Here is a 72,089-nt window from a genome sequence, read left to right on the forward strand (position 1 = left end):
GGCTTAAGTTTTTCAAATTAAAATTAGTTATCTATTGGACCCAGGTCTTATTTTCAAAAAATAATCTTGGCTAACAGTTGCTTTTCATTGTTTACTATAATCAAAAATATTTCTTAAGAATTAAAGAGACTAAGTCAGAGACTTTAAGAGAACTCTTATGAAAGGGCCAAGTTAATAGGCCAAGATTACTATTTATTTAAAACCATATCTCCTCCTACAATTTTTAAACAATATTTCTCAAATTTTTGAGTATAACCTAACTTAATAATAAAAAAATCCTTCTGCAAGATTTTATTTTTTTTTTATAATTTTTTTCATTTTCATAATATATTTTTTATTCGTAAAGTCATAAACTTTCATTCTTTAACTATCTTAAATCATCAAAATAGGATTTTTCTTATATAAAAGCATAATAAAAGTTAAGGTCAATAGATTAAAAATCTAAGAAGAGAGATTATCAGTAAAATTTAAACTTGCCTAGTAAATTGATCATGAAAAAATTGTGGTCCATAAATTTGTAACGGAAACTTTCTATAAAAATGACTATATCTCAAAAGTTAGTTAAGTTTGTTGCATTTTATATAAATTTACTTATAGGTTTTACTTTAAGCTTTTATAAAGCAGTCAATGTTAATCTTTGTAAAAAAATACCCTACCCCCTATGCTCTTAGTAGCATATGTGAGTGGTAACTATTGTATACAAGGGTTCTGGTTTTAAATTAACTTTATATTCTAAATAAAGCAAGTTATTAGGTTCTTTTAACTTATGATTTATTTTTGTAACTTAAAACAAAAAGTGTTACTGTTTGTAAGTATAACTATGAACTCTTAAAGTTCAAAATAACTTTTGAGATATAGTAGGTCAAAATCGGAGGCAACAATAGGTCCCTTATTGCAGGTGCAAACTAAAACGGCAATTAAAAAAGATTATTTAAATAAAAATTTATCTTCTCCTACGTTTTTTGAGATAAATACCTCAAATTTATAGGAAATGTTCTTAGTATGTTTAAAAAATTCTGTTGCAAGCAATTTTTTAAGTAATGCTAAGTTCAAAATTTTATAAAAAATTAACAAAAAAACAGTTTCTTTATTTTAATTTTTGTCATTAAGTTTTTATTTTAAATTTTTTTTCAAAAATTATTTAAACTGCTTAGTGCCATCTTGCATAACTTTGGTTGTAGGTAGAATTTTTTATTTGGTTTGAAGCTCTGAATGAGCAAGAACTTTAGCTTTGTGGGTAGCAAATAAAGAATTTTCTTCTCTCATTTCCAGTTGCATGCCCAGTGTGTTGTGTTTTTTATGTAATACTTTTATTGCACATTAATAACAAGTTTGCAAAAATAAAAATAAAAACCTTTTAATGGTGATTTTTGTTGATGAATATTATCTTCTAAGTTGTTTACTTTGACTTCTGTCTGTTAGTAAAATTATAATCAGTCATTTTATTAGGGTGAGATAATTATTATTTAACAAATTAAATAATAATTTGTTATTAAGAATAGCTTATTATTTTATGTTTTTATTGAAAATTGAGATAAAAGAACTTTAAAATTAAAAAAAATTAATGTAATAAAAACTATTTTCAGCTAAACTGAAAAAATTAAAAAACACACATAGTATAATTAAAAAACAATTAAAGAATAATAATAGGTTAAAAATAGATTAAAAATAGTCAAATGATATAAAATTCTAAAAACAATTGATATGCCTTACTAATACAACTCTTAAAACAATTAATGGAAATGAAATATATATACGTTACATACCACAGATGTTTTTGTGTCAAAACTTTGTTCCCACTAACGGCGTTTAACTGCTCTCAAACAAATTTAAGAACAGATCTACGGAGTCTATAAAACATTAACACACATTAGAAAAAAAAAGCATGCATAATTATGTTTAGTATTTATGTGAGTAGTAACTATAAACGAACTTCACTACTCACATAAATACTATACATAATTATACATGCTTTTTTTCTAATGTGTGTTAATATTTTATAGACTCCGTAGATCTGAACTTAAATTTATTTAAGAGCAGTGAAACGTTGTTAGTGGGAATAAAGTTTTGACACAGAAAAATATGTGGTATATTATCCGAGAAGCTTAGCTTATCAGGATCTCCAGGATTCAACGCCTTTTAACGTTACATCTTATATGTTACATACTTAATCTTTATTAAGAGAATACTGACTACTGTTACACTAAAAACTACTTGTACAATAGAATAACTTTTTGTTAACTACTTAACTTAAAACAAAAAATATATTTACAAAGGTATAAACCTGTTTTGAATGATGTTGAATTTTTTTTCCTAAAGAAAAATCACTTGAAGTGGTAGATGTAGGTTCTGAAATTTGGGTAGTAAACATTTCAATTAAATACTTCCTGATAGTTGTTCAGAAGTCTTTTGCTTCAAACAAAATACACTAACAAATCTGAAATGATAGTTTAACAAGTAATATTACTTACTAAAAATATATAACAGAAAACAGTTCATTTTCTTTAAATTTATTTAAGTACTTTCAAGTAGGACTCGTCAGAAATAGTTTCCTACTGAATTGGAATGAATACAAATTGAAATAAAATTATACTGCAGTTTAAAGTTTTAAGATATAAAATGACGTAATAATTAAATGTTAAAAATTAAATAAGTGCTAATGCTAAACAAATTTGGTATATTAATAAAAATTGGTAGAATTGAAACAATCTAAATAAAGAAGCGATAAAAATTTTAAATTAAAACTATGTTAAAAATAAAGTTTAACAAGAAACTAAAATAATATTACTAGTTTTAAAAAAATCTATTTTAAAGTGTTATTTTTCTGGATGAGTCACTTTTGCAAAAAATACTTGTGTTAAAAACTTTATTTAATTCAAAAGCTTTAATATAACCTGAAAAAACATCAAAAAATTCTAATATTTTAATCTTTTTAAACCATATTTCAGGAATAATTAAAATATGTATAAAATAAATACTAAAATATTGAGCACAAAGTATACTTTTAAATATATAATCCACCATGTTACTGAAGTATAAAGCTCATGTCAATTAAACACTAACTTTTTATAGAGAAAGCGTATTCTCATAAAAAATATATTGAAGAGATTTGTTTAATGTTAATAAGACCCCTGTTTTGCTGAGTTCATAATTTTGGGCTGTGTTTAAATTATAAATTCATACAACAGGTTACTTGTACATTAAAAATTTGTAAAACTAATTGGTCTCAATTGTCCAAACCTAATTTAGTAAAGTAGTTGTTCATAATCTGATTTCTAATGGACTCAATACATTGTGTATTACTTATAAGATAGCAGCGTTGCTAAATTTTTTTGAGAAATTTCTTCCAGTTTTTTTTGAGTTTCTTCCAGGTTTTTATAAGTAAACATTTTTTTGTCTAAATTTAGTTTAAAGCTAAGTTTAAGGCTTAAAACTGTGCTAAGTAGTATATCAACATTGAAAAGATATTGTAAAGCTAATTCTTAACATGCAAGAAAAAAAATTATCTATATGGTAGATTTTTTGTGTCAAATTAAAATTTTGCTACTCATAAACATGTAACATGAAAAATTGTTTAAAATTCCAGGTTTTTCCAGATATTTTTAAGCCTTAACTGTCAAATTCTAGAAATTTCTAGGACTCCAGATTTTTTGGCAACCCTGAAAGTAGAGACTCTATAATTCGGAAGAAGGAAAAAAGCATCAACACAAGTTAATTTAAAAATAATAACTTCCTTATTTATAATAATTATATGCATGAAATACTAGTACTATAAGAAAAAAAATAATAAAGGCCATATGAGTGTCAAACATTAAAAAAAAAAATTTGTTTACTTTTAAGATGTAGTGAGTATTGTAAAATTGTTTCATTCCAGATGAATTTATTAATGGGTGAGCTTTGAAAACAAAAATAAAAACAAAAGTAGTTGTAATTGTAGTAAATAAAACTATATTAAAAAATATAATAAACATACCTTAAAATTTGAAATCAAGTAAATTTCACAAAAAATTGGCAAAGTTAGTCTCATAATAAGTTGAAGACATTAAAATTTACTTTACTACATGGTTGTTACTTATTGATGAAAACAAACCAGCCTGATAGACCAAAAACTTGCCAGAATTACACCAAGCTAGCCTGAGTATGCAAAAACTAGAAAAAATATTTTTGAGCCAAAAACTGAAAAAATAAACAAGCTTAAATACTTAAAAATACTAAAATTATAACAAAGGGATTTGATAAAATACAATTTATGAAAAAAATATTTGATTAATAAAGAACTAACTTGAGTTTTGCATATAAAATTAAATAAGCTAGAGTGAGCTAAGTTTTATTTTTAGCTAAACTTTCCTAAGTTAAATACATTAACCTAACTGTGTTGTAACTTTTTACAAAACAAAATTAGCAAATAATACTTTAAAATAAAGATCATAAAATACTTATACTCAAATTTAATGTAGCTTTAATTTTTCAGTAGATTTAAAGTCAAAAATATGATCCTGATAATAGGTAAAACTATGTAAGTTATCCTGAGCTTTTCAAAAAAATTTAAACAAGTCTGAATTAACCTTAGTTATTAAAATATCTCATAGATTAAAATATCTAAATATTACTATTTGTCCTTACCTAGGTACGGAAGTCAAAGATCAAGATATTACAGTAGGAGCAACAGGTGAGATTTTATAATCAACTTAGCAGATCTAAAAGTTATTGTTACAATAGAAACACAAGCCCTAACAAAAATCATGTTTGTCTGTCTTTGAGTCAAAAAGCTGTCCTGAGTGACTTAAAACAGTCCTGAGTCAAACTTTTTTTTTTAAACCTTTGAAAAAGTTTCTTTTAATATTTTAAAATTAATAAAAACTAAGTTCATAAACAAAGTTAATTACAAAAAAAATAAATATTCAAACAAAGTCAACTATATCTCAGTCAAAATCTATAAAAAAAATTAGTCTTGATATTATTTTAAAAAATAAATATAAAATCATCTTAAGTTTTCCACTAATTAAAAACTATCCTGATTCAGCCTAAGTTTAAAAAATCTTGAGTTATCTTAGGATATTTAAAAACTTCAAAGTGTTCTGAGTTATCCTAAGTGTGTGGCAACCCTGAAATGTAGTAGAAGCAGGTACAATGGATCAGGCATACCATGGTAGTTATGGATACATATTGGATCATGAATTACATGATTCTCTGGATGATTTTGGTGACCATCCCAATGGTGCCACTACTGGTCAACCAACTAAAAGTCAAGTAAAAGAAGTGTATTTTTGTTTCAGTGGTTCTAAGAAGAAACAATGTGCTGTCTAAGGACCAAATGAGCTTGGAAGGTTTGAACACAAAGAAGAACATTTTATAAAAATGACAATGAGTTTTTACAGTTAACCAAGATGGACTTAGCATAGATTTGTAGATAATTTTTAAGTTATTCTTCACAATTCTTGGTATTGAACTGTTTAGACTGAAATATTTTCTCAGTTTTTTGGTTTGTGCCCAGTTGGGCTTATAACCTGATGAAACAACGTAATCTATTAGATTAGTTGTAACTGATGTAACTGAATAGCCTCTTAATACTACTGAAAAACGGAGAGCTTCTTTCCTTTTAGATGAATTTATATGGAAATTAAATTTTGTACAATTTGTATTATCTGTAAGAATTAATAAATTATATATGGTGTTAAATAAATAACTTAAAAATATTTTTGGAGTCCAATCATTATGTAATTGCTACAGATAAACTTAAAATTTTATTTTCAGAATGCTAACTCAATTAATCTTCAACTTTCTAAAATAACTTCAATTACAGCACAGTAACCTTAATGTTTTTTTTTTATGGTAAAAAAACATCAGTCTCAAACTCTACTCCTTGCAACAATAAACGTTTCCTGGAGAAACGTTTTCTGGGTTTTTCTACCTTAAACAAAAAAAAACTAGAACTTCAAGCTTTGTTAAGTCAATAAATGTATTTCTGATAAACTTTTCACTAAAATTTCTACTTATATACTGAAATATATAGTTACACTTACAGTAAAATAAATAGTAGTTTTAAAAAACTGTTTTTTCAAATATTTAGTTTTGATTTTCTTGTTAGATCTTATTCTAATTAAAGTAATATTTGAATTTTCAGTTAGCATCATAACAAACTGTCAGTTAAATTAATAATGTAACTAAAACATGGAGCTAAGTAATTATACCAGAGCCTAAGAAAAAAAAAAAGTTTTGCCTGTTTTCTTGTTTTTAAAGTATGTATACTAAAAACTTTGTCAAAACAATATTTGTCAAAAATTTTATTTCAAACCATACGAAAACTATTATTATTTAAAATTTCATTTTTAATTTATTATAAACTTTACTGGTAACATTTTAAAATGTTAAAACTCTGAATAAAATAAAGGAAAATAAACACGCCACTTATGCTTAAGTCAACATTCTTTTGTATATGTCAATAAGAAATATTACTTTTATTTTATAGTAAGACATAATATAAACTAAACGATAAACATTCTTTATACATTTAAAAGAACATTGTATTTATAATTTTACTTTTTTAGACATGTTTCGTATTTTAAGATTAAAACAGTTAAAAACAGTTTAGTTTCTAAAAAAAAATAACTTAACTTAAATAAGTTTAAGTTATATACCAGTTTTTTTTTTATAAACTAAAGAAATTACAAAATAAGTACAGTTGAAAAAATTGTTTTCATACCTACAAAAATTAAGAATATACTTCTTGTTGACTAATAACTCGTAGATTCATAAAACAAACAAATCAAATAGAACAAATCTTTAACTTATGTTTTTTGATTTTTTTTCTGTTTACAGTTTTAAGTTTGAAAAATTATAATGCATTTGAAAATAGTCGATAGTTTTTTTTTGTTTTATAAAGTTTGAATAAAATTCAATAAAGAACAAAAAATTTACAAATAGTTTTTAACTATTAATCAACAAAAAAGATAAACTAATATAACTGTAAATAAAAGATATACTTACATTTATATGTTTAGCCGTGTTGAACATCAACGTAAAGGTCTTATAACTTTCACGTAGATTGTCTTAAAGTGGAACTCATTTAAGGTTGTTTAAAAAAACCTTCGTTTTTTTTTAGATCAAAAAATTCATTCCTATAAATATCACTTTGATTAAAAATATTAAACAACCGCTAGTTGACGCATCATGTTAAACGCAATATAGAATCAACTACCGATCACACGAGCATAAAGTTATTGTTATAGGAAAATTTATTAATTTTTCAAAAAACATAAAACTTTAATGTCAATTATTTTCCTTATCTTAAAAGCTATCTAAAATTTTTTTTTTTATTTTAGAGAACGCACCTTTGTCTTTAATTTAAAAAAAAAATTGTTTAATTTGGGGTTGGAATTATTTCATGGGGTCCCTCCAAAAATAAAAGTTTTTTTTCGTTTTTTTTCATCAAATGGTATTAGAACCAAAAATAAATATTTTTTTTTAATTTTTTTTTTTGATTTCCCTTAGTTTGCATGTTAAAAAAACTCTTAAATAGTTATTTTATAAATAATGTTAATATCTTTTACGATTTGGCCCAAAATCAAAATGTAGTATATTACACTATCATTTGCCTTGGCCATTTCCTAGATAAAAAATTGATAAAAGGAAAAAAAAAGTTAATAAGAATGTGAATTACATCAAACTAAATTAAAATAAAATAATTTAATTAAATTTGTTGTATATTCACATTCTTATTAACTTTTTTTTTCCTTTTATCAATTTTTTATCTAGGAAATGGCCAAGGCAAATGATAGTGTAATATACTACATTTTGATTTTGGGCCAAATCGTAAAAGATATTAACATTATTTATAAAATAACTATTTAAGAGTTTTTTTAACATGCAAACTAAGGGAAATCAAAAAAAAAAATTAAAAAAAAATATTTATTTTTGGTTCTAATACCATTTGATGAAAAAAAACGAAAAAAAACCTTTATTTTTGGAGGGACCCCATGAAATAATTCCAACCCCAAATTAAACAATTTTTTTTTTAAATTAAAGGCAAAGGTGCGTTCTCTAAAATAAAAAAAAAAATTTTAGATAGCTTTTAAGATAAGGAAAATAATTGACATTAAAGTTTTATGTTTTTTGAAAAATTAATAAATTTTCCTATAACAATAACTTTATGCTCGTACCGATCACGCCGAGTTTCATGCTTTAATCAGTATGTCACATCATGCAACCATGTCTTGACCAGGCGGAATTGTTATGTAAGAAAGACGTATGTAAATAAACGACCGAGCGAACGAGAAAGAAGAACACTTAGATTTCGACGTTAATAATAAGCACCACTACGCCAGTTTCCAGTCCGAATCGTGAGCCGCCATCTTGGAAAAGCTAGCTGATCTCCGGGAAAACCTTCTCTTGGCGCTCTGAATGTAAGTTGCCATCTTGGAAAAGCTAGATGATCTCCGGCAAAACCTTCCAATTTAATTATTTGTTTGTTTGTCTTAAACGTTTACTTTATACTTAACTTCATAACTTCGTAGTTTTTATATCTTGTTCTATATACATTTTGTAATTAATAATTTATTGACAAAATTGCAACCTTACTAACCCGGTTTCACCTAAAAAAGGATCTTCAGAGTTAGGTGAATACATTTTGTATACATACTTTACGACGTCGACGGGGCGTACAACTCGATCTGATAAGATACTCATAAGCCTACGCATACTGTAGCAGACAACCTCTAGCAACAACTTCCAGTTTGGATTAATTTGAACATTGAACTCCACGCATAAGCCCACGCTTTTGGTGGCATAAACTTACTACTTGAATCTTTCATTTTATTTATTTCAATGTTGTATCTTTTTATCTCGCGCGCTCTACATCCGGTGTCAACGAGTAAGTATAAGTCCCTTTCTGAACCAGTAAACTGTACGAGCAACCATTTGTTACAGCACAACTAGAATCGTAAATTGCATGAAGCCTTCTCAAGTAATAAAACTTTCTGATTGTGTCTTTGATTTTATTGTATTATAAAGCTTTATTGTATATTGTATAGTTACTTATGAGTCTATATGTAAACATATACTATAAGTAAAATATCTAGAGTATTAGCTCTTAAACCCTTTTGCACTCGGTCGCAGACCGAGGTAGCAACTAAAGATAAAGATGGCCTTGAACAGAGATGTTAAATCGCAGAGCACAAAATCCCCGCAGTAGAATAAAAAAATAAAATCCCCGGCAATAGAATTAAAATTTCTTATGAAAGAAAAAGCTGTATTTTACAAGTTGAGAACATAAAAGTTTCATATATTCAATTACACCAACATATTTAAAACCATATTGTTTTTATAAATATGAATGCCTTAAATGTAAGTTTATGTTTTTTATTTTCATAAGGTTAATTTTAGTCACTTTATTGTTAATTTAATCATAACTACCTTTTAACCTTATAGTTGTAGGTAATGTTTGGTTAGAAAAATTAAAGAAAAGTATCTTCCACTTATTTAAATGGTTAAAAAACTAAAAACATTGTAGCTTTGGAACTAATTGATGTTAAGTTAATTTATTATTTGATTTTTTTTTCCAAAAATTAGATGAAATAGACAAATTTTTTTTTCTTATATCCTACTTTTATCAAATTATTTGAATTTTTAAACTTGAAAATAAAGTTTGATTATTATAATTTTATAAGATTCATTATAAATTATTTTATTAAGACATAGATTTCACTTAAAAGTAATTTGAATATAATTTATTATTTTTGTTTACAAACTTGAAACTACTATTTGCTAAGTAGAAATCTATTTAAAATTTTTAATTTTTAATGTGGCAAATTTATTGAGTCTTTTTTTATTATAATTAGGTAATTTATCTAAAAAAAATATATACCTGAAAGTTTTAGTGTACAACTCAAGGTTTTTACAACTAGTTTTGTAAATTAAGCAGAATTGAAACAAGGTCAGGAAAAGTCAGAAAACTCAGGAAAAGCAGAAAAAAAAGACAAATAACAAGAATAGTAAGGTTTTTTTTTTAACAGTCAGGAAGTTTAACTAAATATTTTAAAATACCAGATTTTGTCAGTTTAAATTTACTGAATTCCTTATATTCAAAAACAAGTCTTTGAATGGTAAAGAATTAATTAAAATTCTTTAAAGTGTGATTAAAATTGAAAAAATTTCCAAGAATTTTACAAAATTACTTAATTATCAATGCCTTCATCTTGTAAAATTAAATGAATATCCTTTATAAAACTGCAAAATGTTTCTATTAAAATATTCTAAAACTACCCTACTTGAACAGACAGTTTTTGTAGGCAGTATGATAATCTGTAGCATTTTTTAGTAAAACAATGATAATACACAAGAGTTTATCTAGCATACTTTAGAATTGAATTGTTTTTTGTTTAAGTAAATAAATAATTTCATTCTAATTAAACACTAGGTTTAGTGTTTTGGGTAATAAGTTTATGTTTATAATTTACCTCATTACAATTTTTTCAAAATTTTTTAAATTTTTTAAATAAATTATAAAAGAGGTGAATTTCATGATTAAGTTTAATTATTTATAGTTTATTGTAGAATAGTTGTTTTTAAATATTTTTTACATAAATAAGGGTAAAATATTTACTACTAATTTTATAATTATTGATAAGATGAAATATAAAATTGAAAGCTTTATTAATTCCTTTTATTAATATAATTTAATATTTTTATTAACAAACTTGAAACTACTATTTGCTTAGATGAATTCTATTTTAAATTTTTGATATGGCAAATTCATTGAGTCTTTTTTTATTATAATTAGGTAATTTATTAAAAAAAAAATTATATTTGAAAGTTTTAGTATACAACTCAAGGTCTTTACAACTAGTTTTGTAAATTAAGCAGACTTGCAACAAGGTCAGGAAAAGTCAGAAAACTCAGGAAAAGCAAAAATAAAAACAAGTAACAGGAATAGTAAAGTAAATCTTTTTTTGAAAACAGTCAGGAAATTTGACTAAATTAAAAAAAAAATACCAGATTTTGTCAGTTTAAATTTACTAAATTCCTTATATTTAAAAACAAGTCTTTGAATGGTAAAGAATTAATTAAAATTCTTTAAAGTGTGATTAAAATTGAAAAAATTTCCAAGAATTTTACAAAATTACTTAATTATGAATGCCTTCATCTTGTAAAATTAAATGAATATCCTTTATAAAACTGCTAAATGTTTCTATTAAAATATTCTAAAACTACCCTACTTGAACAAGCAATTTTTGTATGCAGTTTGATAATCTGTAGCATTTCTTAGTAAAACAATGATAATACACATAAGTTTATCTAGCATATTTTAAAATTTAATTGTTTTTTTTAGGTGAATGAATTATTTCATTTTAATTTAACACTAGGTTTAGTGTTTTGGGTAATAAGTTTATGTGTATAATTTACCTGTTTATAATTTTTTCAAAATTGTTTATATTTAAAAAAAAATTATAAAAGAGGTGAACTTCATAGTTAAGTTTAATTATTTATAGTATATTGTAGAATAGCTGTCTTTTAATATTTTTACATAAATAAGGGTAAAATATTCACCTCAATATGTTACATGCAATGTTTAATCTTTTCTCTAATAAATAGAACTGTTCTAGATTTTGAAATGTAGTTTAAAAATAAATTAATTTAAATTAAAAATTAATAATTTGCCAAGGTTTATGTTGCACTAATAACAAGGATGAAAAATAGTTTCACCATTATATTGAAAATTTTATTTATAAAAATAATATATATTATTAAATTTTAACTACATTTAAAAATCTAAAAACAATTTTTCATTAACAATAAACTTGTTTTTAAAGCCTGGCGTTGGTTTAATTGTTCTATTTTTATAGATTGAATTTAACCAAAATTATTATGGCCCATTAAAAATTGTTGTTAATGAGAAATAAAAGAAAAAAAAATTGATTTTTAAGATCATAGGAGGATGAATATATTTTTTAACATTTTGATATTAATTTGTTTTTTTTATTAAGTATAACCATATCATTAATATTTCAAAGAACTTTTCCTGAAAATTTTTTAAAATTTAAAATTTAAAAACTTTTATAAATATATTAAGATGTTGAAACATTTAAATTTGTGGTACCTTGAAGATATTATGTATTTTTTTTAAACACATGATACAAAAAATTATAGTCAATAAAAAAAAATGTTAATTAAAACTTAAAATCACAGAAATTTTTTTTTTGTACTTTATAAGTTTTTTTTTTTTAAAGCATTAAGCTAAAGAACTTTATTTTTGTTATAAAAGAAAGAGCTTATGTATAAAATTAATATGATATACTGTTTTAATTTTACAAACAAAATGTTATAATAATGAAGTACAATGTAAATTAAAAATTTTTAAAGTTAACTTTTTACTAATTTTATTAAAACAAAAGTAAAAAAAAAAAATAACTAATGAAATTTTAATATAAGGTAAAAAATGTGAAAAAGTTAGCTACAAAATGTTACTTTAGCATTTTAGTTGCTATAGTAAACAGCTGATATTAACAGCTGTAATTAACTGGCATCTTGATTATAACATGACTGGCCTTGAAGCTACTGCTAATCTAGCTCATGTTGAAAGTGCCGAACCTGTTAAAGAGGCGGTTTCACATAAAGCTAGAGATCCAAGTAACTGGAAGTACATCAGCCGTAATCAATATTTTTTTAATTTGTTAGTTTTTAAATGTGGTATAAGATACCATTGAATAACTGAAAATTCTTTATAACTAAAGTTTATTTACTTAAAACTCATTTTTGAGAAAATCATAATCTTGTTTACGATACAATATAAGTGTTTAAGTTATTACTCAAGCTCATTCATTAGTTTTATTTCAAAGTGCAAAAAATTTAGATTTTTACACAGGATCTTTTAGTACAGTCTAGCTAGTTTAAAAGATAGTTATTCTTTTATTAAAAGCTGTAATGCTTTAAAAAAAAACTTTAACAAAAGATAATCATAGACATTTCAAAAATATTTAAATTAAAATCAGGAAAGTATAATATTTAAAGGTCAGTCTGAGCTGAAAAAAGCTAAAACAAAAAGTTGTTTCAGGAATTTTTTTAGAGATTTTTTTAAATATTTTAAAATATACCTTTGTCGCTAACCCACCCTACTCAAATATATGAAAAAAAAAATTAAATAATGATAGTTACAACAACAAATCATAAAAAAGATATTTTTATGATGATTAAGCGATTTTTTTAGCTCAGCTCAGACTGACCCTTAGGTATATTAGCCCTTAAGTTAGAAATATTCGTCCTAAAAAACAAAAGCATATAAATGGTAAATAGAAACCCTGTTTTGATGTTTAAACTGGGCATAAATATTTCATTTTAATTATTAAATAAAACTTTAAATAGTAAATGTTTTCCTGTCTTGGATTTAAAAAAAAACCTCAAATTTGTTCGAAAGTCTTACGCATAGTAACAAACATGAACAAAATAAAAAGTACAAGTCGATGTAACTTATAGTTATGACTAAAAATATACAGATTTTTAATTTTAATCAATATTTGCTTTAATGTAATTTAAAACTACATAAACAATAGACAAAATATTTTTAGTATATTTTTTTTTAGTTTTGGACTAACTTTTGATTTGTAATAAACATGATTTTAATATCATACAAAGGTAAGAAAACTAAGTTTTATAAATTATTTCAGGGGCGTGTTTTGACTGGTTTCCTGTTTCCTGTGAACCCCCTGAAAAAAAAAATGAAAAAAAAAGATTCTTAGAAAATTACTAAAAACATTGTTTATTGACTTTTTTTGGTTATTTGATTAACTTTGAATAATGAATTTTGAATTTATAACACTGAAAGATTATAAGGTTCTGTAACACAAAATGCTCCTTTTTGCCCAGCTGAGAAAATTTTAAATAAAATTTTGCTGGTGACATGATAATAGGTAAAAGTTTTAAAGTAGCATTTTTTCTGGGAAAGTTTTAACTAAGATGCTCTTAGTTCCCATTATAAATTGTTACTTAGTGTAAATAAATTTTGATTAAGTATTGTTTTTCAACTAGTAAGTACAATTTTACTTGAAAAACGTCCAATATAATAACTAAAGTTTTATTCTACTTAGTTGATTGTATATAATAATGTTGTGTGAAGCTTTTAAACCTTGAAAACTCAATTCAGAGAGCTTTTAAAATCATCTTTAGACCACTACACCACCTGGCAATTTATTTTTTTAACACTTATTGGTAGTTTAGTATTTTTATTTAAGTTATTTTATTTTTGTATATCTGTTGGCCACAAAGTTGATTCTTGATTTTTTGAATTTTTTAACTTAAAGAGATTTCAAAACCATCATTAGAACCCCTGCACCACCAGGCAAACATTTAATTATAATTTAAGGATTTTTAAATTTAATTGTAAAAGTCTAAATATTTTTCTTACGTGAAAATTAAATTTTTATTTAAGTTGTTTTATTTTTGTATATGTGTTGGCCACAAAGTTGATTCTTGATTTTTTGAAATTTTCAACTCAAAGAGATTTCAAAACATTCATTATAATCCCTGCAGTCTGCACCATCAGGAAAACATTTAATTATAATTTAAAGATTTTTTAATTTAATTGTGTAAGTCTAAACTTTTTTTATATCGAAATTTAAATTTTTATAGATTAAATTACTTGAAAAAAATATTTTTTTTATAAATAAATATATAAATGTAAAGAGTTTAAAATTTAAAAGAAAAATTTGCAAGAACTCCATCTATGCTAGAGGTGGGCAACGTACGGCCCGCGGGCCGGATCCGGCCTGAAGATTTAAAATGACCGGCCCCCGACCGTTTTTTAAACTTTAATAGGAATATAAAATAAGCGGCCCGCGAGCGAATACTAATAAGTACACCATTTTGTCCTAATATTTTGTAATGTTCTAACTTAGTTGGAATATATTTTGTAAAATTAATCCAAGCAAATTGTTTTTTAAATTACGATATTTTACATACGTACCTTTGTCAATTACAATATCAATTTTTTTTAGACATTATCTAAACATCTGAATATCTTAATCTACATCTTAAGTTGTCAGACTTGAGAAAATTATTTGAATTTGAAGGATTTAAAATAGTGATCAACTGTATTCATAAAATTAGATTCCGGCCGGTACCGAAACTCTTATTTACATTAAAATCAGACCAGATCCGTATCTCGACTTGAAAATAGTTTTCGATCGGATTCGGATCTAAAAAATCATTATTCGGCTGGATCTGAAGTTTAAATTAAATTAAGTTTTTAAACCTAGAAGTCATTCCATAAACACTTCATAAAGAACTTTAAAATTCAATATTTTTACAGTAACGTAGTAGTCGGCAAACACGGCAAATCTGGATACTGGATCCGGTAAATCATTAATTCAAAATGCTCCGGCCCGCGAAAGACTAAATTTTTCCGGATCCGGCCCGTTAAACTAAAAACTTTGCCCACCCCTAATCTATGCTAACATTTAAATCAAAATTTTTAAGTTCATAACTTTTTTCTGGTTCTTTTAGTTTTAATTTATCTAAATTTAATACAGTATAAAAAAAAAAATAATATTTTTCTATTGCTAATATTTTTTTTTTAAGCAGAAAAAAGCTTATTAAACACAGAGATTTTCGGCTAAATATTGCGTACTTAACTGGCAGTGCACTGCATACCTAAGAAATAAGTACTTAAGCGGCAAATTAAGAACAAGAAAAAAAAAAGTGAACCCCCTTTGAAAAAAGTCTAGACACGCCCCTGAATAATTTAATAAAAATCAAAAAGTTTTTCAATTAAAAATATTTTTATGAAATATGTACAACATGAATTTATAATAATAATTGAAATTGAGCAGTTTTTTAGCATTGTACTTTTAAAACATGCTAATTTAATTAAGACAAAAATTTGTATTATTTGTTGTGGTTGTTTCTATTGTTTTCTGATTGTGCTAAACTTTGGTTAAAATATTCGAGTTTGAACATCAGAACAGTTTATAAACACTTTTCTTATGTTAAAATTAAGTTTTTAAACCTAGAAGTCATTCCATAAACATTTCATAAAGAACTTTAAAATTTAATAACTTTACAGTAACGTAGTAGTCGGCAAACACGGCAAATACGAAACAAGAACATTTAATAATTTAATGTGGATATTTAAAATTTACTCTTGACCTAATTGATAATAGACAACAGGGCAAGGCTTATTGAATAAAGTTTTAATTAAAAAGTTACGCCTAAACTTTAGATTTTTAGTATTTGTGGCTTTACATTAATTAATTGCTTTAATGTCATCTATGCTGGTTTTAAGTATTAGAGTTGCCATAAAACAACCCAACAAATGAAGAATTCTCAAACTCAATACTACATAAACGTTTGTTTAATGTGCGTACTGCGTATACAGGTATGATTGAATAAATGAGTGGCCACTTGCTTATTTAAGTTGTGGAGAATTTCATTAATTTAATGTACATAACTATTGTTTTCTAAAGCTTGCTAAAAACAGCTTTGTTATATTTAAAAACTCACTTATGTAAAAAACAGAAGTAAGTTTTCTGTGTTAATAATTTGTGCATCTTTTAAGCTAGAAATAAATACAAATTAAAAAAATAATAATATCATTTTATTGAACGATAAAAAAATTTGGTCCAAGGACTTAGTGTACAATTTTTCTTTTATCGAGTTGTAGTTTACTAGTTTACAGTTTAACGTCTTTGTTTTTTTTTGATCAAAAATTAAAATAAAAAATCGATTATTTCTATGTATTTGATATGGCTTCAGCAATATAATATTTTTATTTTTATATTGTATTATCACCCAAATTCACAATAAAAATTATTATACTCCAATATAAACTATTTAAATAGTTTTCAAGGTGTTAACACAATTACTGTAGAAAATTTAAAATATAATTAAAGTTCTTCAATTCGGTAGGAAATAATTTATAGTTTTAAATTGATTCAAATATGTACCTTAAGCATGATGTTTTAAACATTTTAAATATAAATTTGCTAAACCATAAATATGTTCATAGTTTAATTCACATAACCATTCAAAACTTTTATTTTTGTTATTATTGATTTTTTTTAAATTATTTTTATTTTACTTAATTTATTAACTACTATATCCCAAATATTCAGTCAAGCAAAACTAGTGAGAAAATTAAAATTTTGATGTTTTTCTACCTGAGTTTAAAATAAGACTCAAAAGACTTCTAATATTAATGGTTAGGTGCTTTTGCATATGCTTGTTACTTACTTATGCCAACTTAGACTGATAAAAACAGTAGAGAGTTAACAATACAAAAAACAAAACTGGGTTCTAGATATTTTATTATATTACAATTTTCAATAAGTTATTGTATGTTTACTCTAGCAGGGGTAATCACATGGTAGGAATTTTAAACAATTTCAAGTTTAGTAGTAAAAATTTGATTTGACACAAAGTATCTATCATATAGATAAAAAAGAGGTTATGGTCGGTTTTAGGGGCGCGTATTTTACTTATTAAATTCATCTTTTTAAAAGGTACTTTTTAACTTAATATTCAATTATTTATATTAGCAGGGCTACGCCCTGCTAATATTTACATTTATTATCAAAGTTGCTACACTACTAAACTACATTTACTTTGGGAACAAGTCAAAATTGCATTACGACAAAATTGCACGAGTTGACAAAATTTAACAATCAAATATTTTCACCAAGGGTCAATTTTGAACGAAGATACTTTTGCTCACAGACAAAATTGCAAGAGGGGACTAAATTTCACGAAGACAAATTTGCACGAAAGGACACAATTGCACAATGACAATTTTGCATCTAGGGTCAATTTGCACGAAGACAAATTTGCACCAAATGACTAAATTGCTCTAGAGGTTAATTTCGCACAAAAACAATTTTGCACCAAGGATCAAATTTGCACGAAGATACTTTTGCACGAAGAAAAATTTGCACGATGGACAGAATTTCAAGAAGAAATTTTTGCACAAATGGGCAATTTCGCTCGACAGTAAAAAAAACATAGAAATGTTATAAATAAAATCAAAATAATAAGTAACTAACTTAACAAAATAAAAGTAACTGACCGAGGGTAATAGTTAAAGGTAACAGTAATAGTAAAATTAAAAAAAATGAATTATAAATGATTTTATAAAAAAAAACAAGTAAATTAATAAATAAGAATTAATTAATAAGAAAAAAAAGCTACCGACTGAGGAATAAGGGTTAAGGGTAGAAGTAAAAGAAATAATAATAAAATTTATTATAATCAATGAGAAAAAAAAAGATAAGTTACCGACCGAGGGTAAGGAATAAGGATTAGATGTAACAGTGATAGTAAAATAAATAAAAAAGTTAATTAATAAAAGCAAATAAATACAAGTTTTTTGTTTAAATAATAAAATTTTATTTCTAACACTTTTAGTAAGGTAAAGTATTAGAGAATCAATTGTTTATTTTAGTTTATATCTAACACAGTACCTTTATTTTAACTTTTGTATTCATTAAAAAGAAAGATGCTTGCTTATTAAAACAATTTATAGTTTTTTAGCAATGTACTTTTATAATCGTTGATAATCTTAAAATATTTTTTCTAAAAACAGTAAACTTTTTTTTAAATCTTTTATATAGTAAACATTGTCAACAAGTTAAATTAATAAAACTCTTAATACGATAACAAAAGTATGAAAGAAACTTAGATAAGTACAATTACAACTATCATCCTAATTGTAAATTTGACTGTCATATAAAATAATTAAATAGAGCTATTTGTATTTGCTTATAACTAGTGATGTACCGGACCCGGATCCGGACTTATTTTTCAAATTAGAATCCAGCCGGAACCGGATCCGGACTTTTTTTTCAAATTAAAATCCGGCCGGAACCGGACCCGGACTTTTTTTTCAAATTAGAGTCCGGCCGGAACCGGATCCGGACTTTTTTTTCAAATTAGAATCCGGCCGGATCCGGATAGTGAGTCCGGTACATCACTAGTTAAAAGTAGCCTGAGTCAGAATGAGGTTTTTAAAAACTGAAAAAAAAAAGAACTTTAATCTAATAATAAGTTTTCCAAAAAGGTTTCCAAATTTAGGTGTTATTTACAATTAAAAATCTGAAATCAAGTTCTTGAACAAAATACACTAGAAAATTACAAAATATTGAAAATTGGATCAGCTCAAACTCATTCAAAGTCTAAAAGAAAACTAGCCATAGTTTTTATAAAAAACTAAACTAGCCTGAGGCAGTTCAAAATTTTCTAAAATTCCAAAAAAAATTCAAACTAGCAGGGTTGCCACTGTTTAAGTCAATAAAACTAGCTAGAGTGAGTATAAACAAGTTTGAGTCAGAATGAGGTTTTTAAAGACTGAAAAAATACTTTAATCTAATAATCAGTAGTACAGCTAGCAAAGGTTGACAATTTGGTAGTAAAGTTGTGGACTGATTGTGGTGCACTTAACTTATTAGTACTACCCATCATAATTAAATCCTACCTTATTTAACTAATATCTAACAAATACTCAATTCTAACTGAGACTACTTTCTATAATCAGACACGACAGTTTTGAGTGATGAACCTTTTATATAAAACACAACAACAAATACTAGCATATACAAAATTATTAATTACTTTGGTAACATTTTAAAAACTGGAAGCTATTTAAATCTATATCAAAAGACTTAAAACAAAAAACTAAAAATTTTAGTAAACAAGAAACTGTAAATTTTTTAATAAACTATTAGACTAAAAACCTGGCTTAAATATTTAAACAATTAAACACCTGTTGAAATATTCACTTTTAAAACAAAACACTACTTACAATAAGCATTCACAAAAACGTTCAAGATATTTTGTTGCTTCAAGCTACACACCAAACTAACTAACTGCTTACATATAAACTGCCTGTCATGTTCTGATGTTTTGTTGCATCAGTATTTAGTTTGAAACATTTCGTCATATGATTCTCATAGGCTCGTACATTCAACCGTATTAACTCTAAATATTCTCTGAGCTCAACTTTAAACAATAAATAATTCAAGTATTCATTCCAAAGTTTTCAATTTTACAACATACGTAAAGAGTTGCATTTCATGAAATGTTTATTTCATAGTTTAAATGTAAACAAATGTAAATTACTCACGTGTACAAAATTAGCCAATCACGGTAGGTGTTTAATTTTAACTGACGAAAATGACTCTTAACAATTTACACAGGGTTTGTTTTTAAAAAAATACTTTTCAGTATGCTCTTTTTTACTAACTAGATCCGGGTCCGGCCGGATCTCTGTTAGGATCCGGTCGGAACCGGATCCGGACTTTTTTTTCAAATTAGAATCCGGCCGGAACCGGACCCGGACTTTTTTTTCAAATTAGAATCCGGCCGGAACCGGATCCGGACTTTTTTTTCAAATTAGAATCCGGCCGGATCCGGATATCAGACAAAAATGGCAATATCCGGCCGGACCCGGACCCGGATAGTGAGTCCGGTACATCACTACTTATAACTAAAAGTTGACATTTTTTAGTTTAAAAATATTCTTACTTCAAGTTATTTAACATGATGCAAGTAAAACACTTTTAAATCGTTTTTATCTTTTTATAAAATACGACAAAAAAAGAACATTCGTTTCTATCAAGATAGCATAAAGTAGTATTCATTGTATGACGAATATTCAAAAACGAAAAAATAAAGTGAGTCAAAATATTTGTTACTCAAATTTTAATAAAACCTTCTATTATTTTGTCATACACCATAGTTCAACGTATCATTAACGACAAACAATAATCAACGTTAAAACTAAAATTAAGCATTTCAATTAAAATGAATCGATTTATTTATTTTTTAATATTAGAAATTATAAAAATTATTTAAACTCAGTTTTAAAATTATTTTACAACATAAAGCAAAAACGAGTTTTTTATTTAAACGAAAAATTTTATATTCACGCCATTTGTCTATTATCTATGTATTCTATGATAAATTGTTTATGCATATTCATAACTAAACTTTTTTTATCAAAAAATGAAACTAAGTAAAATTGAAATCAATTATTGTTTTAAATTAATCATTTTTAAATAGAAGTTACAGTATTCAGACGGGAAAGAATTTTAAGTATATTTTACTTTCTTATGTGAATTTGTAAGTAAAATAAAAAACTTTTTGAAAATTTTAAAAAGCTTTAAAATAAAAAAGTTTTTGGAATAACTTCGTTTTTTTTTTTTATAATTAAAAGTTACTAGTTTCTAAGTCATAATTAAACTCAGTTGTTATACAAATGAAATATAATTACTTCTTTAAATTCTAAGATAATAAGTAATTAAATGGTTACTAGTAGTATCAATAATAATAAATTAACTAAATTAACTAAATAATATATCAATAATAATGAATTAATAATAAATAAATAACAATAAATCAATATATTACTTTAGCTACAAGTATTGTGTAGTAACTTACTACACAATACTTGTAGCTAAAGTAATATATTGATTAAAATTTTAGCAAATTTATTAATATCTAACATAGAGATGAGTCAGGTCCGCAAACGATATTTTCTAGTAAAATCTTCTTTATAGATTTTTAAATTCTCCTAATGTTTGTTTAAATTCCATTATCTTAATAGGCTCATTGAAATTGTAAAGCAATATGTATAAGTTTTTACGATGTAAGTGAAAACTAACCGACTATTAAACAGTAAAAAATCAGTCAACAACAGTACAACATTTACACCAGGCTTACAATGTAGTTTAATAAACCGTAATATAAAGATTTTTGTATCTCAACATTACATTTGTAAAGGTTTACTTTTTGAAATTTAAATTTGTTAGAATTATCCTAGCTACGTAAGTTTCAAGAAAATCCAACATAATACAGTTATAACTGCTTACTTTTAGAATCCTACAAAGAACAGTTCAAAATATTCTTATGTGAATATCCAAACGATTTAGTAAATTATATTAACATATATAATTAGAAAAAGTTTCTACTAATTAAATTTTGAACTCAATGACAAGGTTAACTTTATAATACGTTAAAAAAAGCGTTATTTTAACTATCACTGTTACCTCTAACCCTTACCCACGTCGATAACAGTTTTTTTATTTTTATTAAGTTGTCTTTTAGTTTTTTTTCTGTTTTTTTTTAATTCTCGTGCAAAATTGACTTTAGGTGTAAAATTGTCTTAGTGCAAATTTATCTCCTCGTGCAAATTTGTCTAAGTGCAAAAGTATCTTTGTGCAAACTGACCGTTTATGCAAATTTGTCTTCGTGCAAAATTGACCCTTGTTGCAAAATTGTCTTTGTGAAATTTTGGCTTTCGTGCAAATTTGTCCATGTTCTAATTAGTCCCCTCGTGCAACTTTGTCTGTGAGCAAAACTAATTGACCCTTGGTCAAAAATTTTGATTGTGAAATTTTGTCATCTCGTGCAAATTTTTCTTCGAGAAATTTTTTCGTAATGCAATTTTGTCCTGTTCCCAAAGTAAATATAGTATAATACTGTAGCAACTTTAATAATAAATGTAAATATTAGCAGGGCGTAGCCCTGCTAATATAAATAATTGAATATTAAGTCAAAAAGTACCTCTAAAAAAGATGAATTTAATAAGTAAAATACGCGCCCCTAAAACCGACCATAACCAAAAAAGATTTAGGAGCATAGATTTTCAGAATACCTCGAATTTCCTCTTTTTCCATTTTAGTCTCACTTTCTCATAGCATATCTTTCTTATTATTTATTTTAAAACCAATTTTTTTTTTTATGTTTAGTTGAACGTTTCTTTGACTTTAAAACAAAGTAAAAGAAAAACTTTTTTGGGGCTTACTTTTGAAGCAGCGGCCCTTTGAAAAAATGGTCATTTTAGCATTATTTTTCCCTTTGCAGTAGAAATACCAAAAAAAAAAAAAATAACAATTTTTTTTTTTTTTTAATTAAAGGTCTTTATATTATCTCAAAGTTATATATAATTTTTTTTTTAATTTCAACTAAAAATAAAAGATCTGGGCAAAAATATGTTTTTGTGTTTTAGCAGCACTTAGGACAACACTATTGTTTTGCCTTATTGAGACAAAAATATCAAAGATATTCTCTTTTTTTTTATTTATTCTTGCTAATTAAGGTTAAATTAATAGGTTATTGTTTTATTTTTTTTTCTTAATCTGTTGTAATTTGTTTAGTACGACCCCAAAAAATTTACCTTTTTATAAAATATCATTGTTTTTCATCTGCTGATTATTCCACAAATAAGTCACTGATTCGACAAAAGTTTGCGGCGCTAAAGAGCAAAAAAAGTTTTATAATTTTTTCAAATTATAACAAAAGCAGGGACGAAAATAAGCTATAACACTAAAAAAGCAAAGAAATGTTAATTAAAAATCTTAAATAACTTTATTTAAAAATACACTTGCGAATTTCGAATGTTAGAAGGAATTTAACAATATTTGTGTGCTTTTATGCAGATTAATGAACTAATTTAAGTTATAATTTTGTTAGCTCTTTTTTTTGTATTTTAAATAAAAACCGATAGGTGTTATTGATGTTTTTCATAAATACTAATAAAAAACAAATTTTTAAACAAGTAATTAAAAAGGAACGTACTCTTAGTTAAAAAATTATATAGAAATCAATAGTGAATAATCTTTAATAATTAAACTCAGAAAAAAATTAAGAAAAAATAATAAATTAAAGATATAGAATAAGACATTATAACTTAATTATTTTCACCTAAAATAATTACATTAAATATAGTTTGTACTTAAAAAGAACATAAAAACATCGTTAATACGTCAAACAAATATCAATTTTTTTTTTTATGTTTAGTTGAACGTTTCTTTGACTTTAAAACAAAGTAAAAGAAAAACTTTTTTGGGGCTTACTTTTGAAGCAGCGGCCCTTTGAAAAAATGGTCATTTTAGCATTATTTTTCCCTTTGCAGTAGAAATACCAAAAAAAAAAAAAATAACAATTTTTTTTTTTTTTTAATTAAAGGTCTTTATATTATCTCAAAGTTATATATAATTTTTTTTTTAATTTCAACTAAAAATAAAAGATCTGGGCAAAAATATGTTTTTGTGTTTTAGCAGCACTTAGGACAACACTATTGTTTTGCCTTATTGAGACAAAAATATCAAAGATATTCTCTTTTTTTTTATTTATTCTTGCTAATTAAGGTTAAATTAATAGGTTATTGTTTTATTTTTTTTTCTTAATCTGTTGTAATTTGTTTAGTACGACCCCAAAAAATTTACCTTTTTATAAAATATCATTGTTTTTCATCTGCTGATTATTCCACAAATAAGTCACTGATTCGACAAAAGTTTGCGGCGCTAAAGAGCAAAAAAAGTTTTATAATTTTTTCAAATTATAACAAAAGCAGGGACGAAAATAAGCTATAACACTAAAAAAGCAAAGAAATGTTAATTAAAAATCTTAAATAACTTTATTTAAAAATACACTTGCGAATTTCGAATGTTAGAAGGAATTTAACAATATTTGTGTGCTTTTATGCAGATTAATGAACTAATTTAAGTTATAATTTTGTTAGCTCTTTTTTTTGTATTTTAAATAAAAACCGATAGGTGTTATTGATGTTTTTCATAAATACTAATAAAAAACAAATTTTTAAACAAGTAATTAAAAAGGAACGTACTCTTAGTTAAAAAATTATATAGAAATCAATAGTGAATAATCTTTAATAATTAAACTCAAAAAAAAATTAAGAAAAAATAATAAATTAAAGATATAGAATAAGACATTATAACTTAATTATTTTCACCTAAAATAATTACATTAAATATAGTTTGTACTTAAAAAGAACATAAAAACATCGTTAATACGTCAAACAAATATCAATTTTTTATATGTAAATATCAAAAAATTTTTATCAGATATTAGTCTCTAACAATTTTTTTTAATTCATAAGTTAAGCTGTTTTCATGGAAAAAACTTAGCGATAACAAAAAAATTTAGTATAAGTTAGGACAACAACGTTAAAAAAAAATTGAATTGAGGTCTTTTCACATAAAAAACAAAAAAAAAATCAATCAGGTTTTTCATATGAACGTACATTTAATATACTTTTTTGACGAAAAAACGCATAAGTACATTTGTATAACAAAATAGGTGAATAAAATAGCGTGAATTATACTTGAAAAAACGTAATAACTAAATAAATTCATTTGTCGATTCAGACTTTTTATTATGTTTACAAAATAGATACATAATTGATTATACTAACATATTTTTATTAATTTAACATTTAAGAATATATTTCAATTTATGTTCTTCATTTTATTTTTATTATCCTTTGTTATTATATCATAATTAATGTTAGTTATATAATAACAAGTATATATACGTTTTTAGTTTAACTTTGAATAAATTAAAATACATAAATATAAAAAAACTTTATGATATTAAAACTATAAAAATTGGTAAATTTTAGTTTATTTATTTATTTATTATTATCCTTAGTTACTATATCCTAATTAATGTTAGTCGTATATTAACAAATGAAATAAATTTTTTAATATAAATTAATGCTTCGAAATAGTTATTGAAGCTAATAAAAATATAATAGAGGTCTTTATACTAAAACATTTATAGTATATTACATTTAGTGAGAAGTACAACAAAATTATTTAATAAACCAGCCTCTTCAAGTTTTGTATCATAATTAATGTTTGTCCTATGATAACAAGTATATATACTTTTTTAGTTTAGTTATAAATAAAATTCAATACACAAATTTTTAAAAATTAATTAATATGAAAAATATAAAACATTGGTAAATTTGTAGTTTATGTTCTTGGTTTTATTTTTATTATCCATAATTATTATTTCTTAATTAATGTTAGTCCTATATTAACAAGTATATACACTTTTTTAATATCAATTAATGCTTTGAAATAGTTATTAAAGCTAATAAAACTTTTATATAGGTCTTTCTTTGAGAAGTACAACAAAATTATTTAATAAACCAGCCTCTTCAAGTTTTGCAAAACACAAATTATTGATTAGGGAATTTCCCATCCAGTTTCTAATGACACTTTTTTCAAATTTAAAATGTCATAGTGGCTGTGTTTAACTTATCAAAGGCATTTTAAATATTATCATTATTCATATTATTATTACAATTAATTCAATCACAGCTGCTTTAAAATTTATTTCATTTAGTTAATTTACTTTTACTTACATTAAATTATTTTCAACATGCCTTTCCAAAAAATAAAGAGAGGAAGAAAAGGAGAAAGTCCAATTGAGTTAGAGAAAATATGCAAATCCCTTATTGAAACTAAATATTTTAATAATTTAAAAACCCTTCCTGTGGGTGAATGTTATAAGCTAGTAGCCTTTAATTATTATAATTTAAATATAATAGCTAATAGAGCATCACTGAAGCTAATAAGCATCACTGTTATTTTGGTTTGTTGTTTATAAAATTATTAAAATATTAAAATGTTTAACAAACTTTGTTGTATGCACATGACTAAGTTGTCTAAATGGTGATATAACACCATTAGAGTCTTATTCAGGAGTATGCTAACAAATAAATCAAGCTTGACAAGTATGATAGACCATAGGCTGGGGGGGGGGGGGGGGGTTTAACAAATTTTTTGATAAAAATTAATTTTGGCAATTATATCATAACTTTGAGTAATAACGGCAAGCCAGTTTATATAGAATTCAAAAATATCATTCAAATTTATTATTAATTACTGATAATAAAAACTAAATTATATAATAATTGAAATTAAGTATTATTATTCAAAATTATTGATATAATTTTAAAATGAATAATAATATAATTATATGTTTATAAAATTGTTAACAAACTTTGTTGTATGCACATGACTAAGTTGTCTAAGTGGTGATATAACACCATTAGAGTCTTATTCAGGAGTATGCTAACAAATAAATCAAGCTTGACAAGTATGATAACCAAATAATTTTTTGATAAAAATTAATTTTGGCATATATCATAGCTTTGAGTAAAAACGGCAAGTAAATTTAATGTAATTTTAGGTTTCGTAATAAAATTTATTTAAATTGTGGTTGTGATGTGACAAAACAAAATGTTTGTACTCTAACAATGTTTTACATAAAAAAACAAAGTTATGAACACAATGAATCCTGAATTATCTAGTAATCTAACCAAAAAAAAATATATCTCATTTTAAATTTTAAGGTCAAAGGGGGAGAGGTATTATTTAGTCTTGATATTGGTCATAAATCATTAGTCTTTTAGAAAGTATTACCAGTGTAGCAAACTAATGTAAACTAATAGAATAATTTTTCATGGATTAATTATTTTAACTTTTAACAATTACAACCAAAGTCCATTTTTAATTAAATAGTATGATGTCCACAATATCAAGCTGAAATTAAATTGTATTTGATTTATTTTTTAATTTTGCACCAATATAGACCTGAAATTTTATTATATTTGATAATTTGTTTTATAACTTACAACTAGAATCTGTCATTAGCAAATAATTGGGAAATTACCTAATTAGCGACTTATTTGTGGAATAATCAGCAGAAAAACAGTGATATTTTATAAAATGGTAAATTTTTAGGGGTCGTACTAAACAAAGTACAACAGGTTAAGAAAAAAAATAAAACAATAACCTAATTATTTAACCTTAATTAGCAAGAATAAATAAAAAAAAAAGAGAATATCTTTGATATTTTTGTCTCAATAAGGCAAAACAATAGTGTTGTCCTAAGTGCTGCTAAAACACAAAAACATATTTTTGCCCAGATCTTTCATTTTAAATTGAAATTTAAAAAAAAATTATATATAACTTTGAGATAATATAAAGACCTTTAATTTAAAAATAAAAAATTGTTATTATTTTTTTTTTTTGGTATTTCTACTGCAAAGAGAAAAATAATGCTAAAATGACCATTTTTTCAAAGGGCCGCTGCTTCAAAAGTAAGCCCCAATAAAATTTTTCTTTTACTCTGTTTGAAAGTCAAAGAAACGTCCAACTAAACATAAAAAAAAATTTGGTTTTAAAATAAATAATAAGAAAGATATGCTATGAGAAAGTGAGACTAAAATGGAAAAAGAGAAAAATTGAGGTATTCTGAAAATCTATGGTCGTAAAAGATTTATCATCAAAAATATTTTTTCATAAAAAAATATTTTAAGTAGCTTTACAGTATCTTTTCAATGTTTTTATTGTACTTAACGCAGTTTTTTAACCTTAAACTAAAAATAAACCCAAAAACCTTGAAGATATTTCTCCAAAACCAGTAGCAACCCTGAGTTTAAATAAATTAAGATTATTCAAAAAGTTTGTAGATAATTTAATGTAACTATGTTATTTGACTATATATAAGATTTAAAATAGTTTAATTTTATCTCTTTACATTTTAATAGACAAACTTAAATATTACCACATAAAGTACTCACTTCTATGCATATTAGGTTGCTTATAAAAATGGGTACTTATAAGTTTTCAGCTGAAGATAAATTTAAATGAAAGCTTTAAGTACAAACTATAAACCAGTTCTTATAGATTTCAAAAATATCATTTAACTTTTGAGATATTTTATATTTTCTCAAAAGTTTCTGATACAAATGTGTAGACCACAAGTTTTTTTGGAGTCAATTTTCTCGTAAATTCTAAAATTCACTTAAAGTCTTTCTCCTCCTTCATTTTTTAAGCAAACTTGTTCAAACTTTCAAGAAATGTTCCTTTTATTGTAAGAAAAAATGTTACTTATGAATTTTAACAATTTAAAAAAATAAAAGTTATGTGACAAAAAATAAAGTCATTTAAAAAAAAGGTATTTTTAATTAAAATTTCCAAAGTCTATAGCAGGGTTTCCAATACTCGGTTATGCGCACGAATCGGGGCACACGATATTCAACAATATTCGAAGGAATTTTTTTCTTTTTTTATTGATATTCAACATATATTTACTATCAAGTCCGAATTTGTTAAAACTGCTTTTTTAAAAGTAAAGACACCAGTAAGGTATGCACTTTGAGAGGTATGCAACGCACCCAAGTAAAGTACGCACTATTTTTTTTAATTTTATTTAGAAGAAAATGTTAATAAACTTTTTACAACTGTTAATGTCAAATACGAAGACAAGCTTTTTAAAGCAAAGAAAGAAAACTGTAACTATTAATGACATTTCAACTACGTTTGACATTTTTACTATAACAAAACTTTATCGTCTGACAAATAAAACTATAACTTTATATAAAAAACGTAATTTAATAAAACTTAATTAAAATAATAATTAGATATAAATTAAGTTTTGTTAAACCGAAGTTTAATAAAACTTGTACAAGAACTGTTAAAAACAAAAAATTATCTATTTTTATCAGTATAAAATAGTAAGAATGCAACTGTTTAAAAAAAATGAAACTCTAACTTTAATTTAAAAATAATAACTTTTTAAGTTTAAATTACAAATATTTTTTTAAATAAATAAACAACTTGAATTTAACTTTCAGATTTGATTGATCAATTTTTGTCACGAAAAAACCAGTCATAGCAGTACAAGATTTAACTGAACAACTATAATACAAAAACTAATCTACTAATTTAACACAAGCTTAATTAACAAAAGTATATTTAAAACTAACACAAAATAAGTTTTTTTTTTTTCGGTTTTACACAATTAATGTTTTACAATTTTAACTACTAAATCGTTAAACAAGTGAAATTAATAATGAAAACAATATATAGCAAAAAATTGTTTATAATTATGTCTAATCTATTCTTTTAAATGTCACAATTTTAATCAAAAATCTAAAAAATCAACGAAAATTATCTCACAATGCCAAAATCTGGACTTTTGAGAGCTGAGAGACCTTAAATTAACTTTTAAAAATTATAACTGATAAACTAATAAACTCAATTATATGATACTAAAATAGTGTGTGTACCTCTAGAATTAGAAACATTTTAATCAAGTCCTATTCTAAAGTACACACTCCACATTTTTTAGATTCAATATCATTACCATAAATAACTGACATATTGGTAATTTTTTGACAATATTATTTGCAATGTTTGTTTATTACTAGTATTTTTGTTACCATTGTCACAATTTTAACGTGTTTGAAACAAATTATTCAAAACTGTTTTAAAAACACTTGTTGAGGCAAATTTTATAAAGTACTAGTTGTACTAAATTTATAATTTAGTAGTAGTTTTATGATTTTTAATAAAATTGTTGTGTTGTTCAATTCAATAATGTATTGTTTATTTCAATAAAAACGTTATTTTGGTCATACTTATTACATATAAGACTAAATTATATAATATAAAAGTTAAAAATTAGTAAAAGCAACAAAAATAAATTTCCATCAAATAAAGAAAAATTTATTTTAATAGTATCAATTTTTTTTTATTGTGTTGTTTTTCTAATTTTGCTAGTTTAAACCGCTTTGTACCAAAGCTGACGAAGTGTTAGTTAGTTCTTTATGTTAAAAAGTTTTAAACTTGGTTTTCTTTTAAAATGCGTGCCTGATTAGTACATTAATGTTATCTTCGACGATTTTATTAAATTTTTTCGGACTTTAAGTAAAGCTTGCATCTTTAAAATCATGCGTGTAGTAATAGATAATTTAAATAAAACAAGTTCACCAACTTTTTATTGTTGAGTAAAGGAAAAAATAATTTTTTCGCAATAAAACAAAGAAAAATGTATTGAAAGATTTATTGTTTTATAAAGCATATACACAGTGCGTACAATAGTATTTGAATATAACATAGCAACTTAACAAAACTTTATTTATATAAAATATCTTGATAATTTTATATAGAAAATAAATTTTATGCGTGCATAAACTTATAGAGATAATGAAACAAGTTAAACAAAATTGATTGTTATATAAATAAATTTTCTAATATTGTTTTTACTTCTTTTTAAATCAATATTTTACTTTTGTTTCTTACATAAAAAAACTAAAAAAAGCGCAGCAGTTGCTTCTGAATTGCTATAAACCGGCCTTTTATAACTAAGCTTTAGGTAAATAATTATATTTAAAGAAATCATTTCGAAATTTTAGTTTTTGACAAAGTGTTCAAATATTTTAGAACTAACTTGACTTTAAACTATTTTTACCTTTTTGAAACCTTAGTTGTATAAGAACAATCTAACAAAATATGTTTGTTTATTTAATTAAATTTTATTTTCAGCAAACAAAGCAGACGAAAAAATAAAAACAGTAAAACGGAAACTCAGAGTAGTATATTTAAAAGAAAAATACAGTATATTTATTATACTTAAATAATTTTGAAATTAAATATAAGTTGTTTGTTTAATTACTAAAAAAGGTCTGTAGTTTAAATTTAAAAAGTTTTTATGTTTTATTTAAGTTATATAAATGTTTGAATTTCATTTCTTTAAATTAGTTGCATTCTACTTTTATATAATGATAAATATATATATTTTTTTAAACCGTTCTTGTACAAGTTTTATTAAACTTTAGTTTAACAAAACTTAATTTAAATCTAGTTATTATTTTTATTTAGTTTAAGTCACATGTATTTAAAAAAAAATAAATAATAATATTGATTTGTCAGAAAAAAAGTTTTGATGTAGTAAAAATGTTAATCGTAGTTGAATGTCATTAGTAGTTATAGTTTTTTTTTATTTGTTTAAAAAGCTTGTTATCGTCTCTGATAACACCTGTAAAAGTTTGTGAATAATTTGTCCTAAAATAAAAATTAGTGCGTACTTTACTTGGTCGCGTACCTCTCAAAGTGCGTACCTTACCGATGTCTTTACTTTTTCAAAGCAGGTTGAACAAATTCGGACCTGGAAATATGTATGTTGAATATCAATATAAAAATTTAAAAAAGTTCCTTCAAAGATTTGTTCAATATCGTGTGCCCCGATTCGTGCATATAATCCAATACTCATTTATTAAATTTCCCCCTTTTCAGAAATTTGAAAAAAAATTCACCCATGATTTGATATAGTAATTTTCCTCTTGAGTACACACTTTTGAGCCAAAAAAGTTGTGTTTGAAATGTAATTTAGACTGGCATTTTTTAGGCACTCACTTTTGGGCTGTGTTTAAAGTAATTTATAGAGCTTTTGAAAATAATTTGCAGTTATTTTATTATAAGCCTGGTAAAGTGTTTTAAAATACTTAATTGTTAGAAAGCCTTGTGTATTCTGTAATCAATCATGTTCAAGTATAATTTTTTTTGAACAAATAACATGAATTTGCCACTTTACCTGGAATCCTGGAAACACCTGGAAAACCTTGACAATTTAGACAAAAAAAAACCTAGAAAAACCTTGAATTTGGGAAATTTTGAAAAAAAAAAACCTGGAATCTTGAACAAAAATCACCTAGAATTTTAACAATTTTTACATGTTTAGTTGTAAAATTTCTATTTAACTCAAAAAACCTATTGTATCAATAAAATTTTTTTGTCATCATTAAAAATTGTTTTATTTAAAAAACATCTTTATAGTAGTGTTACAGTATCTTTTCAATGTTTTTCTACTTTATAACACAGTTTCTTACCTTTAATTTAACTTTAAACTAAAAATGACCCAAAAGTGTGTACTTTTAAAAACCTGGAAGAAATTTGAAAACCTGGAAAAATTAAAAAAAAAAAAACAAGTGGCAACCCTGTAATGAACTCTTTAGGTTAGTGGTGGACAACTTTTTTAGTCAGCAGGTCAAATTTACTAAAAAAATCCTTTATTGTGTCAACTTGCATAATAACTAATTTGCATATACACTACCTAGGAACATATGAAAATTGCACATAGACAAAATTACACAATGTTACTAAATTGCACAAGGAGACTAAATTTCACGAGAACAAAATTGCACATGACAATTTTGCACGAGTTACATTTTTGCACTAGGGTAAAAAAAACAGGAAAAAAACTAAATTAAAAATTAAAAAAAAAAAAGTTAACAACCCAGGGTTCAGGGTAACAGTGATATAAAATAAAAAAACTAAATAAAAAAAAAGAAATTAAACTAATAAAAAGAAATAAATTAACTTATGTAAAATTTTCTGCTTGTTAAAAAGTGACTCTTTGTGTAAATACAGGGTTGCCACATTACCTGGAAACCTGGAAAAACCTTGAAAAACCTGGAATTTGACAATTTAGGCAAAAATAACCTTAAAAAACCTGGAATTTGATTAAAAAACCTGGAATTTTTAAAAGTAGTTTTGTGCAATTTTATCCCCTTGGGCAAAAGTATCTTTGTGCAATTTTGTGCACTCTTGCAAATTTGACAGCTACCCACACTACCTATACTTACAATATCTGATTACCATGTGAGTACATGGTAATTAAAAGTTACTTTTTTTAATTTAATAGTGCAACCTCAAAAACAAATATTGATTTCAAAACATAACTTCCAAAATATATCTCAAGTAATTACAACAACTTTTTTATTTTATTGATATTTGACTTTAGTATAGTTTTATTTTTTTGTCCAACTAAATGACTTTTCAAAAAACAATGGGAAATATCATGAAGTGATTGTTTAAAACAAATAGCATAAATTTTTACAAACAGTTTATGATCCTAAATAGCATATATATCAGGCTATAAAATGGTGAGAGGGATTCCATTGGTCTATATGACATATGTAGTTGTTAAATGAGAAGATATATGAATTACAATAAAAAAGTAATTTACTAGAAAATAGTAGTCCAAAGCATATTTAATTTATCCAAGCACTTATATGTTTAAGTTTTATGACATTATTATATTTATTCTTAAATTATTGTTTTTTTTTAATATGTGATACATACAATTTTTTATCCCTCAAATTATGTAAACAAAGTACTCAAGTGCTAAGAATTTAGGTAAATCTTGAATGGATTATATATTAATAAAAAAAATAAGCAAAAATATAATAACGTCATAAAACTTGAACATGTAAGTCAATTAAAAATAGAAATTAATATAGAAATATTATAATTTTGCAATAAAACCATAAACCAAAAACACAAAAATCATACAAATTTGGAATTTTGCTGAAAAAATGATTTAGGCATATGTTATAAAAAAAAAAATAAAATAAAAAGTTAAAAGCATAGGGGGATTGGGTAAACACCCTTTTTTGGTTTTTGATCTTATTTTATATAGTTTTTACTAAGCTAAAAAATACTTTTTACAGATTTAAAAATTTCAAAATATTTTTTGAGATATAGCTAGTCAAAGTCGGAGCCAACAATATGTTCCTTATGGGAGGCACAAACTAAAACAGCAAAAATAGACTATTTCACTAAAAATCTATCTTCTTCTACGTTTTTTGAGATAACTACCTCAAACTTTCAGGAAGTGTTCCTTGATATATTTAGAAAATTATGTCAAAAGGAATTAAAAAAAAAAAAATTATAAAAATTTTATATAAAAAATAAACAGAAAAACAGTTTTTCTTTTTTGTTTTTTTGTTATAAATTTTTTATTTTTTTAAAATTCTGTTTCAACAGAATTTTCTAAATACTGCAAGGAAAATTTCCTGAAAATTTGAGGTAGTTATCTCAAAAAACGTAGAAGATAGATTTTTAGTAATTTCTAGTTATTTGCTGTTTTAGTTTGGGCCTCCCATAAGGATCCTATTGTTGCCTTTGACATTGACCGGCTATATCTCAAAAAATATTTTGAATTTTTTAAATCTGTAAAAAGCATCTTGTAGCTTAGTAAAAACTATATAAAATAAGATCAAAAACCAAAAAAGGGTTTTTACCCCCCTATGCCCTTAATAATGTTATTAAATTCAGTAAGTAAGTATGTTTAAAAAAATATTTGAAAAAAAAATATTATTATTTGAAAAAATAGGTGTTAAGTAAAAAGATGCAAAAAAACCATAAAATTTTAAAGGGGCCTCACTACAAAAGTAAAACCCCAATACGATGAAAATTGTTGTGAAAAGCAAAGCAAATAAACAGTCTTTAGAATTAAAAAAAAAGTTCCAAGTTAGTATTAAAGAAATTGTAAATAATTGGTTATTAAGTTTGGTTAAAGAAAAACAAAAAAAGCCATTCAAGCCAAGTTTACGCTCGTGATAAACAGTATGTGACAAAAGAAAAAGGGATTTCTATATAGATTAAAATTCAAGTTTTGATTTTAAATAGAAGTTTCATAATGTAAAAAATTGTCTAATATAAATTTAAATAATTAAATTTTGTACATGCTAAATATATATTGTATAATTTTTCTTAAATTTTTCATGTCATTATTAATTATACTTATTGTTTCATTAAAAAAGCAATCACTTCAAACTTTTTACAGTGTTTTATTTGTAAATGTAAGTGATATAAAGATTTTGTTGAGCTAATAATTTAGAGCTAATACAGAAAATGAAACTTAATTTTAGTTATTTGAATTATGTCACCAATACTGCCTAAACTTTTAAAAAAAATTCTTCAACATCATAAAGCAGCAAAAGGTTTGTTAAATATTAAATAGTACTGATCATTTAGTTAACATCTGAAAAAATTATTATAATGTCTATATTCAAGTAACACTTAAATTTGCAAATTTTTTAGTCAAACTATTTTTGTAAAACAGTACAACAAATATTACAGTTTTTGTTGTGCTAAAAAGTTTTTTTTTATGTTAAATATATAAAACTCTTGAAAATATAAAAGCTAAAACATTGAAAAGTTTAACTATGTTATTTTAAGAATATTTGTTTAAGTTAGTCTTTGAAAGTCTTGTTTTTTATAATATGAAATATTTATTATGTTCTTGTAGTTCAACTTGTTTAAACAAGAATTTTTTTTTAAAGTATTTACTATTTTAAACATTAATTTTACTCAAACAAATAATATTGTTTTTATGAAACATTATTTTTTACTGTTTAATCTTTAGAATGTATAAAATTTATAAAGTACTTAAAATGAGTGTATTTCAATGTTTAATATAATTAGCCACAAGTTTTATCATAAGTATTGCTTTGTTTTAATACTATATACTTTTATTATTTATTTTAATAATCTTACAATGTTTAGTTTTTTTATAGTCATAGTTGTAACATAAACTTATAAAAATTTAGCTTTTTACAAATTGGCGAGCTACACAACTGTTGGTTGCTTTAGTGCTCTTTACTTTAAAGCATTGCTAAAAAAGAGAACTATTAAGGATGAATTGCCATTAGTTGAAAATGTAGATAATTCTAATGAAGAATTAGTTAATTCAGAGGTTGATAGTGTCAAAAGCAACATGGATTTACACGAAGTCAAGATTAAGTTTGTTTTTTGTTAAAGTTTTTACATAGCTAGCTTTTGACCAATATTTTATTGTTATATTTCTTGAAGTTAGTAATTTAAAAGATATTTTTTAGTATTTTTCTTTCTAGTATATTTGTTATAAAAAAAACTTAGTGTAATCAGACCAATAGTTTCATTAATTTTTTATCATCAAGACTTTCGAACCCTAGTACTTTCTTACAAATATCCTTATCAGCTAGTCCAGTTATCACTTAGTCTTTTACAATATGTAAAGTTTTTCACTTTTTTGCAGCCATCCTTTGTATAGTGCAGGCGTAAAAGCATGTTATGGCTCTTCTTTTAAATAGACAGAAAATGGTTGTGTATTCTAAGTCAAATCCTGTCTTTTACTGAAGAAGTTTAAGTGTTGATCAACAACTAAAATCTGAATGACTGCAAGCTTCTTGACTATACATTAAAGCCTTGTTATTAATTTACTTTGTCTGTATGTCATTTAAGATAACACCACCCCTATCTGTATCAAATCACTAATACAATTGACAACACTTTTCTTCTTTTGACACTGTAGTGCTTTTATTCAATATTTTCCGTTTTGCTTAAATATGTTTCATAAACCTTTATTGCAATATTTTTCTACTTGTAGATGGTAAATTAATACATAAGGATTGTTAATCTGTTGAGGATTTGATTTTAAATAACTAACATCTACAGCTATTGCTGTTGATGATAATTATAGAAGTAGCAAAAGCAGTATCTACATCCAGTTTTGAATATGTTTATCTCTCCACAACTCTTCAATTAAAAATTAATAATAGTTTGATGTAGTTTTTCCCAAAAATGTTGGTCATATTTAAGTATCCTTCTTTATAATAGTTATCTAACTAGCAGAAGAATGATTAACATCTTTAAACAATTTTTCTTTAAAAAACCTGGAATTCTAAACAACTTTTACATGTTAAGTAGTAAAATTTCGATTAGTCACAAAAAATTTACTGTATAGATAATTTTTATCATCATCAAAATTTATTTCAATTAAAAACACATTTTAATAAGCTTTAAGATATCTTTTAAATGTCGTTATACTGTTTAATACAGTTTTTTGTTAGACTTAATTTTAAAATAAAAATATACCCTAGAACGTGTAATTTAAAAAACCTTGAGAAAATTTGCTAAAAACACTTTGCAACCCTGCTCCTATCTATACATAAAAAAATCAGTTTAAGAAATTAGCATAAATAAATCGTAAATAAAGTGTTTTGTTATTTTCTTATCTTAAAATAGTTTGTAAATTAGCTAAGTAATTTTTTAAACTTTATATTTAAGCAATTAGCTAGTAATAATCTTTTTAATAACATTACATATAAGTATATGAGTTAAATTGTGTTATTAAAAGCAAGCTATTTTTTACAGACCGGATCCTAGCAATCTTAAGTCTAATTTTTTTTGGAATAATCTAATTTTTGACACTATGAATCCTCAACAAGTTCTGCAGCATGTTCATTCTAATAAACTTAAAACAAGGAAAAAAATTGCTGAAAAAATTTCTAATTACAATAAATGGAACGGTTGGTTTATTTTGTTTAGTTTCACTTTATTTGAAACATGGTCAGAATAGGTTACATGACATTTTAAATTCTGACAATTTAAATTTCAACAGTTCAAATTATTTTTGATAGTTCTGAGATTTTGTTAGTAGTCTCTTTTATTGTTTTTTTTAAGCAGTGTTTTTAAAATCATGACCTTAGACTTACATAAACATTTTATACTTTTTAAGTTAAACTTACTTTTTAAGATATAGGTATAAAAAGTTTTTAAATTTATTAAAACATAGCATTTTAAGTAATTAAAAATGATATTTTCTAAAAGTATTTTTTTAACGCTTTTCTAAGTCATAATTTTAAAAGTTAGACCTAGTTGATTAATTTTTTTTTTCTAAAGATGTAGACTTTTATAAAAACCTAAATTTTATGAATTTAAATTGTCATGTAACCATCAGATTATATCAGTTAATATTAAAATTAAAGACTGAAAATTAATTATCAATAGTTTAGGATTATAGAAAGTGTAGTTTATAAGAATAAAAAAGTAAAACTAATCAATTCAAAATGATAAAACTTGTGACCAAAAGTATTTTTTTGTAACAAATAATTTGAAAAATGTGTTTTTAATTTCTTTTATCATATTTTAATAATTATTTTCTCTTATGTATTTTTTCAATTTTTTGGTATACTTATTTTTAAAGTCTGTTTTAAAGTTATAAAAATTTTCCGCTTAAATCTCGACTTCTAATTTAACAGCTATCATTTTTTATGTAAACTGTGTCTATTTATTTTTAAATATAAAGTGTGCTTTTATAAAAAGGGCAGTTTTAAATCTTCCTATATTTTTATATTGTTAAGTCATAGTAATATAGTTAACTATTATGAAAATAATTATTTATTACATTCTAATTTTGATTTCATAGTGTACCAGGGACATAGCTTGGTCTAAACTTTTTAAAATCAAAAGGAAAAAAAAAAGCTACAGACTTGTATTTATAGGGGTTGTAGTTAATCATAAAAAACATGTAGAAATTAGTTAATAAAAATTTTTTTAAGAACAAATTTTTTGAAAAAAGTTTTTGTTGGTCACTTTTATTTTGAAAGTTTTGATAAAAAAATTAAGAAAAAAACACTTTTAAAATGTAAATTTGGAGCTAGATTGTTTTTAAATAAGCATACTGCTTACTCACAATTATTTTAAGATTAAACCTAAAAATATTTATTATAAATTTCTTGAAGTTGCCTGTTTTGAAAATATTGATTTAAAGCTAAAAATACCATGTGTAAATGATTTTTGCATGGTAGGCTGCAGTTTGCCGTCTCCTACTATATAACTTAAAATAAATTTTATATTAAATCAGACATATTTTATTCATCCATCAATACTTAATATTTTACAATCTTAAGCATATACAAGCTGTTACACACACAGCAAAATAATCTAAAACACTAGCTAAATTTACTTATAAAAAAACAATATACAACATAAAAAGTCACATAAGAAAAAAACACGTAAGTATTCTCAGTCTGGTACTGTTTTTTAGAAGAGTTTTTTTTTGAAGAATTGTTTTGATAGAAACTTAGATAACATCTTATTTATTTTTACAAAACTAAAACTCTAATCTTTAAAAGATTTAAAATTTGTAAATCTCTAATCAAAGTTCAGCACAATTTCTGTCCATTGTGAAACACAACATATTATATTAAAATAATTTATGCTACAGCTTTTCAGCAGCATATACTTTTACTGTAGTAACGTCTCTGTAGTATACTTTTAAAAAGACTTATTGTACTAATTTAGTATAAATTTGTCTTATCACACTGCCTAATTATAAACTTCATTAAATTAATCTAGCACATTTTTATATGTTTGTTTTATATTTTCAACAGATATGTTTCTGAAATTAACTATTCTTGTTTTGTAAAGTTTGTTTTTAATCTAACTAGTTTTTGTTTATTTTTATAGTTTTATGAGATATATATTTATGAAACTACTATCCTTACTTGATAAAGTTAGTATTTAAAATAGTTTCTTGTTCTGTAATTTCTGTAAAATACAATAAAATAACTATTTTGTTACAAAAATTATTTCTTTTATAGATTCTGAATGTTTAACAATAGCACAAGCTCTTAACAGCAGCACTCAAATAGCTATCTCTAGAGATATGAATACAGATCATAGATTATTATTAGCACCACCTCCTTTGCCTAAACTAGATGATCAGACTGAGGTCTCTGATAATCTTAGAAATATACTAATGGAGTTACCAATAAACAAGAATAATAAATGTTTGCAGTATTTCACAAGTGATGCTTTGAACACTACAGAAGAGTATCACATGAAAGTAAAATATTTTAACTCTCTGTATAATGCTGCAGCATAAATAAATAGTTTCTTATTTTTATATGCTTTTTTTTATAATTTTAATGATTTTTTTGAGTTGTATTTTAAATTAATGATTCATCTTTACATTTTCAGAATTGCGTGGAATGATAAATCAAAGTTTTACAAATTCATAATATTTTTTTAGAATTTGCACGATAAAAATAGAACCTGGGATTTCAATCAAGCTGATGATTCAATGCTATTGGGATTTGATTCTATCAGATTTGTTGAAAAGTTGTGTCTTAATGCTCTTCTTAAACATTCAATGGTATTAAATATTTAGTTTTTGTTTATGTTTTTTATACACAAAAAAGTTAAGAGACTTAGTATTGTCATTAAGCCATACAATGGTGAATATTTTATAATGAAATAGTTCTATTATTGTGATTAAGCAACCACTAAGCTACTAATAGTATTATGTTTTTAAAATTTAAACTAGACTTTGGGGTATTGAATTTTAAGAGCTTTGTAGTTTGCTTATGGAATTTGCAAACTAAAAAGGCTACAATAACTATTTCAACTCTGTCTCCTACAGTTTTTAAGTACAGTAACCTCTCGCATCTTTACGTACTCATGACGTTACGCACTCTCGTTTAGTTACCCATTTTAGATTTCTAAAAAGTTCTAAAAATAAAATTTTAGTTTGCTTTAATATTGCACAAATTAGGTTTATTGTATACTTTTAGCTTAAAAAAGTTTTTAAATGCTAACTCACCTCTCTACATCTTTAGACTTTGTAAAATTATGTTCATTGACTAATTAATAAACATTTAAAATACCTCAGTATATCAGAAATTTTGTTAACAACAAGAGATTTAACTAAAATTCTTAAAAAACTATGAATTTTTTTAATAAAGAAATTATAATGAAATAATGAGAGTTTAAAATACAAATAAATAATACAGCACTTTTGCCCTATATATGAATGGACATCTAAAAAAAAATCTAATGAAACTTCATAGCAAAAGGTAGCGGTGATACTTAATAAATATAGAGCTTACAATTAACACAAATCTCAGTTGTTTGTTATTAATATTATTAAAATTAGTAAAATTTTTATACAAGTATTGTTATTTTATATAAATTTAAATCCTTTTTTTAGTATATGTATAGTTTTATTTTCATATTTATAAATAAAGAAAACAAATTTTTAAAAGTGGAAAAGTCTCCAGTCTGAATATAACTAGAAGCAAAATAATAAAACAGCCATTATGATAAGTATATTTGGTACCTCTCGTATCTTTACGATCTCTCATATCTTTACGCACTTTTTCTGTGGACACAATGTGCGTAAATAAGCGAGAGGTTACTGTAATCAATTTATTTTAAATAATTCAGTCTATTCTTTATAAAATTTAAAAAAAAATTGTGGAAATGAGTATTAAAAGTTTATGTTTTCAAATACTTTTTGTCAAAATGTTCAAAATATTACAAGAAAAATTTTCTATATTTTTTGATTTTTTTTTGCGGTTAAAAGAACTTTTATATTTAAAATTAAATTATTAACACAAGTACACATACAATAGGTTTCAAAATAAAATTTCTATTTCATATATTTTACTTATGTAGTTATTATATATTCAAAAAATTAACTTTGTGAAACAATTGTTTAATCAAAAATTAGTTGAAAGTTATTTTTTAATCAAGGTAGAAGAAAACTGTGAAGAAATGGTTAAAAATGGTGTTTTGATAGCACTTCGTAGAATAAATGATAAGTACAAAGATGACCTTGAAATGAAACGGCCGTTATTGAGGTAATATACTTTGAAGTGATATCTATAAGTATAACATCAAACATTACACTTATTTTCGTTTTTAAATCAATTGTTATCAAAATATTTCCCTTATTGCATAACTAGAGTTAATTACTTAATAAGACAAAAATATATATCAAAACATGTTAAAATTATTTTGTTTTATATTTTATAGAATGAAAAAAATATCAAATTGTACTTATGAATATTCTAAACTTCAAAAAAAAGTTCTAAATTCGTTAAAAATTGCCTTTCCAGTCACGTTAACGTTTTGGCTTAACAAATAATAGATCTGAGCTAAGTATTGGTATAAGATACTTTTACAAGTTTTTAATTTTTTACATTTTCAAATGTAAATTTTAAAATTGTTCATACAGTCACTGAGTTACCAGTCAAATTTACGCACACTGTGTCCACAGCAAAAGTGTGTAACTAAACGAGATGTAGCAAATATACCTACTATATTGGCTGTTTTCTTATAATGCGTTTTTAAAATTATAATGTGGAGTTTTCCTACTTTTACACTAGTTTTCATTTAAATTGCACATATGTATGTATTTTAGTGCTGTGATGGTTATCTTTCTTTTAAAAGACAATGTTTAAATAAAGGGAAATTTTTTTAATAACATTTTTCTATGTGTTTTCAAAGTTTCTTTTTCTAATTTAATTCATGCCCCCATAAAATTAAACTTTTCTTGAATGGTATCAGAAAGCATAAAGAGATTTATTAAGTTCGAATAAAATTTTATGCCATAAATATTGAGATCAGCAAAAGTCTACAGAGCCTAAGCCTGGACTTTCGTATACCGTGAGATTATCTCAAGTTAACCAAAGGTTTGATCATACCAAGCCGATTATCAGATCACAAGCCTTCGGTAGACTGAGACCGGTTTGGCCCTGATTAGGATTCATTAGTCAATCACGACCGAAAGGCTTGCAGTCATTTATCTACAAATAGTTTGTTATGTAAGATATGAATCAACCGTTTGCTAGTATTGATCAGTGACATCAGCATTGAAGATTAAGGGCATAGGGGGGTAAACACCCTTTTTTGGTTTTTGATCTTATTTTATATAGTTTTTACTAAGCTACAAGATGTTTTTTACAGATTTAAAAAATTCAAAATATTTTTTGAGATATAGCCGGTCAAAGTCAAAGGCAACAATAGGATCTTTATGGGAGGCGCAAACTAAAACGGCAAATAACTAGAAATCACTTAAAATCTATCTCCTCCTACGTTTTTTGAGATAACTACCTCAAATTTTAAGGAAATGTTCCTTGCAGTATTTAGAAAATTCTTTTGAAACAGAATTTAAAAAAATAAAATTTTATAACAAAAAAACAAAAAAAAAAACTGTTTTTTTGTTTATTTTTTACATAAAATTTATTTTTTTTCAAAATTCCTTTTGACATAATTTTCTAAATATATCAAAGAACATTTCCTGAAAATTTGAGGTAGTTATCTCAAAAAACGTAGAAGATAGATTTTTAGTAAAATAGTCTATTTTTGCCGTTTTAGTTTGCGCCTCCCATAAGGATCCTATTGTTGGCTCTGACTTTGACCGGCTATATCTCAAAAAATATTTTGAATTTTGAAATTTGTAAAAAGCATCTTGTAGCTTAGTAAAAACTATATAAAATAAGATCAAAAACTAAAAAAGGGTGTTTACCCCACCCCCCTATGCCCTTAATGTCTTATATGATAAACCGTTTATAGATTGATTATTGCAAGTCTTTCGGTTGTGACAGACTGATGAATCCTAATCAGGACGAAATCAATCTCATTATACCGAAGGCTTGTGGTCTGATTATCGAATTGGTATGATCAAACCTTTTGTTAACTAAAAGTATTGAGAGGAAATGAACATTGAACCATGTTTGATTTAAAGGTATAAAACAGGTTTAAGACACCTAAGATGTGAAGGGCAAAGGGATGAGTTCAATAGGTTACTAATAGAAGACACAAACTAAAAGTGCAAAAATCTCAGTTTTATTAAAAGTCTATCTCTTATGTTTTTAAATTATTTACTTAGTTTTTTTTTTGTATTTTTCGAGAATTTTAAAATGCGTAGCTAAACGAGAATGCGTAACAAATGAGTGCGTAGATTCGCGAGAGGTGACTGTATATATATTTTAATATAAAACAACAGTTTCTGTATTAAAACTATTTCACTAGTATGTGAAATAGACCAGTTTATCATTCACCATGTTAAAGAAACACAAATCAAAATGCATACATTTTAAGTTAAAAGTCTGTAAGAACTATTACGTAATTTTTTTTTGAGTTAAAGTTACGGACGAAGTAGTCTATCTGGTTTACTATCAATTCTAATTTCGAATAGTTTTAAATTTGATCATAATAAACTCGATTATTTAAAACCTAATCATTAATACTACTCGATAATTTGAAACTTGATCATAGCAAACTCGATCGTTTTATTTTGATGGTTTTAAGTACGATCTTTTTAAACTTGATCGTATTAAACTTTTTATCGTTGTATGCATAACACCAAAAGCACAAATTTTTTAGAAAGTATAGTACAGGGTTTCCCAAACTTTTTTGCTAATGGCCCCCTTTAAAGAGTTTGAAAAAGTAATGGCCCCCTTCAACATATAGATTACTCATAAACTACGATAAAATACACATAAGACCTTTTTTTTTTTTTTTGCTCTTCATCTGAAACTCAAGAATATCTAGTGTAAGTTTCAAGTTATGGCCTCATGGCCCCCCTGTGGCTCCTTTACTGCTGATGGCCCCCCCTCTTCCCCCTTTGCTGCTGATGGCCCCCTGAGTATCTGTCATGGCCCACTTTGGGAAACCCTGGTGTAGTAGCTTATTTTTAGTTGAAATACTTTTGGTATTTAATCACAGTAGTAATAAAGTATTATATCAAAAACTAAACAACTTAAGATAACACAGTTTAGCTAGTTTTATTTCTTATTATAAATTTTTCGTGTTTAGAATTATAAAAAAAGTAGTTTAGAAAACATTTTACACACTCATTCTTTAAGGGCATAGGGGGTCCAACATTTTTTTTTTACTAAAAATAACATTGGGTCTTATATAAAAGCTTGTAGTACAAAATACAAGCCAGTTTTTATAGAATTAAAAAGTATTGTATTTAACTTTTGATATTAGATATTAGGCTTTTTATAAAAAGTTTCTGATACAAATGTATGAACTGCAAGCTTTTCGGGGAAAATTTTCTCAGAAGTTTAAGAAATTACTAAAAACTTATCTTCTCCTTCATTTTTTGAGATAGAGACCTCAATTTTTCAGGAAATGTTCCTTTTATAGTTTAAAAGACTTTGAATGTTGGAATTTTAGAAATATAAAAAAAAAAATTTAGATAAAAAACAAAAAAAAAAGGTGGTTTTTTTAATAAAAATTTTATTTTTCAAAATTAAAAAAATTTCTACATTTAATCTTTTTAAAACTTAATAATACTTTTTATGTGAAAATTTTAAGATTCTTTAAAAAATGAAGGAGGAGATAGATTTATAGTGAAATGGTCTTTTTTCGCGGTTTTAGTTTGCGCCTTCCATTAAGAACCTATTGAGGTCACCGACTTTGACTGCTCATATCTCAAAAAAATACTTTGAATTTTTTCAAGCGGTTAAAAATGTCTGATAGCTCAGATAAAACTCCATAAATAAGATTAACTTGTAAAAATCAAGGTTGACCCCCATATGCCCTTAAATAACTTCCCAAAAACGGTTTAGCTGCAGTAGCTAGGCTTATGAAGTTTTGCAGCCATAATAGTATTCAAAGAGATAGGTAATAATACAGCAGTACGTTAGTAACACTTAGACCCCTATATCTCTTCCACTTTACCTAAGGTTTTTAATGTTATGTAGGGTTTTAAGAGATTAAATTGACCGAACTCAATATGATAGCGAGTTAGAAATGATCGACTTCCTCTTTTCATAGGCTGGAGAGTCATTTATCTCACGAAAATCGTAATGCTTTATTTAAACATACATACTCACAGTGGGCCTGCAACTGTAAATAACAAAAACTTAATAAATTTTTTCTTAGAAATTTTGTGGGTAGAAAGACAGGGTTCTAGCGCATGTAAAGATTCAAACTAAACTAAAAAACCCACCTATAACAAAAGTTTTGCAAGCTGGCGCGAGGCGATTTGAAGGGTTTTTGATAAGTTAACTCAAGTAAGCTTTATAAAATTAAGGTATTTTGGGCATATCTTTTAGATACATATACATATGTTTTTTAAATCCTCAGATTTAGTAGAAAAAAAACTAGCAAAATATATGGGCATCGTATGTTTTTTTTTAAATAATATATATTTTTATAAAGTATTAGCAAACATGTTTTCTAAAAACACACTATAAAACTTATTGTTTAAAATTTCATAAAATAATTTTAGTATTAAGATTTCTTTTTTATTAATAAAATTTTATATTTATTATCTACTGTTTGTTTACAAGCTTGTAAAAACAAATTATTATTAAAAAATAAGTTTGTTTTGTCTCATTTTTAATTTTTAAACAAAAAAGCTTTAAAAAAAGAGAGAGAAAACAATTTACAAGAGCTAGTACTTAAATATTGATAACCTTTTGTTCTATTAAGATTTTTTTATTTAGTTCGGAAAATTCAAATGGTAGAACTTAAGACTACATTAAAGTAAAATACTTGTAAAGATTTACAAATTTAGATCTTTTAAAGAAATTTCATCCTTATTTCCAATCAAACGCGATTTAGGACCACTGTGATAATGACACCTACAATTTTTTCTTAAGAGCTTCTCTATTTCATTATTACTATCATATTCTATTACACCAATCATTATAACCTCTTGAGTTTTGTAAAATAATTTTTAAAATTATAAAGTGTTTTTGTTCTATTTTCCACAAAGCCATATAGTAAAACACCATATTGGTTCAAATTGTATTTAAAATTGTATACTGCTGTATCTTCGATTTTTAAATAGTTTTAATATAAATTCAACAGGATAATTGCAAACATATGCTCACTTGAGTCAACACATGAAGCAATTAAGCAGTCTGGTTGGATCGGTGTTTTAGCTAGTCACTGTAGATCTTCTGAAATTTACTCTAGTATGCAAGTTAGCTTTATATATATTAATTGTGGAAAACATAAGAAACTTGGAAGCTAGTTATTAATAATAAGTTAAGTATTAGTTGAAATATTAGCAACTATTCTAATTCTGATCATGACTATTGTAAAGTTTTAAGTTTGCAACTAGTAGGAGGAAGTTAATAAATATTTAACGTCATTAAATTAATTTGTTAGCTTTACTCAGGGTTGCCAAAAATCTTGAAATCTGGAAAAACCTGGAATTTGACAGTTTAGGCTAAAAAACCTGGCATTTGAGAAATTTTGAAAAAAAAACTGAAATTTTTAACAAATTTTACATGTTAAGTAGTAAAATTTTGATTTTACTCAAAAAATCTATCGTATAGATAAAAAAAATTGTCATCATCAATTTTTTTTTATTATAAAACACATTTAGAGTATTTAGTAGCTTTAGAGTATTTTTTTAATGTTTTTATACTATTAAACACAATTTCTTACCTTAAACTTAATTTTAGACTAAAAATAGACCCAAAAGTATGTACTTTTAAAAACCTGGAGGAAATTTTGAAAACCTTGAGAAAATTTGCCAAAAATATTTGGCAATCCTGTTTACTATAAAGAAATAAATTTTGTTAAGTTACCTACAAACTTTATAGAAGTTATATTGTTTATCTTACCAGACCCGGAAAAATTTTGACTTGAAAAATATTTGGAAGCAATCAGAATCTAACTAAGAAATAGCTGGATACTGATCCAAATAATTAAAAAGATTAATTTAGTTTTTGTTTTTGATTAGAACAAAAAGTCCATAATATAAAACATTTATCAAAATAGATTTGTTTAAAATAATCTGCTGAAAATACACAAGCTTTAACCAAACCACCAAGCACAAGTATATATACAGTATTGAATACTTCTACAAATAGTAGTTGACCTATGTTGTAAAGATTTATAAATAGTTATAAATCTATTGTCGTTGCTATAGAAGTTACAGATGTATTTGATCGAAGTTTTAAATATTTATTTAGCATCTTATTAGCACATTTTTCTTAATTTTACCAATAAAAGCATATTAATTAGTAGTAAAGATTTTTATTTCCTTCTTTTCTTGAAACACTAAAACTTAATACTGTTTTTTTTTGTCTGTAGTTTTTTAAAATTTAAATAATTTTTTTTTGTATATAAACTACCTTATGTTTTTATAATTTACTTAAACGCTCTTTAACGAAGTTAATTGAATTGAAAGCCAATATAGAAATAATTTATTTGATTATCAGCTTTAACCTAATAACAAGGAATGATGAAATAACAAAACATTATTAAGAGTATTACTTAGTATTAGCTATTTTGAAAAATATAAATTAATCGAATTCTACGGATCTCTTATTTATACATTTATCTTTTTGTAATATAATAATTTTTAAACAGTATACTTGATATGTTTTTTTCTTTGTTTTGTTCTTTTACTAAGTTAAAACTGATATCTTTTACTTTTTGTATTTAAACTACTGCAACCATAACTGTTGTTAATTAATTTTCCTTTTTACGAAATATTTTAACAGGCTATTCGAGGATTGGCTAACTTGGATAAAGAAGGTGAAAAGTATAAATACAAGGATGGAATATTTCTATTATCTCCAGTCAACAGAATGCAACAAGATGCAGGTGTCGATGTCATTTTTTTACATGGCTTGTATGGAAGTCCCTTAGTTACATGGAGACAACATGACAGTGTTAAAACTAGTAGAACAGAATGCTGGCCTAAAGTTAGTTAAGAGATATTTTAAATCAATGTTAAAATTTCAACTTTAATTTTTCTGTTATTTTACAGCTTAATTAGCTAATCTTGATTACATCTTAACGCTAGACAATTTTAAATTAAAATAATAGTTGTTTTTTTATACATAAAACAAGTCTTTTTCAACAACACATATATATTTCAACAATTTTCTTCAGTGTGATTACAATTGTAACAAGGTAAAACAAATTTTAAACTTATAAAGCCTTTTTAATTATATGAGAAATTATCAATCAATTAGCAAAAAAACCCTAAACTATAAAAAAAAAAAAAAAATTAAAAACAACAAGGAAAACGTAATTAACTGTAACAATTTAAAACAAAACAAAATTAGTCTAATTTAAACAAGGATAATGAGTAATCAAATTCTCTTTGTTTGCATAATTCTGGCTTGTTTAAGTGAATATAAATAGCTTCTATTTTAATTAAATCAAAAATGTTCGTGCAACTTCTTAAAACTTTGAACTTTGTCTCACTGTAATTATTACCACATTTAGGATTTTTTACTAAGTGCTCTGAAATTGATGATCTTTTTGTTGCGTTTAAGGTTGCAATACTCATTTTCTTCGGTTGATTTTTGATATGGTCTTTCACGCACTTAGGTACGTGCTCTTTTATTCTTGTTTCTAAATGCCTAGAAGTTTGTCCTATATAGCTGTTTGCGCAACAGCATTTATACGTGTATACCACGCAACTTTTGTGTTTGTAGGATATTAGATCTTTACCTCTAGGATTTAGGATAGCAGCAGAAGTAAAAATTACTCTTGGTTTAGATGCATGGTAAACTTTTTCTGTCATATTCTTGATATCTCTTTCAACTTGTTTTGATTTTTCACCCACATAGGGCAAAATTAATAGAACAGGACATTTCTCTGGTCCATAAGGTTTTGTGTACTTTAGTCTTTTCAATTCAGTTTTGAATACCTTATCAATCAACGGATTAGGATATCCGTTCTTTATTAGTAATTCTTTTATAACCTTAAGTTCATTCTGAAATACTTCTGGCGAACATATTTTATTTGCTCTATGAAATAGGGTTTTAATCAAACCAATTTTTCTTCTTTTACTGCAATATGATTGAAAGTTAAGGTATTGACCAGTAAATGGTTTTCTGAAAATAGACGTTATGAATTTATTATCCTTTCTTTTGATTAAAACATCTAAAAATGATATTTGATCATTTTCTTCATGTAATCACACTGAAGAAAATTGTTGAAATATATATGTGTTGTTGAAAAAGACTTGTTTTATGTATAAAAATTAAAATTAGCAGACATATGTTTAAAATTTTAAAAAGTTGTTTTTTTTTCAAATTAAAAGTGCCTTTTGTAATTTAGGTTTAATTTTAGCGCAGTTTTTATAGAGTGTATTTTTAATTAAAATAGTTAAATGAAGTTTTTAAATATTTTTGAAACAAAAGTGTCTTACAGCCCAATATCCACCAGGAAATACAGAATTAAATTTTGTAGAAAATCAAAAGTTTTAAATATTCTCAAGTATTAAATTTTACTGTAGTTAAAGATTAAGTCTATATAAACTTTAAAATAAAGTATAGACATTTATACTATGAAAAGTTATCAGACTTTAAATAGTAGCTCTCTAAATTTGTTTTTCTCTCTACTTTTTTATTTTATAGAATTAAAGTTGTTTATATTAAGAAAGTAAAACTTGTATTTAGACTTTTTTCTTTTTTTTACACCTTGAAATGTTTAGTAGATGTTAACTATAAAGTTTTGATAATAAAAAATAAAACTTTCTACTGAAATTATTTAAAGAAAACTTGACAGATAAGTTTTTATAGAATGTTTTTGAAGACTACCTTAGCTAAATCTGTATAAAAGTTTTAATAAAACAAGTTTTTAGGGATTTATTGGTTATGTTTTATTTATTTTCTTTATATATACTAAATCTGATTACATGAAAAATACATACATATTTATATACCCAGCTCGCGCGCAACATACCTTTAAAACTTTACTAAAAAGTCGACAAAAGAATATAGAAAAATATATATCTTCCATATTTAATTTGAATTTTTTTTATGTTGATAAAAGTACAAATTTAAATCATAAAAAGAGCCTAGAATCTTGCCTTTCTAGCCAAATTTTTTCAAATAAAAGTTTGTTTTGTTTTTTATTTCTAATTGCAGGCCCACTGTAAGTATTTTAAAAAAATTGTTGTATACTAGACTTATCAATTCCATAATAGTTGTTAACTTTTTTAGTATAACATCACTTTTAAAAATTTTTATTTTTATTTTGTTATATAGTTAAATGTACGTTGTTAAATATCAACTAAATAAACTCTTTTGCTAGCTTTATATTTACTTTGTACAAATTTTAAATTAGAAAAGTTAAGTAAACAATGTTTGCTCTGACAAACAAGGGTTTAGAAAACTTGTTAGCATTTTAAAAGTGTATTGCTAATTTAAGATAAAACTTTTGTTGAAGTTTAAATTTTTCTTTACTCCACCTATTTATGTTGTTATCTAAATGACATGTAGTTTTTCAACCTCGGCTAGTTTTAGTGATTAATTACAATATTTTATTATCTAAACTTTTTACAAATAAACTATTATAGGATTGGTTAAGTCAAGATGTAAAGAATTGTAGAGTTTTGAGCGTAGAGTATGAAACAAGTTTCAGCGACTGGAGAAGTGTATGCCCTTATGATCAAGACCAAAGAACAATTGAATTCAGAAGTAAACAAATGTTACAGAAAATTAAAATGGCTGGTCTTGGTGATAGGTTAATTTTAAGATTTTTTTTTAAGTGTTAAAAGTGTAGAAAAATTGTTTAAGAAAGCAGATTTATACTTGATTACATTGTTTTTAAATTTTCTGCTCTTAACATTATTTTTGTTTAGATGGTTAAAGTTTTTCCAGGATTAAACTAGTGTGTTAATGTTTTTACTGTTCTGTTTAAAACTTATTGTATTTTAAACGTCCAAAAAGTTAATGTATAACTTTTAGTTTTTATACAAGCCCAATAAAAAAGTTATATTTCACTTTATTTTTATTTTATATCGATCATAAGTATAATGCGTTTTTTTTGTAATACAACGTAATACATACTAATTAAATTGTAATGGTAGTTTCTGTTATCTTTTAAAAGAATGTATCCTTTAAAATAATAATAAAAAACAATATGCCAGGCCTATTATATGGGTTTCCCACTCTTTAGGAGGTTTAATAGTAAAATACATGCTACAACACGCAGATCAAGACACTGAATCTTTTGGAAACATTGCGAAAAACACCAAGTAAGTTAACATGTTTCTAAATGTATGTGATATAGTTTTTTAATAAGTAAAAATTATTTTTTTATATACAAACTTTCAGTTCGTGCTTATCTTTAAAGCAATTCGTTTTATATCAGTTTATTTTTTTATTGACCTTTTGAGTTTCACCTAATTTTTACAAGTTCGTCATTGTAAAGTTTATAAATAGTAGATATCAGATATTTTTTAAGAGTTATTTTAGAGATATGTATGATTAATAATCAAAGGCTCTCTAAATAAGTTAGTAGTTTAAAAAGTAAAAAAAAAGTTTGTTTAATAAAATACTTCTTCCTATAGTTTTTAAACTATTCGACGAAAAGTTTTATAAAAATATACTTAAAGTAAAACTAAAAAAGTTATATTTTATATTTCTTATTATTAAACGTTTGTTTTGAAATTTATCTTAAAACTATCGAACTATAAATTTTTATTTGCTTTTAAATTTGAGACTTCTAGCTTAAAAGCCTAGAAAGAGATAAACTTATTAAAAAAAATCCAAAAAAAGTCATTAACTTAAAACTACTTTCTTTGCGTTTTTCTTTGCGTTTTAAAGTTTAGTATGTTTATTGGGATATGTATATTTTATAAAAGTAACTTATACTTAAGGCTTCTACATGAACAGATGTTTTTTATTGGTAAATAAAAAAGCTTGATCTTTTCATCTCCTCTAGTTTGTGATAATCCATGTTTTTCTTTAGGTTTAAATTAAAGATTTAACCTAACAAATCGGACATACTAACTGTTCTCAAATTTTCTAGTTTTATAAAATAAGTCGAAGTTATCTAACTTCTCATGATAAGACCTTATAAACCTTTCAATTTTTTTTATTTCTTTTCCACAGTTATAGTATAAATTGATTTTAAAGGCTAACTATTTATTTATTACATGTAAAATAAGTTAAGTTAAAATTGTTAAATTTTTTAACAACAAAATTGTTTAAAATAAATTTAGTAAAGAAAAGTAATGTTTTATAGGTTTTTATTTATTTTATATATTTATTAAATTTTTAATTTGTTGGTTTTTCCACAAAAATCAACTGAAACTTTTTTCTGATTAAACATATTCATATATTTTTGGCTTAAGATTTTAAAGTCTGAATTTTTGATTTATAGTTTATAAACTTTTGATAAAGACAACTAAAAAGCATTTGATACTTAAATTTGCTGTGCTCTTTAAACATTTTTGAACCTATTTTTTGTTTGTTTATTTTTTATTGGTAGTAGAAGTCCTTAATTTTTTAAACATAATTAAATTTAAAATTAAGACTAACTTTTAAATATTTTATAAATAAATGTTTGTATTCTTTTATGTGTTATTAAATATTTAATTTTATTAGTTACTGTACATTTTCTCAATAATTTAATTCTAAATTAGATTATATAAACCTTTAGAGGAACAGTTTTCTATGGAACACCTCATTTTGGTAGCAAGATAGCTACCTTTTCACAGAAAGCAAAGAAAGTGTTGTACCCATCTAAAGAAGTTGAAGAGCTTGCACAAGGTAAAAAATAAAATAACTATTAAGTCGTATTTGTACTCTACTTTATCTATGTTATTACTTCAGCGTATTTTAGACTATTTTCTGATTAAACAAATCTCAAGTAATAATGTACTAAAGTATATAATACAAAAAAGTTTTTTTTTTTCGGTTGTTAACTAATAAGTTTTATTAAGTTAAAATTGTGATTTAAATAATTTTTTGTGATGTTATTGATCACAATTTTTTATTTAAATTTTGGATTGGTTTGGTATAGATTTTACTTTATTTGCATTTTTTTGTTTAGAAGCTTGTTTAAGTAACTTATCAAAATTTTTAAAACTTAGATTAATAGTCTGTTAACTTTATGATTCTTATTAGCCTCTAGATAAATTAATTTAAAAATTGTTTAGTTCTTCACATATCGTGAACTTACCTAGAACTTTTAAATTACCTGTTCTTGTACTCATTTATATTTATAGTTTTGGTTGTTTTAATATTATTTTTCCTTCTTAATCTGTAAACAAAATTTAAAGGTGAAGTTTTGTCTAGCTAAGAGAATGTTTTTTTTTTAAGTTTAAAACTATAACTTAAGCCTAGTTTTAATAGTTTTTTCATGAAACTAGTTGAAGAATAATTAAAAAAAATCAAATAATAAAAAATAAAATATTATTTATTAAAAATTATGAAAAAAAAAACACTTTTTTTACAGATTCGCCAAAGCAGCAACAGTTGAACGAATTTGTAAAAAAGTTGTTTAATTCAGGAAAATTATCATCGTTGTCTTTTGGTGAAGCTCTTGCAACTAATATTGGATTTGGATACAATCTGCATGTTGTACCTCCTGATACAGCAGGTAAATTTAAGCTGTTACGTAATAAAAATCTTACTTGAATTGATTTATATCAAATTAAATGCAAACTTTTTTTTATCATTTGTAAACTATTGTCTTAATTATTTTCAAACTTTCAAGTTTATTTACTACTATTTTTATTATAATTGTTATTTCGTACTTTTTGCTTTAAAGGTTGCAATCAAAGTTCTCGACTTAAAAAGGAGAATGATTCAATGATAAATTTTTAAAATTTTATTACAATACAATGTTTCACTCGTTTAAAAAAACGAGATCTTCAGTTGTTTAAAATCTGTAAAAATTTATGTGATAACAAGTAGGAAGACATTAGGCTAAACTTGAAATAAAAGAAGTTAAAAAGAAAAAATGTATAACAAAAAACTGAGTAAAATCTAATTAAAACCTATAGTTTTTAATTAGATTTTACTCAGTTTTTTGTTATACATTTTTTCTTTTTAACTTCTTTTATTTCAAGTTTAGCCTAATGTCTTCCTACTTGTTATCACATAAATTTTTACAGATTTTAAACAACTGAAGATCTCGTTTTTTTAAACGAGTGAAACATTGTATTGTAATAAAATTTTAAAAATTTATCATTGAATAATTGTTATTTGAAAACTTTTTAAGGGCATGGATAGGAGGTGTCCAACATTTTTTTATTACTAAAAATAACATTGGCTCTTACATGAAACCTTACTTATAAGCCAGTTTTTATTAAAAAAAAATATTGTTTAACTTTTGAGATATTATAATGTTTGTAAAAAGTTTCCTATACAAACGTACATTGAAAATGTCTAATAGCTCAGAAAAAACTCTATAAAATAAAACCTGTAAAAACCAAAGTGCACCACCAGTCCCTATGCCCTTAACTAGTTGACTAGCAATAATTTTGTTTTGAAAGTTAGTAACTTTTTATATCAGACGATTCTTTTTTACTAAAGCATAATTATAAAACTTAGTTTTTGTTCGATGTATGTGTATTATTTGGCCTTTATAAAATAATAAACTATTTGTTATTCAACCCAACTATAATTATAGTTTAGATCTTTATGCTTTTAAAAAACACAATTTTATTTTAAAATTAAATCAACAAAGTTTTTATTTTGTGCTCATATTGTTGGGAGTATTTTCAGATTCTTCTTCAGCAAACAAGTTGATAATAAAATGAATTAACAGAAATTTTCATTTTTATAGAAAAGTTGAAAAAAAGTATGAAGTAACTATTTAATTTAGAAAATGAAGCTTAAATTTAAATAATTAGTTTACATTGTATGACTTTGAAACTTTTAAAAATATTAGAAGTAATAAAATATTATTTTGTCTCTACTTTAAACCCAAAAATTAAAATAAAATAAAGGCTAGAGACTAAACGAAACTTAAATTGTTAGACTTTGACTTAAACGTGTTGAGATAAATTTGAAAAAAAAAATTACAACCTTTAAAGATAAATAGAAATGAAATAATTGATAAAAAATTATTTTAACACATTAAAGTCAAAGTTAATAATAAACACTGAATAGCTTATTATTAAATATAAATTTATAGCATATTAAAAATGTTTTTTTAATTTATTTGGGAACAAACTAACTTTTTTAATAGGTTTTGTTATTTTAAGTTTAAGATTCCGATGATTCAAATATCCATGTTTTTTAAGGGGCGTATCTCAAAAGTAGTTTGAAATTAAAAAAAAGGTACCAGATGATCAATAAAAATAAATATTTTGATAATAGTAAAAAAGTTTGAAATAAAATTTAATTAAAGATGTAATTCTCAATACCTCCGAAGTATCAGAACTTTAATCGTTGGCACCATGCATTTAGAGAATTGGCTTAAAGTATATTACCATAATGTAGTTTACTTTAAATAAATGATGACATAATTTATTTAATTTACTTTTAATTAAAATTGGTAGTATTTTTCCTTGCTGGTTAACTTGTTTCAAATGTTATTTCAATCTAAATTATTAAATATGACTCCATAAAAACTTCCTTTAAAGTTGCATTTGTTGGTTGTTCTTAAACATGCAATTTTTATTGACTTTAAATACTGACTTCTAATTAAGTTTTATTACTTATTGCGCAAAAACTTTTTGATTAATAACAAATGCAATATAATGTTCAAATAGATCCAGGATTCGGTGAGTTTTTGACGGTTCCACATGACCATATAGACATAAGTAAACCTATCGATAGACATGAAGTATTGTATTCGAAACTTATAGAATTTATTGATACAACGTTGAACGCTGAACAAGATGAAAACGAACTTATATTGGAAGATTTGTTAGACAAATTTAATCAGTTTAATTGGTAAAAACGATAAAATTTTTGACTTATGAACTAAAATAATTCACATATATATTTTAAAAGTTATTTACAATTTCTAGTTTTATTTATAAAATTATAATATTATTTTAATATTTTAACAAGAAGTAATATTTTAAATACACTTTTAGATAGTATTTGAAAGCTGATAAAATAAGTTTTTGTTTAAAAGTTTATTTAGAAACACTGCCATGCATTAAACCTCAAATAGTTTTTTGTTCAGCTTTATAATTTCTCTCTTCTGTGTTAAATTAATATTTTATTTCTTTACATTAATTTTAATTTGAGGAGATTCCAATGTTGCTATTATCCTAAATAAGCGTTGAGTAACCAAACTTTATAAGTTTTAAACTCTAATTTTGTTTAATTAAAAACAATAGTTATGAAAAGATATTAAAGCATTTTGTTTTATTGTTTTAATTTAAAATATGTATTTTCATTTATTTATAAGAATATTAAACAGTAGTTATATATATAAGAAATGAAATTTGAGCTAAATAAAAAACTAAAGAATATGTTTTTTTTTTTTTAATAAAACTTTTTTGTTTTGATTAGGTTAATATGTAACGCAAATAACTTCTAAATATGGTGTTATAAATATGCTTTCAACAACTAGTAAAAAAATAAATTTTCAAATATTTTAAATAAAAAGCAGAGTAAAATATATTATCAATTTTTTAACTAAATCTGTAATGGTAATGTCAACTCTCATTGTATCATTTAGGTATAAAAGTTTTAATAGTTCAGGTTAAAATTAAACTTGTTTAATTTCGAGGTATATTTTACATTTATAAAAAAGTCACAAAAATTAGCTCTAACTGGTTGCAAAAACATTAAATAAAAACTATTAATATATAAGTAATTAATCAAAGATTATTTTTAATAAACTCTACAATAAGTTTCAACTTTTTGCTTGAATATTTATAAAGTTTTCAGAAATTTCATATTTTTTATATAACCTTTTAACCCTATTAGTAGGGCTTTCAAAAATTGAAGTTACAAATTTAAAAGTATTTAGTCGACTGTCCAATTGATGAACACTATGATTGTAAACTATAGTACATATCTTTTCATAATAGCCGTTAATTAGTAGGTTTTGAAATTTTATTTCGTCGCATCTAAAAATAAATAGAAATTAGAAAAAAAAGTATCAGTCGGTCGAAATAATTTTGACGGTAATAAGGTTAATAATGAGATAATCCATAATCATACAGAAGTAGTTGAGCTGTTAAATATATGAATGTTGAGCGTCCATCTAAGCCAGGCTTTCCCAAATTTATTTTAGTAGCAGAAATTGTATAGTTATATGTCTTTACTAAAAAAGATTGCTCAATTACTGAAATGTAAATAGCTTTTTTAAATAAAGACGTGCAATTTAAATATTTTATTTACAACAAGGTTTCGGTGACAAAAAATTGCGACCTCTAAGTAAAATAAAATGGTAAACTGCACTTAACAATGTTGCTAATGTATAATGTTATTTAAAAACTTAATCATGCAGGATATAAAAGCAGAAATAAAAAAATAATCACCCACTTTATTAGATAATAATTACTAATTAACTACAATTTTACTTCTACACCACCTTTATTAACTGAAATATCCCCGAGTCGATAACGACGCCCAATTTGGAAAACCCTGATCTAGTATGAGAAAAATGGTCACCCTTAAGTTTGATGACGTCATACTAAATTATGATAAAATATTCTAAAATTAAAGAAGGAAAGTAAGTGGCTAGGTTATGATAAATTTACATTCAAAGTACTTTTTTTTATTTAAACAAAAGTTATCATAACCAAGTGATAACTAAAACATTTTTTCTAGTTATCTTTAATAATATAACCAGATAAAGTAGTAAATATAAGACTGTTGTGTTAATCCAGGGGTCGGCAGGCAAATGGTCTTCGCGGGTCAGATTTAAAGTTTAAAAATGTTCACAAGCGCAATTTAATCACCTTTTTTTAACTGTGTTTTAATTTTAGATACACATAGAAGGTTTATTTAAATGTAAATTATTTTTAATTTCTAAAATTAACAATGACTAAAATACTTATGATCAAAAAAAACACTCTATTATTATTTAAAGTACTTTTTAAATAAAACAATATATTTATTATGTGTTTACCTCCTAACTCAGCCGAAATAGATAATGCTTTTTATATTTATAAAATAAAAAATGTGCAAGATACACAACAATAAACCACACCAAATCAGTAATGCAACAAAACAATATGTAACAACAACAAACGCATTTTTAGTTGCATTTCCTCGTTTACTTTGGTTTTATGAGAAGTTATTTTTAACTTTCTACAGTAATTTTAATGTTGTAGATCTCCATTTGACATCTGAAAAAAACAAAAAGCTTAAAAACAGTTATGGGTCCTACTTTATAGGGTCCGAGTGTAATGTTACGGTGTTTCCGCTAATATTTGCTGAGTCATCAAAATTTTTAAAAGCTTTTTTTAAATTTATACCGTTATCCCTAACCAACCTTATTTAAACATATTAAAAAATTATCAAACATCTTTTTCAATAACTGAAAATAAAAAAACTATGAACTTTTTTTTATTGCTGACTCAGCAAATATCAGGGGAGACAACGTTACATTACAAAAAGACTCTTATTTTATATAACCAACCTCCTTTTATTTAGTTATCATGTTCTTCTGGTTAAACTGTAAAAAATACAAATCTTAGGTAGTCCTTCTTTAAGACAAAAAGACAACCTAAGTTTCATCAAACTAGTCTGATTTTGTAATAAAACTTAAATAAGAAAATAATATGCGCAAAATTAAAAAGAAAAACATTATTCATCTGGTTTAAACAACTAAAAGTATTAAGATATCGACACATTTTTTTTAATAAAGGCACAATTTGAAAAAAATAAAGAAAAAGCCATAAAAGTAGTCTAAAGTATATAAAAAGTATCAAAACTAGCCTGAAAGTCATCCTTTTTATAAATTCTAAACTACCTTAAAATATCTTGAGTAGTCTGATTATGTGACAACCCGATAACAAAATATTAAGAGTTTTCTATTTAAGAAAGACAACAAACTTGATTTGTTATAAACTACTAATAAATAACCAGTTGAAAACTGATTAAATTCATTTCAACTAAGTATTAATATTAAAATAGCCTGCGCTTTAAATTAGTCTCAAGTCTGATTTTAACAAAATTTAAAACAAGTCTGAGATAGCCTGAAAGTGTTGCAACACTAATTAATATCCAAACACTAAATCAATTTAATAATTAAATTAACCAAAAATAATTTTTACTAAAACAAACAGTAAAACATAAACTTTTTTAATAAATCTCAAAAATTGTTTACGATAGAAATAGACTTTTTTTTGTTTATCTAATACGATTTTTATTTGGTTTGTTTTTTATAAATAATTTTTTTTTGTTTAGTAACCATGACATATGTTAAACAATTTTTTTTCAAGTTATGTGCTATTTTTAACCCTTTTAACCCTTAGAATGAATGTAAACACAAAAATATACTATTAAGATTGTGTTATTGTATCTATTTATTGTTAGTTAAAATAGTCTTGTATACTTTTATTACAAAGCATTGTTAAGTACAGCGTTGTTCAACAACATTTTAATTTTTTAATTCACTTAAATTTATCGAGTGTGCCTTGTTGACAATTAATTGTATAAAACTAATATGAACATTATTTTAAGTTATAGCAATTTCAAAACTTTAAATTTTATATTTAATTAAAACAAAAACTGTGAACTGAACAAAACATACATACATCAAAAGTTTACTTTGCCTCTCATTAAAGCAAAAAAGCCAGCCTGAGTAACCAAATGATAGCGTGAAAAAAAAAACAATTCAAACTAAATGCTGAAACAAATTCCTAAATTTGCTTGAGATTTTAAGTGTTTAAACTAGCCTGAGTGTGTAATAATGTTTACTTGTTTATTTGCTTAAATTTAAACTAGTTTGGCTAACAATATACAACATCTCTGAATTGAGTATACACTAAATAAGTTAGTCCAAAAAAGAGCATCTGTATGTATTAGTTTGCAATGCATAGAGATAAGTTAAATTACAAAGAATTTAAACAAACTAAAGTTTACTCTGAACAAAAAAAAATATTCTTAATTATATCATACTCATACTTTGTTTGAAATGTTTCTGTGCACACTAAAATACAATATGTAGAAATAACTATAATAAAAATCTATACTTTATTTACACTTAATCTAACTTAAGTAGTAGTATGAATTGATTCCAAAAATTAGCATCTTGTACATAAGTGTGCATATGAATTTAGTTTCAGAACACAGTAAATTTAGTTTCAAAAATGAAAATGTGTTCAGAACACAAAACTATTTTACTATGTGTCATATTCTTTTTTTTTGTTCGAATATTTCTGTAAACACTTAAATGTAAATAAATTGAGATAAAATTATAACATAATATATGTTTAAACTACATTTATCATACTTAAGTATTTATTTAAAAGGTTGAAGACAAATATATGTATATAGGAAATTAAAATAGCTACAATTTAAGCTAAAATAAAGTTACATTTTAAACTCAATTGTCCTAAATAAAAACTAAAAAAACACTATTTAATACTAGCTTTTACAAACAAAAACTTTCTTTTAAAACGCTAAGTTGAAAATACTTTTACTCACGCTTAGGCTTAGTCATAACTTAGTTACCTAAATTATTCGACCTTTATATCGAAATATTTACGTAATTTAACAAACTTTAAAACCAGAGGTTGTTTACTGTATTGCAACCATAAACCTTTTTTAATATAAGTTAATAAATGTAGAGATAAGTAACTAACTTATTTAAAACACATAACTGATGTTTAGTCATCTATAAAAAAAAGTTTTGCTTAGATATTTTTATCCATTTAAAAACATATATGTAAATACTTTAAAAAAGATTACTGATCAAAATCAACAGAAAGAAAAAAAAAATTCAAAGAGCTATAAATCAAATATGTAAAAAGAATTTTAAAGGCATTGTTTTTTAATATTCAAAAAATTTTTAGGATAAAAAGCATTAGTAAATAAATATACTAGTGATCAAGCAGATCCGACTATTCATATCCGGCCGGATAATGCCTTTTTGAACTCGAATTCGGTCGAATCCTATTTTCAAAAATGAAATTCGGATCCGGTCGGATACTAATTTTTTGGATCCGGTAGATCACTTTGAGTTTTTTGAGTTATACTTAATTTTTTTTCAAAAGTTAAATGAAATGTTAGACTGTTCGGAAGAACATTAAAGTTGATCATGACGTAAAACATAGAAGGATATAGAATGCAAACAGTTTAAAACTAAAAAAATTTGATACATTGTCAGTGAAGATATATTTCTATTTGCGGCTACTTCTAAGTTTAATTTTGGTTTTTCGTTTGCGATTAGCTTTGATTTCAAATTATAAAGCTGACCTCGACGCAGGGGCGTTGAGCTGTTGCTCCTTCTTAAAAAAAAAGTATACACAAAGTTTAAATTTTAAAATTTAATCTGTTAAAGACCCTGCTTTAAATGGACCATGCTTCGGTCTGCCAAAACTAAATTTAAGTAACCTTTTTCTAAAGCTATGGAATAGAGTTTTAAAAAGATATGAAACATTTTATTTTAGCTCAAAAAATAAGAAAGTTACGAAATTGTACAAAAAACACAGCCAAATGTATACATGACCGTCGATAATTTCCCTGCTAAACTTGTATCTTTCAAGTTTACTCTTTTATACTTGGTATTCAAAACTTTTGTAAAACTAGACCTGCAAGCTCAACCTGTGTCAGCTACATCTTAAACGTATACAAATTTTCAGTACAAAACCTTGTTGTGTGACTAAGTGCTGGAGCTGCATGAATTTCAGCTACATATAAATTGAAATCGTGTTCGTTATTGAAAAATTTACTACAACGCGACAAAATAAGTAGTAATAAGTTGAGCTCAAGCAGGGTCTACTCGAGCATGGGCAACTCGAGCAGGAGTGACTCCAGTAGGGTCAACTCGAGCAGGGACAAATCGAGTAGGACAACTCGAGCAGGACCAGAAAAGTTTTTAGTTTTTCCTTAAGTTGTTAAAAAACTGTATTTTTTTTCGTTAATTTGTTTTATAGTTACTTCAATTCTTAGGCAAAAAATGTTTTGTTACATTAACAAATTGATGTAGTAGTAATATAAAGAAGTCTTGAATTCGTCTAAAATAAAAGCTTTATTTATTTATTTAATTTTTCCCCATCCCTTAGCAAAAATACCACGCGACACCACTGACCTCGATAACAACCCTGAAAAATTTAAGTTGTTATCAGTATTTGAGTTTTATCACGGTATGCATTGATGGAAGTAATCAAAGACTAGGTATGCTTTTTTATGAAACTTTAGTCTATTAATTTTTATTTTTTCAAAATTTCTTAATAGTACTAATCGAGTAGTATTTCTTGATAGTATTCGAACACTTTTTTGTAATAATGCTGATACTTTTTTACATTGTATTGTTTCAAAACAGTTACAATTCGTTTTTTATCTTAACAAACTATTTTCTAAGTAGATAGTTGTAAAATACGAACATTGATGATTTTCATAGTTTTCATCAGTAGTTGTTTGTTATTGTTTGAGTGTAAATTGTGGATTTTATGGGTTTCAAGAAAGTTCTTTATTTTAATTCAAAAATTGATATTTTAAAGTATCAATTTTATATCAATTTTTAAAAGTTCTTTATTGAAACCGACAAGCAATGAATTTTATTTTCTTTATTTAAAACTGATAGTTTTTAATAATGTTAACAAACTTGTGTAAAAAGATAAAAATAAGTCTGTAAAAATCATAAAACAGGTAAGTTATCTGATTAGCTAAGAAGTCTGTAAAGTTCAAAAGACTCTTTTTCTTCAAGTCAAGTTAGTTTAAGTCGAAGAATACTTTTGGCTTGTTAATTTAAGTTTATCTGAAGGTAGTGTAGTTATCGACAATGTTCATAGCCTATAACACGCCCATATTGTCTTTTTATTTTTTTTTAAAACGTCAATCACTAGATTATTTATTAACTTAAACAAAACCTTTATAAGTGTTTGACTATGCTCCGGAAAGATTTAAGAAAGTTAAATAAAAACTATTTAACTAATAAAGTTTTACAAAAAAGTGATTATTCTGTTTTTTAGCTTACCAGGTTTCAGCTTTAGTATTTAAATTTTAAATGAGCAATATTCCATCGGGAATTCTTTTTTCTGATAAACGTGCTTTGTCGGTACTCGAAATAAACTATAATTTACACTAAAACTATAAAATAACATTTACTTAAAATACTGACATAAAAAGAAAACAGAATCATAATATTAAAATAGACTTGGAAAATGTAAAACATTTTAATTTGTTTAATATCAAGCTTTTAAAATTATATAGCTTACTCTAAAAGTCTTGATTTTACCTTAAACTACTTTAATAAAACTTATAGATCTTTTATGTTTAGTAAATTTGGTAGCTGTCAAAAATGCACGAAGGAAAATTTTTACACGAGTTAATTTTTTTAATTGATTTTACTATCACTGCTACCAATTTAATTTACAAATCAGTTTTTTTAAATGCACCATATTTTTTCATTCGACAAAACAATTTGTTCTTACCAAACAGTTTTAAACTGAAAATAACTTTGTTTATTAAATAGTAAAGATAGTTTACTGTAAAAAATCTACGCAGTTTTAATGTACAATTTTTAGGTGCACAAAAATTAAAGTTCTACGTTATAATTAATTATGTTTTACAACAATTTATTTTTTTACCATCATAATCTACATTAATTGACCTTCTGGTACTACTTTTTAATCATTAAGCTGATTTTAAAGAAATAATCCCTTAAAAATATTAATGAGAATTCGAATTACCATTTATAGATTTTGAACATTTTAAATTATAATTTCGTTAAATTGTAAGAATTTAATTATTATCTTTAAAATGTTTTCTGATTTAGCTGTCACTATCTCTGTTGATTTATTCTTATTCAGACATATCTTAATAATCAAAAAGAAAACTTTAGGTTGTGTCTAGCTAACACACATCTTAAGTAAAATTTATAGCTAAATGAATTTAAACAAAAGCTGTATTACTTCTGCTATTTTCGTGTAAAATATATTGACATAATTACACATAAACTGTATAGGCAATCTAATAAACTAATTATCTATAAACATGTTGGAGACGTAACAAAAATGTAGTTTATTTACCTAAACTCAATTAGTGGTTCAAGTTATTTAAAATTTATGCTTCCAAAATGTCTGTACAATTTCAATTGTAAGAATTTTACATTACTGTGCACAAAACTACTTTAGGTAGCAATTTTTTTAATAATTATATTTTAACTTAATTTTATTTTTGATTATGTTTATTGATAGTTCTGAAAAATTTTTAATACATTCTACTCTATAAATTTTAATTATTAGATTATAATTTGCCATAATTAATTGTAGTTTTTCTTTCTTTAATATACTAACACAGTTTTCAAAAAATTTGAGAAATACTGGTTAAAATAAGTAATCAAAACTTAATGGTTGCATTAATTGCTTTTATCCAAAAAATAATTAAACTTGACTTTTAAAAATTATTTACTAATCGTCTTATATTTTATTCAGCACCTAAATAGAAAGTTTATATTTATAAAAAAAATTAAAAGCTATTTTTACTTATATAAAATTGATGATAAAAAGGCAGTGTATAAAAGTTTAGCTACAGAAAACAACGTTCTTCAAATGATAAAATGTTAAGTAACAATTCTTATAATAAATAGATAGTTATATGTAGGTAGTAGTGTAAGTTGGAATTTTCGATTTTATTATGTTGAGAACTTGATCGCTTCCATTTTTCTCTAGCTTGTTAAGTACTGCAATTATCTGTTGCTTTCGTGATCGATCTGATGACATTTTTCTCGATAAGCAGGACATTAGTATCTAATTCATAACAAAGCGTTAGGATGAAAATTGTGTTTTGCAAAAATTTTAATCTAAAAATTAATCAAGCACAAAGCTAAAAGTTAGAGGAGCTAAAATTTAAAAAACATTGTTAAATAAAGTTACAAATCATTAGAATGAAATTTTTATTTGTGTATTGGGCATCGGGTCTACCTATAAAACTGACTTATAGTCTATAATTTAAGCTTTTGAATAAAAGTCAATGTTATTTTATGAATAATGAGGTTTAACTAATCCTATGTTCTTAAACAATTAACTAATAAATAAATAATTCTATTAAATAAATGATTTACAAAGTCTTATGCTTAAAGTGCATTATGTAAGCTATGATTTTAGTGACCAATATATTTAAAAAAAAGGTTTTCAGACTTGTAGTTTCGCATTTAAAAATATAATTCACACAATAACATTAATTACACAACAACATTAATTACACTATAAACGGTATTATATAAAGCTGTATAAACATATATCATATTAACCTCAAACACCTATCATATGTTATTTATTTTCAAATAATTTCTAAATACTTTTAATTATTTTTTGCTGTTAAGAGTAAGTATTAATTCGTTTTGATTTTTTAAGAATGTTTATATTATTTCAGTAATAAGAGCAACTAAAAATTTACTTAAAGTCTGTTGTAATAAAAGTATTGACAAAACTATATATTTGTTTTCATTTAAAAAAATGTATTCTCTAAACGACATAGATACCTTTAAGTGAGAGTCTAGTTGGTTTCCAACACAATCACTTAAAGATGAAAGTGCAATTAATCCTCTATCAATGCAACCGACATCAGCAGATATTAGTGCAGCTTTTATTGGCGTAACAAGCTGACTAAGCAGCGGAACAACAAGTGTTGACACACCATCAATTAGAAGTATCTGCTTAAACCCTTCTATAGAAATAAACGTAAATGGATGTCTTGTTTCTTTTAAACCCTGCGAAGTAAAAACTAAAATAAGAGCTATATTCAAAACATTATAATATATCAAAATTAAAAGATAAACTTGTTTGTTTTTAAATACAACAATAAAATAATTATTTATTTTTAAGCTGAAAATATTATGAATATTTACATTTTGTACAAGACAACAAACTTAATTGTAAAAAGTTTAGTCGCTACATTTTTAAGGGCATAGGCACTTTTTTACATGTTGATCTAATTTTAAAGATCTTAGCTAAAAGTTGCTTTTTACCGTTTTTTATAAAAAAAGTTAGTTTTTGAGATATGAGGGGACAAAGTCGGAAAGTTCTATAGGATCCTTATGGAAGGGTGAAGTAAAAAAGACAAAAAAAGATTTCTTCATATAATTCTTTCTTCTGCTACAGGTTTTAAGCAATTTTTCTCAAACTTTCTGAGTTTAATCTTAACTAAAAAATGAATAATCCTATTGTAATAATTTTTTGATAAATTTGAGTATTTTTTTTTATAAAAAAATAAAGGAAGAGATAGATTTTAATAAATTTTTAAAGTTTCTGAAAAAAAAAGACCTTTAAAATCTTTGATTCCTTACAGTTTTCGGTTTTCTTTTACAAAACTGGTTACATCTCAAAAGTTAAATAAATAGTTTTTGTTCCTTGAAAAGTATTTTATAGTATTTATAACCCTTTGATTCTAATAGCTTATGCGTCATTCCGTATAGTTTAACTTAGTCTATAATGATTCTAATATATACTTGCTATATAATCTTAATACAGACAAGAAAGCAAATCTGTAATTTAATCTTAAAGATTTCAACGTATACTTTATTATATAAACTTAATATAGAACAAAATACGTTACACTAGTGTTGTCAAAACTAGAACTTACTTAACTACGTTATACTGTTAATACTAAAAGTATAGGTTCGGCACTCTATTACAATTGTTTATTTTACAATGTTACTAAAAAGTGATAAAAAATAACACTCACACACATGCAAGTCAGAGCTTGATGGTTTGTTTGCAGGTTATCTTTTATTAAATGTATTAGCGTTTGTTTAAAGTTCTTAGCAATTCTCACTGAAGTCAAAGCCAAGCAAGGATTTGAAGCGTATGAAACGTCTAAAAGTCCGCACTGGTTGAACGACAATAGAAGTTTCTACTTGAGAAACGGTTGTTGAAAAAAACGATGAAAGCTGTAAATAAATACGAACCAATATACACTTGCTTTAGTTTTTCGGAGATTCTTACAGGAAAAAAACTCACTTAGAAGTGTAGCTCGAAAAACGGTTGTAGCGAACAACGAAAGCTGAAAAGTGTATTGAATTACACTTGCATTAGTTTTTCGGCGATTCTTACAGGATAATAACTCACTGTAGAAAAGTGGAGCTCGAAAAAGGTTGTATCGAAAAACAAAAGCTGAATAGTGTATTGAAATACACTTGCTTTCGTTTCTCAGCGGTGTTTATTAAAGTCAGTTGACTACAATATAACTGCAATGCTGAGTAACAGTCGATAAAAAAACAACGAAAGCTGAACGCATATAATCGTTAAAATACGATCTAAGTGACGTTTACAACTAGACCGAAACACGTTCTGGTAAACGTTTCTCGAGGTCCTGTTTGTTATTAGGTCAAACAATACACAATTCTAACAAAAAATAGTGAAATCTGGTTCAAAAAGAATCTAAAAAGTGCCTGCTAAAACAATAGAGCGTTTGCTTTAATTGTAACTAATTGTAACTATTCTTACCATCGAAACGAAAAGCGAATGAACTTGCAAATGCAAAGCGCACTCGCTTTAAACAAAAAGCTGCGACGCTTAACTACGACGGAAGTTTTAACATTCTACTAAAGAATATTTAAAAACTGCAAAGCACTCCTCTTTCAAGCCGCGCTTGGCTTTATACAGTGTTAAGCTAGAGTAAAAACTATTTATTTTTTTAATTTTTTCGGAACAAGCAGATAATGCTTACATATTTACTTTAAGCTTCCAAATAGGGGCCAATGTTAATTTTTATTAAAAAAAAGTTAAACCCTCCCTATGGCCTTAATTCTTATATGACTAGTTCTCTAAAAATATTTGTACATAATCAATTTCTTCCGTATCAAAAAGTTTTATAGAAATAAAATTATAGAAAGCAATGATTTTTAAAAAATCACTGCTTTTTTATATTTTCAGAATCCAAAATAAAAAATTCAACTGAAGACATTAACTTTTTACTCATACAACTGGTCATACTTTCGAAAAAAAAAAAGAACCACTAAAAGCTTTAAATTTTGAGCAAATTAAAATTATCATACATTTGTATTTTTATAACATTATTAATTTTGTAATTTATTTTTAATTATAATAAGCTTTAAAATTTTAAAAAACAAAGGTATGTTTATATAATTTTTTATTTCTATTAGAAAGTTTGTATAAAAATCACTTATTTTGAAAGCTCGGAGGGTTTTTTTTTTAATGCTAAAAACTAATAAATGTATAGTATAAATTTAGTTATGTATAATGATTTAAAAATATATAGCTAAAAATAGCAATGTCAAAAAGAGTCAAATGCAAAAATCTGTGTAAAGGTTTAAATTATAATTACAGTAACCTCTCGCATCTTTACGCACTCGTGACGTTACGCACTCTCGTTTAGTTACGCATTTAAGAATTCTAAAAAATTCAAAAAACTATAATATTTTTTATATATTGGATATTTATTGTATATTTTTTAATGCTAACTCACTTCTCTATATCTTTAGAATTTGTAAACTTATGTTCCTTGTCTAATTGATAAACATTTAGTTATACCTCACTATATCAGAAATTTTGTTAACAATAAGAGATAAAATTAAAATTGCGAAACAAATATGACTGTGTTAAATAATGAAAGTATAATGAAATAATGAGAGTTAAAAGCACAAATAAATAATACAGCACTCTTGCCCTATATATGAATAAACATCTAAAAAAGAAATCTAATGAAACTTCCTAGCAAAAAGTAATAGTGATACTTAATATTTATAGAGCTTACACTTTACGAAAATCTTAATTGTTTTTTTAGGAAACATATCACTAATTTTCATTTGACATTTTTTTATAATACAATAATACATAACACAAGTTTATCCTTTAAAATTTTTTTATACTTAATACAAATTTGTTCAAAAGAAGAAATCCATTACAGTACCAAATGCATATTTTTGTAAAAGGCTTTAGAAACAAATTTTAATATAGACAACACACCATTTCTTAATTGTAAACAAATGCTTAATTATAAATTGAATTTGCTAAGTAGAATAGAATATAAATATTAAGTATCAAATAAGTAACATATAAAAAAAGATAAAGATAAAATCTACTTATTATTAAAATTAGTAATTTTTCTCTACAGGTATTATTAATTTATCTTAATCCTTTTTTTTATATAGTTGTATGTTTAGTTTTATCTTTTATTTTCATATCTATAAATAAAGTAAACAAATTGTTAAAAGTGGGAAAGTCGCCACTCTGCTTTTAATTAGAAGCAATTTCAAAAAACAGCCATTATAGTAAGTATATTAGGTAACTCTCGTATCTTTACGATCTCTCGTATCTTTACGCTTTTTTCTGTGGACACAATGTGCGTAAATAAGCGAGAGGTTACTGTAATTCATACTTTACTTATTTGAAGTTATTTTTAAGATAGAATTGTTAGAATGTAAAATATCTAAAACTGTAGAAATTTTACTTGAAACTGAATTAAAATGTAAAACATTACGAAAAATGACAACAATAAGAACACTAAAAACAAGCTAATTATATAGTTTTAACTTATAGAAATCTTGTTGTTTACAAATATTCGGCTAGCAAGTTCTATTGAGCAATGATTCCAGAACTGAGAGATGGTAAGTGTTTTCTAGCTCTAGATATAATCTTGGATCTACTATACAGGTAGTTCTCAGGACAACTAGGATAGTTGAGGAGGTGTTCATGGATGGATGATTGTTTAACTTTGGTTTTACTTTGCCATTAAAAATAAACTTTTTAAATTTTTTGTAACATGCTGCTGTTGCCTGATATGGAAACGTTAAAATGTACGACATACGTAGTCATTCCGCAATGACACTTGAAATGTATACTTCATTTCTTAAATCATGGATAGGTGTGGCATCTTTCACCATTCCGGGTGGTCAGTGTTATACACAACACGTAGCAAATTGCTATTAAAGTGGTTTTTATAGCTAATAAAGCTTGTTTAGTCTACTTAATTGAGTTTTCACTAATATAAGGAAGGCGGAGGTAGACTGGGCAAGAGTGTGGAACAAAAGAGGGTAAGTGGTTCATTTTGTACTGAGATGTTTTAATTGTCTTCATGATGACTGTTTTCGGGTAACCTGATAAGAGAAAAAAAAGTACTGTCCAATTCTAAACCCAAGCAGTCGGCCATGCAAACTTTAACAGCTATATTGGTTATGCATTGTATAATCTTCAATTTTTGTTTGGTGCGAAAAAACGAATTCCAGGAAATGTCATGTGGACTAGGATTGTCTTTTCTGTACACGTTAGTAGAAAAGGTGTTGTTGGTGTTTTTATTAGTTTTTATGTCTAAGAAGTAATTTTTCCAGAAAATTCTTCTTCAATAGTAAAATAAAAACTATGCAGTTGAGCATTTTTTAGCGAAGTAAAAAAATTATTGACAGTATTTTTAAAAAGGCAAATAGCAAAAACAACATCAACATACTAATAATACGTTATCTAATGAAAAAAGGTATTTTCATAATAACCAAAAAAAAAACTATTAGCAACAATAAGCATAAAAAATTGATTGCTACGCTGTCAATTTGACGAAACATGAGATCATAAAAACTAAATTGTACACTTCGTGGCCTTACATAACATTTCATTACAAACAGATACTGGAAAAGGAGATGGAAGAAAGTCAGAATTTTACAACTGATCTAAACGATGTTTAAGACTTCAACAAGCTATAACGTTTGTATACAAATATAAACAAATATTTTCATTTTAAGAAATATACTAACACTAATAATAATTACAAGATAAGAGAAATTATTTTTGCAAGAAAACCTTTTATAGACCCTAAAAATGCTAACCTATAATTTAAAAACTGCTAATTTTTTAACTATGCACAGTAAACTTTAGTCAGTAATAAAACAATTTAATAAAAATATCATCTTGATTTAATTAATGGTGCTTCTTGTTAGTAATAAAATTTTTTAATGTATTTTAATTTGTCAATAACAACAAAAAAATTATTTATAAAATATATAAATTAAACAAAATAAAATCTGTTTAGCTTCTTAAAAAGTTTTTTAACCATTTAGAAACTTTTATCCTAGGTTTAAAAAACCTAGGATAAGATATATTTTAAATTAACTTGAAAAATTTGTAGAAAATAGGTCAATTGATCTCTATTTGTTTGAATCTTTTTTTCTTAAGTTAATTTAAAATTTTGTGTTTATCAAATGTAAAATTTATTTATCTTTTATTGTTAGTTTTGAAATAATTGTCTTGAATTTGTATTACTTACTATTTTTGAGTATAACAGCAAAAAAAAATGTATATTTGAGCAACTTATACAGGATTAATGAAAAAACAACATATTATGAACACAA

The 72,089-nt window shown here is 24.7% G+C and overlaps 3 protein-coding genes across 4 annotated transcripts in view; 1 reads left to right on the forward strand and 2 right to left on the reverse strand.

Annotated features, from left to right (window-relative positions):
• The window catches only part of LOC145835717 (uncharacterized), a 23,306-nt gene extending 20,881 nt beyond the window's left edge, over window positions 1–2,425 (reverse strand). For both annotated transcript variants that reach the window (XM_082943422.1, XM_082943421.1), the window contains exons 1-2: window positions 2,285–2,425; window positions 1,355–1,415 (exon numbers count right to left, since the gene is read on the reverse strand). In XM_082943422.1, coding sequence (XP_082799548.1) covers window positions 1,355–1,415; window positions 2,285–2,371 — 148 coding nt within the window. In that variant the 5' untranslated portion in view covers window positions 2,372–2,425. The remainder of the gene's footprint in view (window positions 1–1,354; window positions 1,416–2,284) is intronic.
• Window positions 2,426–35,215: 32,790 nt separating this feature from the next.
• On the forward strand, window positions 35,216–56,838 carry LOC145835824 (protein SERAC1-like). The gene is made up of 13 exons (XM_082943554.1): window positions 35,216–35,365; window positions 35,975–36,167; window positions 37,560–37,714; window positions 39,791–40,035; window positions 40,222–40,344; window positions 41,724–41,830; window positions 46,803–46,917; window positions 48,452–48,655; window positions 51,268–51,434; window positions 51,841–51,948; window positions 53,358–53,467; window positions 54,156–54,299; window positions 56,422–56,838. Exons 1-13 carry the CDS (start codon window positions 35,305–35,307, stop codon window positions 56,607–56,609), a joined length of 1,920 nt encoding a protein of 639 aa, XP_082799680.1. The 5' UTR covers window positions 35,216–35,304; the 3' UTR covers window positions 56,610–56,838.
• An 8,465-nt stretch (window positions 56,839–65,303) lies between these two features.
• LOC145835731 (PACRG-like protein) overlaps window positions 65,304–72,089 on the reverse strand; it is a 9,224-nt gene continuing 2,438 nt past the window's right edge. Inside the window, exons 3-4 of the mRNA XM_082943437.1 lie at window positions 66,273–66,500; window positions 65,304–65,538 (exon numbers count right to left, since the gene is read on the reverse strand). Of these exons, the coding sequence (XP_082799563.1) occupies window positions 65,383–65,538; window positions 66,273–66,500 (384 nt within the window). The 3' untranslated portion in view covers window positions 65,304–65,382. The remainder of the gene's footprint in view (window positions 65,539–66,272; window positions 66,501–72,089) is intronic.

Source organism: Thalia democratica, chromosome 5 (genome assembly GCF_965202585.1).
Source record: "Thalia democratica chromosome 5, ktThaDemo2.hap1.1, whole genome shotgun sequence".
Taxonomy (NCBI): domain Eukaryota; kingdom Metazoa; phylum Chordata; class Thaliacea; order Salpida; family Salpidae; genus Thalia; species Thalia democratica.

Excerpts from the sequence above, each read along its gene's own strand:
- LOC145835824 (XM_082943554.1), top strand. The coding sequence starts at position 35,305 with ATGTCACCAATACTGCCTAAACTTTTAAAAAAAATTCTTCAACATCAT. Across the intron at positions 48,656-51,267 it reads GAACAGAATGCTGGCCTAAA|GATTGGTTAAGTCAAGATGT; the intron begins GTTAGTTAAGAG and ends AAACTATTATAG. Across the intron at positions 51,435-51,840 it reads ATGGCTGGTCTTGGTGATAG|GCCTATTATATGGGTTTCCC; the intron begins GTTAATTTTAAG and ends ACAATATGCCAG.